Below are 72,089 nucleotides of genomic sequence, written 5' to 3'. Positions count from 1 at the left end.
CCGTACAAACTCTAAATTTTCACTTTCGTCTGATGCCGTAAAACTCCAGACAGATGTAAATGTGACGTAATATTTACCATGACGTCATTTACGCATGACGTCATGCCACGAGATATGTAATGTCATGTCATAAACTGAGGGGCAAAGAAACGTCCCCGATCATTTTGTATCATAAAATGATACAAACACGTGCAATTCAATGTTGAAATGTTTGATATAATTGTTGAACATATTATGCAGACTGTCATTACAGAACAATTGAAACAATTTGCTGTAAGTAGAGTTTTGTGACGTTTTCACAGGAGGTTCAAATGTCCGGTTTTCGATCATGACAACACATGCACATCAGTACTGACAGAGTGTCTTTGAGTGTCCAACTCCTCAGTAGCGAGTGTGTCCACCTCTTGCAGCAATACATGCTGCCACACGACGTCGTGCAGAGTGCACAAGACGTCTGATCACGTGATGTGGGATGCGACGCCATTCTTCCTGTAGAGCTTGAGCCAAAGCGTTTCTTGTCTGTGGGGATGTTGACGTTGCTTAACCTGACGGCCGAGATGATCCCATAGGTGCTCAATAGGTGATAAATCGGGGATCTTGCTGGCCAAGGAATGACGTTTACGTTGTTGTTGTTCAGGAAGTTCCGGGTAACAACAGCAGTGTGGGGAGTAGCGTTATCCTGCTGAAACAACACGCCTCGATTCTGCTGGAGGAAGGGTAACACGACAGGTCGTAAAACAACATCAATGTATCGACGGGCATTCAGGTTTCCCTCTATCACCAACAAGTCAGTCTTCCTCTCGCCACCAATTCCCCCCCACACCATCACACTACCGCCGCCAAACGTCTCAACTTCCTGAACGCAACAACGTGCTGTGCGTTCGTTCCGACGTCTGTAGACTCGTACCCGAGCTTTGTTCAACTGGAAGCGGCTCTCGTCACTGAAGAGTACCCGGCGCCAGTTCCGTGGCTGCCACTGCCGAACTCTACGTGCCCAAGCCAATCGACGACGTCGATGTTCACGCGTTGACGTCACGCCCCGGAATGGTCTGTAGGCTCTGATACCGAATCGGCGGAGTCGTCTGGATATGGTCCTTCTACTGACTGGATGGGTAAGGCTGGTTGTTGCTGATGACGTCACAGTCAGGAATCTGTTGCCCAAGTGAAGCACCCGTAAATGGCGGTCTTCCTGAGGGGTGGTTACGGGTGGTCTCCCTGTCCTAGGCCTGTCTGCAGTCCGACCTGTTGTTCTGAAGCGTGTCATCAGTCTGGTGATGGTTTTCTTGCTGCAACCCATGATTCTTGCAACGTGACTGTGAGAAGCACCCAGCTGCAACATCCCAATAGCTCGTTCTCTCTGTTCTGCCGTGAGTCGAGGCATGTTCTTTGTGTCCAACGTATTGAAGTGATGAATTCGAACAGTCGAGCATAATTTTTATACTGTACTTTCATACGGGTATGTTTCCACAGAAGCATGCAAAAAACGTGAATAAAAGCAATTTTCATGCTTAAAAAAAACTCCACGTGGATTTCCTTTCTGTGAGACGTGGGGATGCGTTCGGGAGATGTGTTCCTAAATAAATTTCCGTCATAACGAAAACAGAAGAAATGTTTTTTACAATTTTACTTTGGGGACGTTTCTTTTGCCCCTCAGTTTATATTTTAGAACTTTTCTTGAGACATGTATGTTATGTATATATGTATATCAGGAACATGATGAAATGTTTATATAAGGCTTAAAACTTTAAAAACAACTACATCATTTACTGAATCGCGTGACAAGCTGATTTCACATTTATGATGACATTACTGGTCATTTCTTTTCAAGATATGTGAAGCACATTTCTTGTGGCTAAAAACTCACTCACTCACTCAATTTTCAACAAATCCGTAAATAATTGGGTATATTTTAGGTGCCTTAGCATATTCAAAGTGCAATTACTGAAATCTTACAATGATAGTGTGATATCAAAAAAGGTTCGTTTGACATCAAAGTAACAACGAGCATTGATTAATTATTGATATTTGTATTTAATTTAAAGACACCAATTTACATGAATGAGTTATATGTATTAAAAACCGCCACTTATATGTATGTGTATAAATCGTATATGAGGAATGCAGTTCTAGATATCCGCAATACGTTTCAAGATATCATAATCATGATCTAAATATACATCATGAATTTCATTGCGTACAACTGGAAATGTAGATCATATTTCCTTCACTGAATAAACGGCGCCTTGAGCATGCACTAGTTGCCTGGATATGTGCGCTATATAAATATCCTATAATTTCGTCAATTTCAAGATATTTATATCAGTAGTTTTCCTCTCTAACTTTGATACTAATGAAAACTCCCAACTGGCCATGATTAAAATATATACGCAATTTATATGAATCATTAATAAACTTTGGATAGTAAAGCCATGTAAAATTTGATTATGTACACATTCCAGCAAAAGTTTGTAACAATGATCGTGGACTTGGTAATAATGAATAACAGTAAACTGTATCAAATTGATTCAAAGACGACTGGGGTAAGACATGTATTTACAAATACGTGAAAACTGCATATGCTTTATGTATTTGTGCCAAAAGATAAATTCTTTCATATATTTTCAAAGATAACATATGCAAGAGACCCATGCCTATTCAGTTGTAAATGTTTTTTTATAGTTAACAGTTTAATATCAAAGGATATATTTGAAAGTTAAAGCATTTTTTTACTATCATTTTCCAGTGCGGACCATGGGCAAGCACTTATTATTTTGTTAACTAATATCTCTCATTTGAGATATGTTGATGTGTCAAACATGATGCTGCAGATGTCCATATAATTTCTTTTATCCATCAGTTTGTATTGATAGGGGTTAAAATACAAACAACACTTGTGGCATATGGTACATAGGCGATGTGACAGCCAAGCTGAAACTTGTTCGGTGCATTATCCTTCGCACTCCGAAGACTGTTTGGGTAACGTGAGGCCACGTGTTCCACCATGCTCATGTCATGGTGGTTGAAGCACGCTACGGAATATTGTTTCAAGATAGTAAAACGGAAGTAATGTATGAACACTGAATTTTTATTCTGATATTGATTCACATAGAAAAATCATAGAGATCATTTTGCAATACAACTGTATGTTTTGGATTCCTGTGTTCATTTGCGACCGCCTCTTCTGTACAAATAAAACGCGAATCAGTATTTAAGTTTTTCCCACTGCACCTGAAACAATAAGGAAATCATATTTACATTCAGCATAGACAATGCGGGAGTGCGTAAGTTTTAAGCCATATTTCATTAACCGCTATATATCCCGCTAAAAACAAAGGTGTTATCACGCTAAACAATAGTCTGTAGTGTTTATATTATTCTGAAAGAACAATGACTCTTTAGTATCGGGTACTTTTTGTAAATAAGTTCAACATATTGAAAATACTAATTGAACACTTCGCAAAATTACCGCCATATTCGGGGGAAAACATCATCACTCCGATGCCCGTGCTTGTGTTTCGATAGTAATTAAGATCGGATCGTGTGTTCGTAAAAACGCAAGACATACACACACGACGCATCTTGTAAAAACTGAGAGTTAAGAACAACCTTCTTTGAAAAACAAACAAACGATATTTTAACTAAATGTTAGGCCGTTGTAAGAAATCCGATATCATTCCCAAGGATGGGACAATGAATGCTAGTTGGAGATCGGTGGCTCTTGTACTTTGAAAATGGCGGTCATGAGGCAGAACTGTTCACTCTTGCATAACCTCTGTATCGAAAATCGGAATTGTTTTTTTCTTTCTTGTAAATGTATGTGTTAGAATCATTAAATATACACTCTCATATTAAGCACTGGATTTCACCGTAAATAACGTTTCTTGTTTACGAAAATAAATGTAACAAAGTTGCATAACTTTATGGAACATTGTTACAACAAACAAGCCGGCGCACCGCGAGCGGGCCGCCAGCTATTAGCCACTGTCGGCTTGCCGACTGTAGCCACCGACGGACCGATGACGTCGTGCTATCTGGGTACACCATCTTAAAGAATGCCAGGCCGCTTTTTAACTTCATACACTACCCTGAAGAATGCCAGGCCGTCATTTAACCTCATATGCCACCTGAAAGAATGCCTGGTCGTCATTTAACCTCATACACCACCTTCAAGAATGCCAGGTCGTTATTCAAGCTCATACACCACCCTGAAGAATGCCAGGCCGTCTTTTAACCTCATACACTACCGTGAAGAATGCCAGGTGGTCATTTAACCTCATATACTACCAGGAAGAATACCATGCCGTTATTTTACCTTATACACCACCTAGAAGACTGCCGGGCCGTCATAAAACTCATACACAACCTTGAAGAATGCCAGGTCGTCATTTCACCTCATATACCACCTTGAAGAATGCCAGGCCGTCATGTAAACTCATGCATAACCTTGAAGAATGGCAGGTCGTCATATAAACCCATACACCACCTTCAAGAATGCCGGGCCGTCATATAGTCTGATACACAACTTTGAAGAATGCCAGGCCATAACGTAACCTCCTACACTACCTTAAAGAATGCCAGGCCGTCATATAAACCCATACACAACCTTGAAGAATGCCTGGCCGTCATATAAACTCATACACTACCATGGAGAATGCCGGGCCGTCATATAAAACCATACACAACCTTGAAGAATGCCAGGTCGTCATTTAACCTCATATACCACCTTGAAGAATGCCAGGCCGTCATGTAAACTCATGCATAACCTTGAAGAATGGCAGGTCGTCATATAAACCCATACACCACCTTGAAGAATGCCAGGCCTTCATATAGTCTGATACACAACTTTGAAGAATGCCAGGCCATAATGTAACCTCCTACACTACCTTAAAGAATGTCAGGCCGTCATATAAACCCATACACAACCTTGAAGAATGCCTGGCCGTCATATAAACCCATACACTACCTTGGAGAATGCCGGGCCGTCATATAAAACCATACACTACCTTGAAGAATGCCAGGTCGTCATTTAACCTCCTACACAACCTTGAAGAATGCCAGGCCGTCATATAAACCCATACACTACCTTGAAGAATGCCAGGCCGTCATATAAACCCATACACTACCTTGAAGAATGCCGGGCCGTCATATAAACTTATACACAACCTTGTAGAATGCCAGGTCGTCAGTTAACCTCATATACCACCTTGAAGAATGCCAGTGTCGTCATTTAAGCTGATGCACGACCTTAAAGAATGCCAGGCCTTCATTTAACCTCACACACCACCTTAAAGAGTGCCAGGCCGCCATATAACCTCCTGTACCACCTTTAAGAATGCGAAGCCATTATTTATCCTCATACACCATCCTGAAGAATGCCAGGCCGTCATTTAACCTCATACACCATCCTGAAGAAAGCCGGGCCGTCATTTAAGCTCATATACCACCTTGAAAAAGGCCAGGCCGTCATTTAAGCTCATATACCACCTTGAAGAATGCCATGCCGTCATTTAAGTTCATACACTACCTTAAAGAATGCCAGTCCGCTCTTTAACTTCATACACTACCCTGAAGAATGCCAGGCCGCCATTTAACTTAATACACTACCCTGAAGAATGCCAGGCCGTCATTTAACCTCATATACCACCTGAAAGAATGCCTGGTCGTCATTTAACCTCATACACCACCCTGAAGAATGCCAGGCCGTCATTTAACCTCATTTACCACCTGAAAGAATGCCTGGTCGTCATTTAACCTCATACACTACCCTGAAGAATACCATGCCGTTATTTTACCTCATACACCACCTAGAAGATTGCCGGGCCGTCATATAAACTCATACACAACCTTGAAGAATGCCAGGTCGTCATTCAACCTCATATACCACCTTGAAGAATGCCAGGCCGTCATGTAAACTCATGCATAACCTTGAAGAATGGCAGGCCGTCATATAAACCCATACACCACCTTGAAGAATGCCGGGCCGTCATATCATCTGATACACAACTTTGAAGAATGCCAGGCCATAACGTAACCTCCTACACTACCTTAAAGAATGCCTGGCCGTCATATAAACCCATTCACTACCTTGGAGAATGCCTGGCCGTCATATAAAACCATACACAACCTTGAAGAATGCCGTCATATAAACCCATACACTACCTTGAAGAATGCCAGGCCATCATATAAACTTATACACAACCTTGTAGAATGCCAGGTCGTCAGTTAACCTCATATACCACCTTGAAGAATGCCAGTGCCGTCATTTAAGCTGATGCACGACCTTAAAGAATGCCAGGCCCTCATTTAACCTCACACACCACCTTAAAGAATGCAAGGCCGCCATATAACCTCCTGTACCACCTTGCAGAATGCGAAGCCATTATTTATCCTCATACACCATCCTGAAGAATGCCAGGCCGTCATTTAACCTCATACACCACCCTTAAGAATGCCATGCCGTCATATAACTTCAAAAGCTACCCTGAAGAATGCCATGCCGCCATTTAACCTCATACACCACCCTGATAAATGCCAGGCCGTCATTTAACCTCATACACCACCTTGAAGAATGCCAGGCCGTCATTTAACTTGATACACTACCCTGAAGAATGCCAGGCCGTCATTTAACCTCATACACCACCCTGAAGAATGCCAGGCCGTCGTTTAACCCTGTAAGTGATTCCTATCGTCTGATGTTTCATGATGTATGCATCAGTTTGACTGCTCACAGTTGAGGTCTCGCGCAATCGTTATCTACAGCAATTAAATGAGAACAAAATGCAATGTGACTGACAAAAATTAAATGTATCTTGATATTAAGCAGTTACCCTATTTAGGTTGGTCTGATGAATCTATCAATGCCCATATAAGGAGACAATGTCCAATGTATATATACAGACACCTGGTCGATGTCGCGGGTCTTTGTGATAATCTCATATTTCAAAAGATATATATATATATATATATATAGCGTTTCTCTGCTGATCGAGTAAGTTTGTTTCCCAGGTTTCGTGCCTCAATGGCTCAGTGGTCATGTGACAACTATGTTCGTGAGGATCGCGGACCCCTGCCAATGACAAATACAAAAATGGGCACCTTTGTCGGGTAATCTGACTAGCGTAACCACTAATTATGCCTAAAATAATTTCAATAACAAGTGGATTTCGACAAATAGACACGATGTAGGTGTATACCACCGAACATGGAGGACAAGGCAGAAGCATTTGTTGTATTCTATGCAGTTTTGTTGCCTGAACAACTGAAGGGTCGTTGCTGTTTTGAGATTATGAAACGAGAGTTCATTGTTTCCAAAATTAAATGAACACATATTTTCTGTATACTAATGTATATAACTGAACATGCACATTCACCTAAATGGTGTGTAATTAATTATAGCAATGGCATCATATAGGTGCTTTAGTTTACTGCCTCAAATGCATCAAATGTGTATTTTAAAAAGTTATTAGTCAACTGACGTAAAATGATAAACCATTCAAGCTATAAAACACAGAAATGTGACTCAGATCTCGCTCTGTCATATTATCATCAAACCAATAGAAATCCGATAATACTTACAATGCCGATTCTTTTCTCAAAGACAATAATTATGACATCCAACCTTAATATACGTGTAGACACTAACTTCACACAACACCATGACCTTCCAGAAGTTCAGTTTGAACATAAGTTACAATCGTTTTGTCAGTGAGGGTGGAAAGGACTTATTTCTATCATTTGATAAAATAATCCTAGTGTAAATGTACAATCCTCTTATAATCAAAGTATATCTGCCCCATTTAAATTATTCTCGAGACATCTTATAAGAGTACTAGTTGTAATGTCAATAATACAAACATACAGAAACTTAAAGTTTGGAGCGAGTTGACTTCTCTCACTGATAATCTAAGTTTCCACTGATCTTAATCATACACCCCGGAAAGGTTACTGCGTCACCTTTCCCCATTCACTTTTGTAAAGAAATATGCCGCACTGATAACATTCGAAAGGACATATTAATGCCATATTTGCAAGCAGTTCATATCATTGTGTCACATGTATATGTTAGTGCTGGTTTTGATATTATGAAAATTGACTAAAACTAAGCATGACCATACATGTTCATATCATAACTGTTTCATAGTAGAGTAACACGAGTCTTCTGCGTAGTAGCCCGTACTTGTCTATATATCTTGTTAGCGACCAACTGTGTTTATCTATATATCTTGTTAGCGGCCAGCTGTGTTTGTCTATATATCTTGTTAGCGGCCAGCTGTGTTTGTCTATATATCTTGTTAGCGGCCAGCTGTGTTTGTCTATATATCTTGTTAGCGGCCAGCTGTGTTTGTCTATATATCTTGTTAGCGGCCAGCTGTGTTTGTCTATATATCTTGTTAGCGGCCAGCTGTGTTTGTCTATATATCTTGTTAGCGGCCAGCTGTGTTTGTCTATATATCTTGTTAGCGGCCAGCTGTGTTTGTCTATATATCATGTCAGTCACCAGCTGTGTTTGTCTTTATATCATGTTAATGACTAACTGTGTTTGTCTATATATCTTCTTAGCGGCCAGCTGTGTTTGTCTATATATCATATTAGTGACCAGTTGTGTTTGTCTTTATATCTTGTTAGTGACCAGCTGTGTTTGTCTATATATCTTGTTAGCGGCCAGCTGTGTTTGTCTATATATCTTGTTAGTGACCAGCTGTGTTTGTCTATATATCATGTTAGTGTCCACCTGTGTTTGTCTATATATCTTGTTAGTGACCAGCTGTGTTAGTCTATGGATCGTGTTAGTGACCAGCTGTGTTTGTCTATATATCTTGTTAGTGACCAGCTGTGTAAGTCTATATATCATGTTAGTGACCAGCTGTGTTAGTCTATGTATCGTGTTAGTGACCAGCTGTGTTTGTCTATATATCATGCTAGTGACCAGCTGTGTTTGTTTATATATCATGTTAGTGACCAGCTGTGTTTGTCTATATATCGTGTTAGTGACTAGCTGTGTTTGTCTATATATCTTGTTAGTGACCAGCTGTGTTTGTCTTTATATCTTGTTAGTGACCAGCTGTGTTTGTCTATATATCTTGTTAGTGACCAGCTGTGTTTGTCTATATATCATGTTAGTGACCAGCTGTGTTTGTTTATATATCATGTTAGTGACCAGCTGTGTTTGTCTATATATCTTGTTAGTGACCAGCTGTGTTTGTCTTTATATCTTGTTAGTGACCAGCTGTGTTTGTCTATATATCTTGTTAGTGACTAGCTCTTGTTAGTCTTTGTTTATCGTGTTAGTGACCAGCTGTGTTTGTCTATATATCTTGTTAGTGACTAGCTGTGTTAGTATATGTATCATGTTAGTGACCATCTATGTTTGTCTATATATCGTGTTAGTGACCAGCTGTGTTTGTGTATATATCTTGTTAGTGACCAGCTGTGTTTGTCTTTATATCGTGTTAGTGACCAGCTATGTTTGTCTATATATCTTGTTAGTGACTAGCTGTGTGAGTCTATGTATCATGTTAGTGACCATCTATGTTTGTCTATATATCATGTTATTGACCAGCTGTGTTTGTCTATATATCCTGTTAATGACCAGCTGTGTTTGTCTTTATATCGTGTTAGTGACCAGCTGTGCTTGTCTATATATCTTGTTAGTAACCAGCTGTGTTTGTCTATATATCATGTTAGTGACCAGCTGTGTTTGTCTATATATCGTGTTAGTGACCAGCTGTGTTTGTCTACATATCGTGTTAGTGACCAGCTGTGTTTGTCTATATATCGTGTTAGTGACCAGCTGTATTTGTCTATATATCTTGTTAGTGACCAGCTGTATTTGTCTATATATCGTGTTAGTGACCAGCTGTGTTTGTCTATATATCGTGTTAGTGACCAGCTGTGTTTGTCTATATATCTTGTTAGTGACCAGCTGTGTTTGTCTACATATCGTGTTAGTGACCAGCTGTGTTTGTCTATATATCATGTTAGTGACCAGTTATGTTTGTTTATATATCATGTTAGTGACCAGCTGTGTTAGTCTATGTATCCTGTTAGTGACCACCTGTGTTTGTCTATATATCATGTTAGTGACCAGCTGTGTTTGTGTATATATCATGTTAGTGACCAGCTGTGTTTGTCTATATATCTTGTTAGTGACCAGCTATGTTTGTCTATATATCTTGTTAGTGACCAGCTGTGTTTGTCTTTATATCTTGTTAGTGACCAGCTGTGTTTGTCTATATATCTTGTTAGTGACTAGCTGTGTTTGTCTTTATATCGTGTTAGTGACCAGCTGTGTTTGTCTATATATCTTGTTAGTGACTAGCTGTGTTAGTATATGTATCATGTTAGTGACCATCTATGTTTGTCTATATATCTTGTTAGTGACCAGCTGTGTTTGTCCATATATCATGTTAGTGACCAGCTATGTTTGTCTATATATCATGTTTTTGACCAGCTGTGTTTGTCTATATATCATGTTAATGACCATCTGTGTTTGTCTTTATATCGTGTTAGTGACCAGCTGGGCTTGTCTATATATCTTGTCAGTGACCAGCTGTGTTTGTCTATATATCATGTTAGTGACCAGCTGTGTTTGTCTATATATCTTGTTAGTGACCAGCTGTGTTTGTCTATATATCATGTTAATGACCATCTGTGTTTGTCTTTATATCGTGTTAGTGACCAGCTGTGTTTGTCTATATATCGTGTTAGTGACCAGCTGTGTTTCTTTATATATCGTGTTAGTGACCAGCTGTGTTAGTCTATGTATCCTGTTAGTGACCACCTGTGTTTGTCTATATATCATGTTAGTGACCAGCTGTGTTTGTGTATATATCATGTTAGTGACCAGCTGTGTTTGTCTATATATCTTGTTAGTGACCAGCTATGTTTGTCTATATATCTTGTTAGTGACCAGCTGTGTTTGTCTTTATATCTTGTTAGTGACCAGCTGTGTTTGTCTATATATCTTGTTAGTGACTAGCTGTGTTTGTCTTTATATCGTGTTAGTGACCAGCTGTGTTTGTCTATATATCTTGTTAGTGACTAGCTGTGTTAGTATATGTATCATGTTAGTGACCATCTATGTTTGTCTATATATCGTGTTAGTGACCAGCTGTGTTTGTCCATATATCATGTTAGTGACCAGCTATGTTTGTCTATATATCATGTTTTTGGCCAGCTGTGTTTGTCTATATATCATGTTAATGACCATCTGTGTTTGTCTTTATATCGTGTTAGTGACCAGCTGGGCTTGTCTATATATCTTGTCAGTGACCAGCTGTGTTTCTTTATATATCTTGTTAGTGACCAGCTGTGTTTGTCTTTATATCGTGTTAGTGACCAGCTGTGTTTGTCTATATATCATGTTAGTGACCAGCTGTGTTTGTCTATATATCGTGTTAGTGACCAGCTGTGTTTGTTTATATATCATGTTAATGACCAGCTGTGTTTGTCTATATATCTTGTTAGTGACCAGCTGTGTTTGTCTATATATCTTGTTAGTGAGTAGCTGTGTTTGTGTATATATCTTGTTAGTGACCAGCTGTTTTCTTCTATATTAGTCATTCTCAAAATTCGTTCATATTTCGTGTACGCAAAAATTGCAAATTGTGTTTTGTTGTTTTACCTTGAAATGTTGTTGATTACATTCATAGTATTCTGAATATGCAAAACATAAATTATGCAAGCTTAACAACATTTCATTCTTCATATTTTACCCTTTTTATTAGAAATTTCACGAGGAAGATCCGGGTTCGATTCCCCACATGGGCAGAATGTGTGAAGCTCATTTCTTGTGTCCCCCGCCGTGATATTGCTGGAATATTGCTAAAAGCGGCGTAAAACCATACTCAATGACTCCAAGAGAGTGGTTTAAACCATGCCACCATTAAACCAGTCATCGTCAGAGTGGATTCTGACAGTAGTTGTTCAGAATCAGAGTTGGATTCAGACGATCCCTCTGATGAAGGCTTTTGAAACGTCCCCCGCCAAACGATTGCGGTCGTCTCCATCCTTTCTCACACCAGGCTGTTCATCTCTTTGCACTCTTCCCTCGCCCTATGCCCGAGCCACCATCAAGGTCCATAAAGATCCCATCAAAGCCTGCCTCCCCGTCTGCTCACGGAATACTGTTCATTATAATACTGCCGAGCACATGTCAAGACTCCTCGCCCCACTAGGAAACTCCAGTGAGTTCCGCAAGAAGATCAGAACCATCACTGAACCCGGCAAGCTGCTAAGCTACGACGTGGTTGATCTTTTCACCAATGTCCCCCGTGATGAAGCCCTAGCCTTCATCAATTCCAGAGTCGAAGAAATCCACTCCACCCTTGACACCAACCTTTCTTCCGACAGCATCACAGAACTCATCAACGGATGCGTCAGTTCCACCTACTTCACATGGAAAGATAAAATAGTGCAACAGACAAAGCAGTCACAGTGTTTACTGATGTCATCTGTAATGCTGCAAACGGTATGAAACGATCTTGTAATAATGTTAAGAAAACGTCGCAGCTCTGGTTTGATAAAGAATGTGAATATTATAGCTATGAAATTAAATTGGCTGTTATATGTGTTCATGTCTCATAAGGATCCGGTCTCTTTACAGATGCAAGAAATAAGTATACATCAGTCTGGAGAGATAAGAAGCGAACCATAATGTCAGTTCTTGTAACACTTTGTTAGATAATTGACACAATTGTAAAAGGTTCTGGTCTGTTTTCAAAAGACTTTCACTAAGTTCATCCCGTCGACCCAATATATCCATAACACAGTGATCATTTAATGAATATATTTAACACGGATGTTGATGTAGTTGACGATGAAAGTATAGCTTTAGACATTGGCGAAGGGTTTGATAGCATGACTCAGTTCTTCCTCGATTCTCCAATTACTGAAGATGAAGTTAAACAAGCAGTCAAGGGTTTAAAATGTAACAAATCTGCAGTTGCTGACAAATTAATTGCGGAGTTTTTCCACAGTTACTTTGATTTGTTAATGCCTTATTTGGTAATATTATTCAATGCTATATTTGATTCTGCATACTTCCCCGAAGCATGGTCGGTGGGAATCATTGTTCCCTTGCACAAAAAGGTGCATATTCATTCTCCTAATAATTACCGAGGAATTACAATTTTAATCATCTTTAGTAAAATGTATGTATCTATTTTGAATAGACGTTATATTGACAATATATTTATTTTATAATCAGTCATTCAACGGTATTTATCAAAGAAAAGGGGTAAGCTCTATGCCGTATTTGTAGATTTCTCAAAAGCTTTTGATCTAGTGAATAGGTCGAAATTATGGATGGTTTTGATAAAGAGAGGAGTTTCTTCAACAAGCTATATACAATCGAGTGCGTTCATGTGTTAAGTCTAATAATATGCATTCGGATATGTTTGACTGTGATTTGGGTGTACGACAGGTTTGCGTCCTTAGCCCATATCTGTTCTCTATCTTTATTAAGGAATAAGCACAGGAAATCGATTCCACGTGTAAACCCGGTATCCAGCTTCATCCAGAGATGATTGAACTGTTCATATTATTGTTTGCCGACGATGTCATTTTGATATCTGACACAGTCTTTGGTCTCCAGAAAAGAATAAACATTCTTGAATCATATTGCAATAATTACCAGTTAACAGTTAATTTGGATAAGACTAAAGCGGTTGTTTTCAAGAATGGGGGTATTCTCTCGAGAAGGGAAAAATGGTATTATGGAGAGAAATGTCTCGAGTGCGTGCCATTCTATAAACATTTGGGTATAACTTTTACTAAAACATTATCGTGGGATAAACATACCACAAGTGCAGCTGCTCAGGCTAGAAAGGTTTTGTTAGGTATACCAAGAAAATTACATAGATTTAAACCAATTCCGTTTGAATTATTTTTTAGGATATTTGACACTAAAATTATGCCTATTTTACTCTATGGGTCTGAGGTTTGGGGGCTAGATAGTATAACAAATATAGAAACCATTCATATGCTTGCGTGTAAACGCTTCCTTGGAGTGAAGACATCAACACCAATTTACACAGTATTTGATGAATGTGACAGGCATTTGGCATTTAAACGTTCCATAACATTTTGGATTAGGTTATTATATAAGCCTAATGTAAGTGTTACAACATGCTTTTACAAGCAGCTAACAATGGTAAGAATAATGGGGATTCTAATTGAAGTATGTATTGTTTCGACTTGGATTTGACTATGTATTGGAGTCACAAACAATAAGTAGTAAAGAATCTTGGCAAGATTAAAATGCTCGTTTGAACACTCCTCTCTTTTCAGCAGTTCTAAAACCAGAAATTATACTTTCTTTAAAGGTACCTTTGGAATGGAATTATATCGCAAACGATTAACAATTGTAAAATTCCGCGTGACCATGGCGCAATTTCGTTGCCGTTCCCATGGACTCAAAATAGAGGCAGATATGTTAATATTTCTGTAGATAGAAAGGTTGTGCACTGTGTGTATTGAAGGCTACATCCCCTTTCCAATAGTATAAGATTCTTTTGTCATCCTTCCTCCATCTGACGACCCCAACATCCTTCTCCAACACCTAAACTCCCAACACGATGCAGTTTACTATGGAATTAGAAACAGACAACCAACTTCCCTTTCTAGATGTCCTGGTCCAGACAAATGACAAGAAGGTCGACACCAGCGTCTACGACAAACCAACACATACGGACCAGTATCTCCATTTCTCCTCCAGTCATCCTATTCATCACTTGCTAAATTAATTTCATGTAACCCTAATCAACCATTGTACATTATCCCATGTGTAACATCATTTCACTACTGGCTTCCCAACAGTCCCTTTATCACCTATGTAAACAACCTATGTACATCATTCCCTACTGGCTGCACAACAGTCCCTTTATCACCTATGTAAACAACCTATGTACATCATTCCCTACTGGCTGCACAACAGTCCCTTTATCACCTATGTAAACAACCTATGTACATCATTCCCCACTGGCTGCCGAACAGCCCCTTTATCACCTATGTAAACAACCTATGTACATCATTCACTACTGGCAGCACAACAGTCCCTTTATCACCTATGTAAACAACCTATGTACATCATTCCCTACTGGCTGCCCAACAGTCCCTTTATCACCTATGTAAACAACCTATGTACATCATTCACTACTGGCAGCACAACAGTCCCTTTATCACCTATGTAAACAACCTATGTACATCATTCACTACTGGCTGCACAACAGTCCCTTTATCACCTATGTAAACAACCTATGTACATCATTCACTATTTGCCGCCCAACAGTCCCTTTATCACCTATGTAAACAACCTATGTACATCATTCACTACTGGCTGCACAACAGTCCCTTTATCACCTATGTAAACAACCTATGTACATCATTCACTACTGGCTGCACAACAGTCCCTTTATCACCTATGTAAACAACCTATGTACATCATTCACTACTGGCAGCACAACAGTCCCTTTATCACCTATGTAAACAACCTATGTACATCATTCACTACTGGCTGCACAACAGTCCCTTAATCACCTATGTAAACAACCTGTGTACATCATTCACTACTGGCCGCCCTACAGTCCCTTTATCACCTATGTAAACAACCTATGTACATCATTCACTACTGGCTGCACAACAGTCCCTTTATCACCTATGTAAACAACCTATGTACATCATTCCCCACTGGCTGCCCAACAGTCCCTTTATCACCTATGTAAACAACCTGTGTACATCATTCACTACTGGCTGCACAACAGTCCCTTTATCACCTATGTAAACAACCTATGTACATCATTCACTACTGGCTGCACAACAGTCCCTTTATCACCTATGTAAACAACCTATGTACATCATTCCCTACTGGCCGCCCAACAGTCCCTTTATCACCTATGTAAACAACCTATGTACATCATTCACTACTGGCCGCCCAACAGTCCCTTTATCACCTATGTAAACAACCTATGTACATCATTCACTACTGGCAGCACAACAGTCCCTTTATCACCTATGTAAACAACCTATGTACATCATTCCCTACTGGCAGCACAACAGTCCCTTTATCACCTATGTAAACAACCTATGTACATCATTCCCTACTGGCCGCCCAACAGTCCCTTTATCACCTATGTAAACAACCTATGTACATCATTCACTACTGGCTGCACAACAGTCCCTTTATCACCTATGTAAACAACCTATGTACATCATTCACTACTGGCTGCACAACAGTCCCTTTATCACCTATGTAAACAACCTATGTACATCATTCACTACTGGCTGCACAACAGTCCCTTTATCACCTATGTAAACAACCTATGTACATCATTCACTACTGGCTGCACAACAGTCCCTTTATCACCTATGTAAACAACCTATGTACATCATTCCCCACTGGCTGCCCAACAGCCCCTTTATCACCTATGTAAACAACCTATATACATCATTCACTACTGGCTGCACAACTGTCGCTTTATCACCTATGTAAACAACCTATGTACATCATTCACTACTGGCAGCACAACAGTCCCTTTATCACCTATGTAAACAACCTATGTACATCATCCCTACTGGCTGCACAACAGTCCCTTTATCACCTATGTAAACAACCTATGTACATCATTCACTACTGGCTGCACAACAGTCCCTTTATCACCTATGTAAACAACCTATGTACATCATTCACTACTGGCCGCCCAACAGTCCCTTTATCACCTATGTAAACAACCTATGTACATCATTCACTACTGGCTGCACAACAGTCCCTTTATCACCTATGTTAACAACCTATGTACATCATTCACTACTGGCTGCACAACAGTCCCTTTATCACCTATGTAAACAACCTATGTACATCATTCACTACTGGCTGCACAACAGTCCCTTTATCACCTATGTAAACAACCTATGTACATCATTCCCTACTGGCCGCCCTACAGTCCCTTTATCACCTATGTAAACAACCTATGTACATCATTCACTACTGGCCGCCCAACAGTCCCTTTATCACCTATGTAAACAACCTATGTACATCATTCACTACTGGCTGCACAACAGTCCCTTTATCACCTATGTTAACAACCTATGTACATCATTCACTACTGGCTGCACAACAGTCCCTTTATCACCTATGTAAACAACCTATGTACATCATTCCTACTGGCTGCACAACAGTCCCTTTATCACCTATGTAAACAACCTATGTACATCATTCACTACTGGCTGCACAACAGTCCCTTTATCACCTATGTAAACAACCTATGTACATCATTCACTACTGGCTGCACAACAGTCCCTTTATCACCTATGTAAACAACCTATGTACATCATTCACTACTGGCGGCACAACAGTCCCTTTATCACCTATGTAAACAACCTATGTACATCATTCCCTACTGGCCGCCCAACAGTCCCTTTATCACCTATGTAAACAACCTATGTACATCATTCACTACTGGCTGCACAACAGTCCCTTTATCACCTATGTAAACAACCTATGTACATCATTCCCTACTGGCCGCCCAACAGTCCCTTTATCACCTATGTAAACAACCTATGTACATCATTCACTACTGGCCGCCCTACAGTCCCTTTATCACCTATGTAAACAACCTATGTACATCATTCACTACTGGCTGCACAACAGTCCCTTTATCACCTATGTAAACAACCTATGTACATCATTCCCTACTGGCCGCCCAACAGTCCCTTTATCACCTATGTAAACAACCTATGTACATCATTCACTACTGGCAGCCCATCAACATTCTTAATTCTTTTGCATACAACCATGTACATCTTCTTTACAGGCTTCCTATCAACCAACTTAATCATGTGTTATCAACCTCTTCTATTGTATAAACAACTCATTTTCGCCTCATCTATTGTACAGACATCTCATGTATATATATCACCCAAAATTACTTCTCATGTACCACTTGCTTGACAACGACATTAGAATCTATGTCGAAACGTCGCCTATACAGAATAAAAAAGTTGTATATCCATGAAAATAGTGTCAATATTTTAATGATAGTTTGTTAAACAACTTTTTTATTTTTAGGACATAAATTCTGCTAAAAAACTCACAGAGTTGGTCTGATGTTTTGATTATGATCAACGTGTCATTGAGTATTATATGTTTATTAGTTTTCGAGTTAAATTGCAATTCATCGGTCCGCTTTTGAGCCCAACCGCCTGTAATCAAAGTTAGACGAAAGCCGGTTGGTCACTGAAGCATGACATTGTGGATGAGGTGCGGGATACTGCAGGCTGACCGGTTTACTCCCATTTGTGAGAACTCCCAGTTGTGAGACTCCCAGTTATGAGACAGTGGAGTAGGTAATTAACAACGAAAACACACCATACTCCCCTGTCTGATAGAATGGATTCACCCTAGCTAATTACTGATTTGCTATGTAACTAAATCTTGTGGAGGTAACCTAATGAAACTTTATAAGATAAATTGATTAACATACTCAGGTAAATGTCTTTAATAATTAAACTTTGTGTAGGTAACTTCGTGATCAAAGAGAAATTAATTTACCTACTCAGATTTACTCCGCCTCCGAAACTACAAGCTATAGTTTAAGAAATAACTTTGAAATTTACAGTCGAAATGCCCCTTATGCCAAACCTTTCCTACCCGACACAATAAATTTATGGAATGCCCTACCAAATTCCAAAGAGCCATGCAGTCTCAAAGAATTTTAAAACCTAATTACAAAAACTGAAAACAAGATTTATATTGATCTTAATTATGGCTCTTGTTTTTGTCAAATCGTTCACTGCTGCCCCAGGCTCGGATCTAGCGACCCAAACGCCGATAAGTATAACAGACAATTAATAGACAGTGCATGTTGATCTTGTGGATAACAACTACCCGTTATAACCTGGATAATTTTTTGAACGGAAACAAAGAATTTACTCCTTGTGTAAACCAGAAAATAGTTGAATCCGTCCACGATTATATCATCAAGACACAACCTTCAAATTTTCACAGGGAAATACTGAAATTAACTCAACAACCTTCTCGTGATTAATTTATATTCCTACAATAGCTTGTTAGACACACACAACTGTAAGTCTCTAATTATGACTAATTAGAGAATAGTTGTATTTGGTGTAATCTGTATGTATTTATATGTACTTAAAAATATATTTATGCAAAAGTCAATATCGATGACGTCACATCCTCCATTTCATTTTATATTTTATGTTGCATGGGAGCGGTGTTAACATAAGCAGTAATACTTCACCAATCCCAATTTATTTTCATAAATAATAATAAAATGTGTTTAAACCAAAATGACTTTCAAACTTCATAATAATCAATAAAAATGTGTTATCATAATTATATATTCTTCTGAATAAATATAATATTCAATGAACTATTTCTTCTGTGTAAATATAATCTTTGATAATCTATTTCATTAATCAATTCATCAATGAACTATGCCTCCTGTGGGTACTGGGCTGGGCTGATCCCACTTTCATTGTAGGGATGTGGAAACACCACCTATGTTGTTGTTGTGTTTGGTGCTTTTGAGGTCGCCTTTGCCGGTTGGCATGTCGGCAGACCTAACCACCTATGTGCACTGAACCATTAATTAATGTGCCTCACAACTGGGAGTTCTCATAAATGGGAGGACTCCGACCAGACATCTGTCTCAAATGCCGACACGTGACAATCTAATCAGAATCCGACCCTTCGGGATAAATAGAGGGTGTCAGCCCGATCTGTCGACAAATGAAAACTAGGATGTTGCTAACCGTCGACAGAATAAAAAACCCGGAGTGTCGACATCACGTGCTCAACATACCGTGACGGTGTTAATTAATTAAAGAAAATGTTTGCTGAGAGATTTGCAAGTGGCTATGGTGGCTATGCTCGTATCACGAGTAAATGAATTAAGTTAATTAAAGAGAATGTCTGTTTAACAATTTGTAAGAGAATTAAGGTTGCAAACAGACTATTATTTTACGTTATGTGAGTGGAAGGATTACCATTTTGGAGTTTAACATGCAAAAAAATCGGAAAGAAATATGAGAGCTTACAAATTATTTTGTGCTATTAGGGGTAGAAGGATGATCGAAATGCTGTTGAAAACATTTAGCATTTGGGTATATATGATAGATCATGAAAATTTTGTTACCACTGTCAAAATGGCAAAGTAGGCCTTGCTCCAGAGTACAAGGCAGACAACAATGTGAACAGACTAGTGCGTCGAGCTGCAGCTCTACCTTAAGTGCCACTGGGTAAAGTTGAACATGTCTGGCTTCATGTCATTGCAGACGCACCACTAGGTGAGAAGGCGACACAGATGGGTGGACACAAAACTAACAATAATTTGGAAGGTTGGCACAACCAAATCATCAAGTATGCCATGAAGACACATCCGAATGTGTTTGAGGTTGTGCGAATGCTGCAAAAGAACAGTCAGCTACTGAAGTTAAAACCCAGCAGATCCAAGGACAGCAGAGAGATCCCGTCCGTAGACGTCGCTACCGAATCATCGACGCTAGGATTCGATCCTTGAAGGCCGACCTTTTTGCCGACAGTCTTACTGACTTGAATTCGAACTACACAGACCATGTGTCGGAGTTGCTTCATCTTGGCTGAACATTCAGATTACTGAAATGGACTTTATGAATCATTTCAATTCTGAAATGTTACATACCTATTTGACTTATGTAATATACAAATATATTGTGTGAGATTTATGAAATATGTATACAAATATGTTATATTGTTTGACATATGCTACATACATGTTGTTATATTGACTAAATAAATATATTGTCTACTATATATATATCGCACTCTGTTATTAATTGGTTTATTACTTTCGAGAACACTGGGCGTGAAGTCTCTCATGTAGAACATAATCTCCCTTTCCCCGGACTGTCGACAAGTAATTTGGACGGATTATATATGTAGAAAAGGGACGCTACCGATAAGGGTAGAGTCAAATTCGGGATTTGAACTTACACCCTCAGCGTTTGGCACCTAATCGCAAGCACACAAAGTCATCGATCTAACCCACTCCGCCACCGCAGGTTCCACAAAGCGAAAGTCTGACAACTAGCCTAGATACGTACTTTAGGTATCTATCTGGCAAGTGTAAATTGGCACGGCTCCCATTGAATAAGCTATCAATACACAATCCCTTTTGAAAGTGGTCAAATATCTTCGGCAATGGGAGCAGTGCCAAGTTACACTTTCTACAAGGCATTGTGTATTCACGCATTAGAAACAATCGATATTTTAAAAAAACAACCAAAGTAGTGCATATTGTTTAAAGGAATGTCCTCTAAGTATATTTATAAACAACACAAAGCATATATACGGTATAATTACATAACAACACTTTAAAGTATGGGAAATGTACTAACACTGAAACAGTTTTAAAAAGGCACACTTTATAATTTCTGTCATAAGAGGCAAAAGAACTGATATGCATGATACTACATACCATTAAGCATCAAGTTTCGATCATATAAAAAAACACGTCCAATAAATTAAGTATAAATCGAAATACCCTGTTACTTAGTGACTGGGTAACTCCGACAGTATCCCAAACCGATGATGGACTGACAGAGGCATGCAAGTCATGGGCACGACGTGCACGAGGTGCCTGAAAACCTGAAATCTGTGTTTGGATTAATCATGACAGAATCGTTGAGCATCGTTATCAGAGACCATGTAAACATACCTTCACTTCATTTTGTTTTTGCCATTTCAACAGATGCACACAATATGACATATTGCTAGTTTGTACAAGCAATTCCCGTTCCACATGTAGATTTGTACATACAAGTAATTAATAACCTACTCATGACCCCTGTAGAGGCTTCCGTAGTATTCTTTTACCTGTCATAATCCCATAAAAGATCGCCAGTTCTGATAATGCGTGCGTTCTACCTTTCACATTCATAAATCTGTGAACAAAGCCTGTTTCATCAGTGGAAGTGATGTTCACCTCTTATTGTATCAGCATTGGCACGTCATATATTAAATCGCAAAAGAAGATTTCAGGCCAGAGTATAACCAATCTCGATTATCAGCTATTACAGGTTCAATTGGCGTAAAAGGCAAACTAGAAATATAATATGCAAGAATCCCCGAAAAGCAGTGATGGAAAGGATTGAATACCAGTCACAAGTTCCTACAATGTAAATATACCAGTTGTTCAAATGATGACTATTATCTCGATTATTTTGGTCAAAATGATGATATATATGCAACATTGTTACAATATGAAAACAAACCCATAACCATGATTGCTGTTGATGAGGCGAGACGTTGGCGAAGTGGAAGTTGATGATGACGACGATTGTGATGATAATAATGATCAACCTAAGACCATGTCAGATGGCTAACAAACAAAGCCCAAACCAGTGAAGTGTTGTGAGACATTCACCATTCACTATGCACCATCAGTTGATTTTTCATACTGCTTTTCATGTTTCTACGAGCTGTTTACAAATGTTTATATATATGAAACTTACATACACAAATAGCGCATGTCTAATGTACAAATAAGGTAGTCATGAGAAATCGCCTTATTTCTGATGTAGCAGTGTGCACAAAGCACGCTCATTTGTTTGAGAGATCCCTGGATTCGGATAGGTTACGTCTGACGAGCACCTCGGTCATGGCATAGCCGACCATACCCACACACATCACCGCCAGGCACACGTACAGCTTGATGTACGTACACAAGAAGTCGTTGTAGGCGTATGTTATGATGAATCCAACCGATTCCCAAAGGCGATAATTGGCGAATGCCGCCTCGGTATTATCCGTGAAGAGGTATCCGTAAAACGCTGTAGAAGAAAGCATTTTTGAATATTATACAGTCAGTAATTTTCAGCTTATATCAAATCTGCACAATTACTGATGATTTATTGATAGTTTAAAAACGTTTCACTAACAATCAAGAGGTTTGACCTTTCATTCAAATTATGATAATATGGTGGTTCGTCTTGGTGTTCATGGGGAGTAGGTATGAATTTGGTCGTTTTATGGGCCAATTTGTCTAAATTCAAGATATTTTTTAGCTTTGAGCAAATCTGCAACAGAAGATCGTTTTCAAGATCTTTAATATTGTTAAATATGTATCCTAAGACAATGATCATGAATCAAACACTCGCTTATGTTCAACAATCAAAACGCTTCACGAAAACCTCAACATTCAGCCCTTAGCCGTAGGCTGTATCTCTTCTTGTTGCAACGAAGAAAGGTTAGCTCTAAACCACGTGCACACAATATAACTTACTGAAAACTTATAAATGTTTCCTAATGATGTAGATCCCGTGAGACATAATGGGCTCTTATCACATCTTGTCCTTTGTAATGTACTGACCGTTAATCTGAGTCTGGATCACTGCATCTCCCATTCCCCAGCATGCAGCGATGATGTAGAACACCGCAACGGCGTCTGGATTCGGTATCCACAGAAGTAGCGCAATCTGACATCCTCCATGGACCAGGAAAGCTATCATATAAAGGCTTTACACTGACGACTTGTGTTATGAATGTTGTTTGATGCAAACTTAGCAAATGCAATTTTTATAAAGGCATGAGCTAACGTATGGACAGGTACGGATCTAGAAACAAGGACAGAGGCACAGTCGGAGGCAGGGACAGACACTCTAAGACACATACGGTAGCAGGGACAGATCCACATAAGCACAAACACAAATCTAGGAACGGAGAGTAACAGATGCAGAGACACAGGAATAGACACATATAAAGATGGAGGCAAGGACACAGACACAGCTATAGATACAGATAAACATAATAATACATCCACAGACACAGATGGAGGTAGGGATACAGACACACATGGAGGTAGAGATACAGACACATGTACAGATGGAGGCAAGGACACAGACACAGATGGAGGTAGAGATACAGACACAGATAGAGGCAAGGACACAGACACAGATGGAGGTAGAGATACCGACACAGATGGAGGCAAGGACACAGACACAGATGGAGGTAGAGATACAAACACAGATGGAGGCAAGGACAAAGACACAGATGGAGGTAGAGATACCGACACAGATGGAGGCAAGGACACAGACACAGATGGAGGTAGAGATACCGACACAGATGGAGGCAAGGATACAGACACAGATGGAGGTAGAGATACCGACACAGATGGAGGCAAGGACAAAGACACAGATGGAGGTAGAGATACCGACACAGATGGAGGCAAGGACAAAGACACAGATGGAGGTAGAGATACCGACACAGATGGAGGCAAGGACACAGACACAGATGGAGGTAGAGATACCGACACAGATGGAGGCAAGGACAGAGACACAGATGAAGGTAGAGATACAGACACAGATGGAGGCAAGGACACAGACACAGATGGAGGTAGAGATACTGACAGAGATGGAGGCAGGGACACAGTCACAGATTGTGGTAGGGACACAGACACAGATGGAGGTAGAGATACAGACACAGATGGAAGCAGGGATACAGACACAGATAGTGGCAGGGATACAGACACAGATAGTGGCAGGGATACAGACACAGATGGAAGCAGGGATACAGACACAGACAGTGGCAGGGATACAGACACAGATGGAGGCAGGGATACAGGCCCAGATGGAAGCAGGGATACAGACACAGATGGAGGCAGGATTCAGACTCAGATGGAAGCAGGGATACAGACACAGATGGAGGCAGGGATACAGACACAGATGGAGGCAGGGATATAGACACAGATGGAGGTAGAGATACCGACAAAAATGGAGGCAGGGACACAGACACAGATGGAGGCAGGGATACAGACACAGATGGAGGAAGGGATACAGACACAGATGGAGGCAGGGATACAGACACAGTTGGAAGCAGGGATACAGACACAGGAGGATGCAGGGATATAGACACAGATGGAGGCAGGGACACAGTCAGAGATAGGGACACAGACACAGATGGAGGTAGGGACACAGATGGAGAGACACAGATGGAGGCAGGGATACAGACACAGATGGAGGCAGGGATACAGACACAGATGGAGGCAGGGATATAGACACAGATGGAGGCAGCGATACAGACACAGATGGAAGCAGGGATACAGACACAGATAGTGGCAGGGATACTGACACAGATGGAGGCAGGGATACAGACACAGGTAGAGGCAGGGATACAGACAGAGATGGAGGCAGGGACACAGTCACAGATTGTGGTAAGGACACAGACACAGATGGAGGTAGAGAAACCGACACAGATAGAGGCAAGGACAAAGACACAGATGGAGGTGGAGATACCGACACAGATGGAGGCAAGGACAAAGACACAGATGGAGGTGGAGATACCGACACAGATGGATACAAGGACACAGACACAGATGGAGGTGGAGATACCGACACAGATGGAGGCAAGGACACAGACACAGATGAAGGTAGAGATACTGACACAGATGGAGGCAGGAATATAGACACAAATGGAGGTAGAGATACCAACACAGATGGAGGCAAGGATACAGACACAGATGGAGGTAGAGATACCGACACAGATGGAGGTAGATATACCAACACAGATGGAGGCAAGGATACAGACACAGATTGAAGCAGGATTCAGACACAGATGGAAGCAGGGACACAGACACAGATGGAGGTAGAGATACCGACACAGATGGACGCAAGGACACAGACACAGATGGAAGTAGGGATACAGACACAGACGGAGGTAAAAATACCGACACGGATGGAGGCAAGGATATAGACACAGATGGAGGTAGAGATACAGACACAGATGGTGGCAGGGATACAGACACAGATAGAAGCAGGGATGCAGACACAGATGGAGGCAGGGACACAGTCACAGATTGTGGTAGGGACACAGACACAGATGGAAGTAGGGATATAGACACAGATGGAGGCAGGGCTACAGACACAGATGGAGGCAGGGATACAGACACAGATGGAAGCAGGGACACAGACACAGATAGAGGCAGGGATACAGACACAGATGGAGGCAGGGATACAGACACGGATAGTGGCAGGGATACAGACACAGATGGAGGCAGGGATACAGGCCCAGATGGAAGCAGGGATACAGACACAGATGGAGGTAGGATTCAGACTCAGATGAAAGCAGGGATATAGACACAAATGGAGGCAGGGATATAGACACAGATGGAGGTAGAGATACCAACACAAATGGAGGCAAGGACACAGATACAGATGGAGGCAGGGATACAGACACAGATGGAGGCAGGGATATAGACACAGATGGAGGTAGAGATACCAACACAGATGGAGGCAGGGACACAGTCACAGATTCTGGTAGGGACACAGACACAGATGGAGGTAGAGATACAGACACAGATGGAAGCAGGGATACAGACACAGATGGAGGCAGGGATACAGACACAGATGGAGGCAGGGATACAGACACAGATGGAAGCAGGGATACAGACACAGATGGAAGCAGGGATACAGACACAGATGGAGGCAGGGATACAGACACAGATGGAGGCAGAGATACAGACACAGATGGAGGCAGGGATACAGACACAGATGGAAGCAGGGATACAGACACAGATGGAGGCAGGATACAGACACAGATGGAGGCAGGGACACAGACACAGATGGAGGTAGAGATACAAGACACAAAATGGAGGCAGGGACACAGAGGACAGATGGAGGCAGGGATACAGACACAGATGGAGGCAAGGACACAGACACAGATGGAGGCAGGGACACAGAGACACAGATGGAAGCAGGGATACAGACACAGATGGATGCAGGGATATAGAGCACAAATGGAGGTAGAATACCAGACACAAGACACAGATGGAGGCAGGGACACAGTCACAGATTGTGGTAGGGACACAGACACAGATGGAAGTAGGGATATAGACACAGATGGAGGCAGGGATACAGACACAGATGGAGGCAGGGATAGAGACACAGATGGAGGCAGGGATACAGACACAGATGGAGGCAGCGATACAGACACAGATGGAAGCAGGGATACAGACACAGATAGTGGCAGGGATACTGACACAGATGGAGGCAGGGATACAGACACAGGTAGAGGCAGGGATACAGACACAGATGGAGGCAGGGACACAGTCACAGATTGTGGTAGGGACACAGACACAGATGGAGGTAGAGATACAGACACAGATAGAGGCAGGGACACAGACACAGATGGAGGTGGAGGCAGAGATACAGACACAGATGGAGGCAAGGACAAAGACACAGATGGAGGCAGAGATACACACACAGATGGATACAAGGACACAGACACAGATGGAGGCAGGATACAGACACAGATGGAGGCAAAGGAACACAGAAGCACAGATGGAGGTAGAGATACACAGATGGACACAGATGGAGGCAGGAATATAGACACAAATGGAGGTAGAGATACAGACACAGATGGAGGCAGGGATACAGACACAGATGGAGAGCAGGGATACCGACACAGATGGAGAGCAGGGATATAGACACACAGATGGAGGCAGGATACAGATGTAGACACAGATGGAGGTAGAGATACAGGATTCACAGACACAGATGGAGGCAGGGACACAGACACAGATGGAGGTAGAGATACCGACACACAGGTGGAGAGCAGGACACAGACACACAGATGGAGGCAGAGACACAGACACACAGAGGTGGAGATATCGGATGGAAGCAGGGACACAGACACAGATACACACAGATGGAGAGCAAGGAATATAGACACAGATGGAGGTATAGATACAGACACAGATGGTGGCAGGGATACAGACACAGATGGAAGCAGGGATACAGACACACAGATGGAAGGCAGGGATATGAACACAGATGGAGAGCAGGGACACAGTCACAGATGTGGTAGGGACACAGACACAGATGGAGGTAGAGATACAGACACAGATGGTGGCAGGGGATACAGACACAGATGGAAGCAGGGATACAGACACAGATAGTGGCAGGGATATAGACACAGATGGAGGCAGGGACACAGTCAGAGATTGTGGTAGGGACACAGACAGAGATGGAAGTAGGGATATAGACACAGATGGAGGCAGGGATACAGACACAGATGGAGGCAGGGATAGAGACACAGATGGAGGCAGGGATACAGACACAGATGGAGGTACAGATACCGACACAGAAGGAATGAGGGATGCAGACACAGATGGAGGTAGAGATGCTGACACAGATGGAGGCAGGAATACAGACACAGATGGAGGCAAGGACACAGACACAGATGGAGGTAGAGATACAAACACAGATGGAGGCAAGGATACAGACACAGATTGAAGCAGGATTCAGACACAGATGGAAGCAGGGACACAGACACAGATGGAGGTAGAGGATACAGACACAGGTGGAGAGCAGGGACACAGACACAGATGGAGGTAGGAATACAAACACAGACGGAGGAAGTAGAAATACAGACACAGATGGAGAAACAGAGATATAAACACAGATGGAGGTATAGATACAGACACAGATGGTGGCAGGACCACAGACACAGATGGAAACAGGGATACAGACACAGATGAGTGGCAGGGATATAGACACAGATGGAGGCAGGGACACAGTCTGGGTGAGGTAGTAGGATACACAGACACAGATGGAGGTAGAGATACAGACACAGATGGTGGCAGGGATACAGACACAGATGGAAGCAGGGATACAGACACAGATAGTGGCAGGATATGATACAGATGGAGAGGCAGGGACACAGAGTCACAGATGGAGGTAGGGACACAGACAGAGATGGAAGTAGGGATATAGACACAGATGGAGGCAGGGATACAGACACAGATGGAGGCAGGGATAGAGACACAGATGGAGGCAGGGATACAGACACAGATGGAGGTACAGATACCGACACAGAAGGAATGAGGATGCAGACACAGATGGAGGTAGTAGACAGATGGAAGCAGGATTACAGACACAGATGGAGAGCAGGAATACAGACACAGATGGAGGCAAGGACACAGACACAGATGGAGGTAGAGATACAAACACAGATGGAGGCAAGGATACAGACACAGATTGAAGCAGGATTCAGACACAGATGGAAGCAGGGACACAGACACAGATGGAGGTAGAGATACCGACACAGATGGAGGCAAGGACACAGACACAGATGGAGGTAGAGATACCGACACAGACGGAGGTAGAAATACCGACACAGATGGAGGCAAGGATATAAACACAGATGGAGGTATAGATACAGACACAGATGGTGGCAGGGATACAGACACAGATGGAAGCAGGGATACAGACACAGATAGTGGCAGGGATATAGACACAGATGGAGGCAGGGACACAGTCACAGATTGTGGTAGGGACACAGACACAGATGGAGGTAGAGATACAGACACAGATGGTGGCAGGGATACAGACACAGATGGAAGCAGGGATACAGACACAGATAGTGGCAGGGATATAGACACAGATGGAGGCAGGGACACAGTCACAGATTGTGGTAGGGACACAGACAGAGATGGAAGTAGGGATATAGACACAGATGGAGGCAGGGATACAGACACAGATGGAGGCAGGGATAGAGACACAGATGGAGGCAGGGATACAGACACAGATGGAGGTACAGATACCGACACAGAAGGAATGAGGGATGCAGACACAGATGGAGGTAGAGATGCTGACACAGATGGAGGCAGGAATACAGACACAGATGGAGGCAGGGATGCAGACACAGATGGAGGTAGAGAAACCGACACAGATAGAGGCAAGGACACAGACAAAGATGGAGGTAGAGATACAAACACAGATGGAGGCAAGGACAAAGACACAGATGGAGTGGGAATGCACAGATGGAGGTAGAGATACAAACACAGATGGAGGCAAGGGACACAGACACAGATGGAGGTGGAGATACAGGGACAGACACAGATGGGGAGTAGAACAGGGACACAGACACAGAAGGAGGTAGAGATAAAACACAGATGGAGGCAAGGACACAGGAGACACACAGATGGAGGTAGAGATACCGACACAGATGGCAGCAAGGACACAGACACAGATGGAGGGATGAAGATACCGACACAGATGGAGGCAGGGACACAGACACAGAGTGGAGGTAGAGATACAACAGACACAGATGGGCAGGCAGGGATACAGACACAGATTGAAGCAGGAAGCAGGATTCAAGAGGCAGGGATGATGGAAGCAGGGATGGAGAGCAGACACAGATGGAGGTAGGAATACAGACACAGATGGAGAAACAAGGACACAGAGACACAGATGGAGGTAGAGATACCGACAGAAAGACAGACACCTGAACACAGACACAGACGGAGAAGGACACAGATGGAGGTAGAGATACACGGCACAGACACAGAACACAGATGGAGGTGAGAGATACACACACAGATGGAGGCAAGACAGACACAGACAGGAGGTGAGATGCGTACGAGATGGAGGCAAGGATACGGAGCACAGATTGAAGCACAGATGGAGGCAGGACACAGACACAGATGGAGGCAGGAATACCGACACAGATGGAGGCAAGGACACAGATGGAGAAATACAAACACAGATGGAGAACAGGATATAGACACAGATGGAGGTAGAGATACAGACACAGATGGAGGCAGGGACACAGTCACAGATTGTGGTAGGGACACAGACACAGATGGAGGTAGAGATACAGACACAGATGGTGGAAGGGATACAGACACAGATGGAAGCAGGGATACAGACACAGATAGTGGCAGGGATACAGACACAGGAGGATGCAGGGATATAGACACAGGTGGAGGCAGGGACACAGTCACAGATTGTGGTAGGGACACAGACACAGATGGAAGCAGGGATACCGACACAGATGGAGGCAGGATTCAGACTCATATGGAAGCAGGGATACAGACACAGATGGAGGCAGGGATACAGACACAGATGGAGGCAGGGATATAGACACAGATGGAGGTAGAGATACCGACACAAATGGAGGCAAGGACACAGACACTGATGGAGGCAGGGGTATAGGCACAGATGGAAGCAGGGATACAGACACAGGAGGATGCAGGGATATAGACACAGATGGAGGCAGGGACACAGTCACAGATTGTGGTAGGGACACAGACACAGATGGAAGTAGGGATACAGGCCCAGATGGAGGCAGGGATACAGACAGAGATGGAGGCAGGGATAGAAACACAGATGGAGGCAGGGATACCGACACAGATGGAGGCAGCGATACAGACACAGATGGAGGTACAGATACCGACACAGAAGGAATGAGGGATGCAGACACAGATGGAGGTAGAGATACCGACACAGATGGAGGCAGGGATACAGACACAGATGGAGACAGGGATGCAGACACAGATGGAGGTAGAGATACCGACACAGATAGAGGCAAGGACACAGACACAGATGGAGGTAGAGATACAAACACAGATGGAGGCAAGGACACAGACACAGATGGAGGTGGAGATACCGACACAGATGGAGGCAAGGACACAGACACAGATGGAGGTAGAGATACTGACACAGATGGAGGCAGTGATATAGACACAGATGGAGGTAGAGATACCAACACAGATGGAGGCAAGGATACAGACACAGATGGAGGTAGAGATACAAAGACAGATGGAGGCAAGGATACAGACACAGATGGAGGTAGATATACCAACACAGATGGAGGCAAGGCTACAGACACAGGAGGAAGCAGGATTCAGACACAGATGGAAGCAGGAACACAGACACAGATGGAGGTAGAGATACCGACACAGAAGGAGGCAGGGATACAGACACAGATGGAAGCAGGGATACAGACACAGGAGGATGCAGGGATATAGACACAGATGGAGGCAACGATACAGACACAGATTGTGGTAGGAACACAGACACAGATGGAAGTAGGGATATAGACACAGATGGAGGCAGGGATACAGACACAGATGGAGGCAGGGATCGAGACACAGATGGAGGCAGGGATACCGACACAGATGGAGGCAGCGATACAGACACAGATGGAGGTACAGATACAGACACAGAAGGAATGGAATATGCACAGATGGAGCACAGATGGAGGTAGAATACAGACACAGATGGAGGGACAGGAATGGACAGACAGACACAGATGGAGGCAAGGACAAAGAGACACAGATGGAGGTAGAGATACGACACAGACACAGATAGAGAGACACAGCAAGGACACAGACACAGATGGAGGCAGAGATGGACAAAACACAGATGGAGGCAAAGGATACAGTCACAGATGGAGGTAGAGAGACACAGATGGAGGTAGAGATACAGAGACACAGATGGAGAGCAGGGATACAGACACACAGATGGAGGAGAGAGATACAGGACACAGATGGAGGCAGGGACACAGATGGTGGCAGGACACAGAACACACAGATGGAGGTAGAGATACTGAGACAGACACAGATGGAGGCAAGGACACAGACACAGATGGAGAGTAGAGATACTGACACAGATGGAGGCAAGGATACAGTCACAGATGGAGGTAGAGATACCAACACAGATGGAGGCAAGGATACAGACACAGATTGAAGCAGGGACACAGACACAGATGGAGGTAGGGATACCGACACAGACGGAGGTAGAAATACCGACACAGATGGAGGCAAGGATATAGACACAGATGGAGGTAGAGATACAGACACTGATGGAGGCAGGGACACAGTCACAGATTGTGGTAGGGACACAGACACAGATGGAGGTAGAGATACAGACACAGATGGAAGCAGGGATACAGACACAGATAGTGGCAGGAATACAGACACAGATGGAGGCAGGGATACAGGCCCAGATGGAAGCAGGGATACAGACACAGATGGAGGCAGGATTCAGACTCAGATGAAAGCAGGGATACAGACACAGATGGAGGCAGGGATACAGACACAGATGGAGGCAGGGATATAGACACAGATGGAGGTAGAGATACCGACACAAATGGAGGCAAGGACACAGACACAGATGGAGGCAGGGATATAGGCACAGATGGAAGCAGCGATACAGACACAGATGGAGGCAGGGATACCGACACAGATGGAGGCAGGGATACAGACACAGATGGAAGCAGGGATACAGACACAGGAGGATGCAGGGATATAGACACAGATGGAGGCAGGGACAGAGTCACAGATTGTGGTAGGGACACAGACACAGATGGAGTAGGGATATAGACACAGATGGAGGCAGGTATACAGACACAGATGGAGGCAGGGATAGAGACACAGATGGAGGCAGGGATACCGACACAGATGGAGGCAGCGATACAGACACAGATGGAGGTACAGATACCGACACAGAAGGAATGAGGGATGCAGACACAGATGGAGGTAGAGATACCGACACAGATGGAGGCAGGTATACAGACACAGATGGAGGCAGGGATGCAGACACAGATGGAGGTAGAGATACCGACACAGATAGAGGCAAGGACACAGACACAGATGGAGGTAGAGATACAAACACAGATGGAGGCAAGGACACAGACACAGATGGAGGTGGAGATACCGACACAGATGGAGGCAAGGATACAGACACAGATGGAAGCAGGATTCAGACACAGATGGAAGCAGGGACACAGACACAGATGGAGGTAGAGATACCGACACAGATGGAGGCAAGGACACAGACACAGATGGAGGTAGAGATACCGACACAGACGGAGGTAGAAATACCAACACAGATGGAGGCAAGGATATAAACACAGATGGAGGTAGAGATACCGACACAGATGGAGGCAAGGACACCGACACAGATTGAGGTAGAAATACCGGCACAGGCGGAGGCAGGGATACATACACAGATGGAGGCAGGGATGCAGACACAGATGGAGGTAGAGATACCGACACAGATGGAGGCAGGGATACATACACAGATGGAGGCAGGGATGCAGACACAGATGGTGGGAGGGATACAGACACAGATGGAGGTAGAGATAAAGACACAGATGGAGGCAGGGATGCAGACACAGATGGAGGCAGGAATGCAGACACAGATGGAGGTAGAGATACAGACACAGATGGAGGCAGGGATAAAGACACAGATGGAGGCAGGGATGCAGACACAGGTGGAGGCCGGGTTATAGACACAGATGGAGGCAGGGATACCGACACAGATGGAGGCAGGGATACAGACAGAGATGGAGGTAGAGATAAAGACAAAGATGGAGGCAGGGTTATAGACACAGAGGGAGGTAGAGATACCGGCACAGGCAGAGGCAGTGATGCAGACACAGATGGGGGCATGGATATAGACAAAGATGGAGGCAGGGTTATAGACACAGATGGAGGCAGGGATACAGACACAGATGGAGGCAGGGATACAGACACAGATGGAGGAGGGGTTATAGACACAGATTGAGGCAGGGATACAGACACAGATGGAGGCAGGGATACAGACACAGATGAAGGTAGAGATAAAGACACAGGGAGGAAGGGTTATAGACACAGATGGAGGTAGAGATACCGGCACAGGCGGAGGCAGGGATGCAGACACAGATAGGGGCAGGAATATAGGCAAAGATGGAGGCAGAGTTATAGACACAGATGGAGGCAGGGATACAGACACAGATGGAGGCAGGGATACAGACACAGGTGGAGGCAGGGACATATACACAGGTGGAGGTAGAGATACCGACACAAGCGGAGGCAGGGATATATACACAGATGGAGGCAGGAATGCAGACACAGATGGAGGTGGAGATGTAGACACAGATGGAGGCAGGGATAAAGACATAGGTGGAGGCAGGGATGCAGACACAGATGGAGGCAGGGATAGAGACACAGATGGAGGCAGGGATACAGACACAGATGGTGGCAGAGATAAAGACACAGGTGGAGGGAGGGATAAAGACACAGATGGAGGCAGGCATACAGACACAGATGGAGGCAGGGATACAGACACAGATGGAGGCAGGGATACAGACACAGTTGGAGGTAGAGATAAAGACACAGATGGAGGCAGGGATGCAGACACAGATGGAGGCAGGGTTATAGACACAGATGGAGGCAGGGATACAGACACAGATGGAGGGAGAGATACAGACACAGATGGAGGGAGGGATAAAGGCACTGATGGAGGCAGGGATAAAGACATAGATGGAGGCAGGGATACAGGCACAGAGGGAGGCAGGGTCATGTACACGGATGGAGGCAGTGATGCAGACACAGGCGGAGGCAGGGATACATACACAGATGGGGGCAGGGATACATACACAGATGGAGGCAGGGATACAGACACAGATGGAGGCAGGGATACAGACACAGATGGAGGCAGGGATGCAGACACAGATGGAGGCAGGGATACAGACACAGATGGAGGCAGGGATACAGACACAGGTGGAGGTAGAGATAAATACACAGATGGAGGCAGGGTTATAGACACAGATGGAGGCAGGGATACAGACACAGATGGAGGCAGAGATACAGACACAGATGGTGGCAGGGATAAAGAAACAGATGGAGGTAGAGATACCGACACAGATGGAGGCAAGGACACAGACACAAATGGAGGCAGGGACATAGACACAGATGGAGGTAGAGATACCGACACAGATGGAGGCAGGGACATAGACACAGATGCAGGTAGAGATACAGACACAGGCGGAGGCAGGGATACAGACACAGATGGAGGCAGGGATACAGACACAGATGGAGGTAGAGCTACCGACACAGGCGGAGGCAGGGATACAGACACAGATGGAGGCAGGGATACAGACACAGATGGAGGCAGGGACATAGACACAGGCGAATGCAGGACCAGAGACACAGATACAGATGGAGCCGGGAACATAGACACAGATGGATGCATGACCAGAGACACAAACCCAGATGGAGGCAGGGACATAGACACAGATGGATGCATGACCAGAGACACAAACACCGATGGAGCCGGGAACATAGACACAGATGGATGCATGACCAGAGACACAAACCCAGATGGAGGCAGGGACATAGACACAGATGGATGCATGACCAGAGACACAAACACAGACACACATGGAGGTAGGGACAAATGCAGGGAAGTAAACAAAGACGATTGCGTGGACAGGGACACAGACAGAACGTAATAAGATACAGTAGTATTCTTATTCTCACGTACATACCCAGAATGAAGAACGGAATGTGTCCAACGTATTGAACCATGCGGCCAAATATGAAAGAACACAGTGCATCTACCACTCCATAGCAGATCATGATGTATCCCACGTTGGATATGCCCATTGAACACGTGATGTAGGACTGAAAAACAATTTAGCTACACTGAATATTGTTCATGTTACTTTGACATGAAGTCCTTTAAGACTTTTCGAGGCTGTAACATTAGACAATAATGATTATGGCCACGTCAGCAACTAGTTTACAATGCATATACACAAGTATTGTGTGTTGCTTTACGTGTCTTATAATGTCTTGATCTCTGTGGTATGTACACCTGTGTGATGTGTACAGCGATGGTTGTGTGTTGGTACATGCGTTACGTTGCCTTATGTTGCGTAGCGGAACATGTGTAAGCTGGATCAAAATGTGGTATGTCGCTTTCATTTGTGAACGTTGGAGCGATGGAGCATATCATCTGTTCATGTTGAGAGTGGCACATGTCTGATGCAGGTTCATGTTGAGAGTGGTACATGTCTGATGCAGGTTCATGTTGAGAGTGGCACATGTCTGATGCAGGTTCATGTTGAGAGTGGTACATGTCTGATGCAGGTTCATGTTGTGGGTGGTACATGTCTGATGCAGGTTCATGTTGAGAGTGGCACATGTCTGATGCAGGTTCATGCTGTGGGTGGTACATGTCTGATGCAGGTTCATGTTGAGAGTGGCACATGTCTGATGCAGGTTCATGCTGTGGGTGGTACATGTCTGATGCAGGTTCATGTTGAGAGTGGCACATGTCTGATGCAGGTTCATGCTGTGGGTGGCACATGTCTGATGCAGGCTTATGTTGAGAGTGGCACATGTCTGATGCAGGTTCATGTTGAGAGTGGCACATGTCTGATGCAGGTTCATGTTGAGAGTGGCACATGTCTGGTGCAGGTTCATGTTGAGAGTGGCACATGTCTGATGCAGGTTCATGCTGTGGGTGGTACATGTCTGATGTAGGTTCATGCTGTGGGTGGTACATGTCTGATGCAGGTTCATGCTGTGGGTGGTACATGTCTGATGCAGGTTCATGCTGAGAGTGGTACATGTCTGATGCAGGTTCATGTTGAGAGTGGCACATGTCTGATGCAGGTTCATGCTGTGGGTGGTACATGTCTGATGCAGGTTCATGCTGTGGGTGGTACATGTCTGATGCAGGTTCATGCTGTGATGCAGGTTCATGTTGAGTGGCACATGTCTGATGCAGGTTCATGCTGAGTGGTACATGTCTGATGCAGGTTCATGCTGTGGGTGGTACATGTCTGATGTAGGTTTATGTTGAGAGTGGCACATGTCTGATGCAGGTTCATGTTGAGAGTGGCACATGTCTGATGCAGGTTCATGTTGAGAGTGGCACATGTCTGATGCAGGTTCATGTTGAGAGTGGCACATGTCTGATGCAGGTTCATGCTGTGGGTGGTACATGTCTGATGTAGGTTCATGCTGTGGGTGGTACATGTCTGATGCAGGTTCATGTTGAGAGTGGTACATGTCTGATGAAGGTTCATGTTGAGAGTGGCACATGTCTGATGTAGGTTCATGCTGTGGAGTGGCACATGTCTGATGCAGGTTCATGCTGTGGGTGGTACATGTCTGATGCAGCTGTTCATGTCTGATGCAGGTTCATGTTGAGAGTGGTACATGTCTGATGCAGGTTCATGCTGTGGGTGGTACATGTCTGATGCAGGTTCATGCTGTGGGTGGTACATGTGTGATGCAGATTCATGCTGTGGGTGGTACATGTCTGATGCAGGTTCATGCTGTGGGTGGTACATGTCTGATGCAGGTTCATGCTGTGGGTGGTACATGCCTGATGTAGGTTCATGCTGTGGGTGGTACATGTCTGATGTAGGTTCATGCTGTGGGTGGTACATGTCTGATGCAGGTTCATGCTGTGGGTGGTACATGTCTGATGCAGGTTCATGCTGTGGGAGGTACATGTCTGATGTAGGTTCATGCTGTGGGTGGTACATGTCTGATGTAGGTTCATGCTGTGGGTGGTACATGTCTGATGCAGGTTCATGCTGTGGGTGGTACATGTCTGATGCAGGTTCATGCTGTGGGTGGTATATGTCTGATACAGGTTCATGCTGTGGGTGGTACATGTCTGATGCAGGTTCATGCTGTGGGTGGTATATGTCTGATGTAGGTACATGCTGTGGGTTGTATATGTCTGATGTAGGTTCATGCTGTGGGTGGTACATATCTGATGCAGGTTCATGGTTTTGGTGGCACGTGTCTGATGCAGGTTTATGCTGTGGGTGGTACATGTCTGACGTAGGTTCATGCTGTGGGTGGCACGTGTCTGATGTAGGTGTGGGTGGTCTGATGCATGCTGTGGGTGGTACATGTCTGATGCAGGTTCATGCTGTGGGTGGTACATGTCTGATGCAGGTTCATGCTGTGGGTGGTACATGTCTGATGCAGGTTCATGCTGTGGGTGGTACATGTCTGATGCAGGTTCATGCTGTGGGTGGTACATGTCTGATGCATGGTTCATGCTGTGGGTGGTACATGTCTGATGCAGGTTCATGCTGTGGGTGGTACATGTCTGATGCAGGTTCATGCTGTGGGTGGTATGGTGGCACGTGTGCTGATGCAGGTTTGCCTGCTGTGGGTGGTACATGTCTGATGCAGGTTCATGCTGTTGGTGGTACATGTCTGATGCAGGTTCATGCTGTGGGTGGTACATGTCTGATGCAGGTTCATACATGTCTGATGTAGGTTCATGCTGTGGGTGGTACATGTCTGATGCAGGTTCATGCTGTGGGTGGTACATGTCTGATGTCTGATGCAGGTTCATGCTGTGGGTGGTACATGTCTGATGCAGGTTCATGCTGTGGGTGGTACATGTCTGATGCAGGTTCATGCTGTGGGTGGTACATGTCTGATGCAGGTTCATGCTGTGGGTGGTACATGTCTGATGCAGGTTCATGCTGTGGGTGGTATATGTCTGATGCAGGTTCATGGTTCTGATGCTTCATGCTGTGGGTGGTACATATCCGATGCAGGTTCATGGTTTTGGTGGCACGTGTCTGATGCAGGTTTATGCTGTAGGTGGTACATGTCTGACGTAGGTTCATGCTGTGGGTGGCACGTGTCTGACGTAGGTTCATGCTGTGGGTGGCACGTGTCTGATGTAGGTTCATGCTGTGGGAGGTACATGTCTGATGTAGGTTCATGCTGTGGGTGGTACATGTCTGATGTAGGTTCATGCTGTGGGTGGTACGTGTCTGATGTAGGTTCATGCTGTGGGTGGTACATGTCTGATGCAGGTTCATGCTGTGGGTGGTACATGTCTGATGCAGGTTCATGCTGTGGGAGGTACATGTCTGATGCAGGTTCATGCTGTGTGTGGTACATGTCTGATGCAGGTTCATGCTGTGGGTGGTACATGTCTGATGCAGGTTCATGCTGTGGGAGGTACATGTCTGATGCAGGTTCATGCTGTGGGAGGTACATGTCTGATGCAGGTTCATGCTGTGGGTGGTACATGTCTGATGCATGGTTCATGCTATGGGAGGTACATGTCTGATGCAGGTTCATGCTGTTGGTGGTACATGTCTGATGCAGGTTCATGCTGTGGGTGGTACATGTCTGATGCAGGTTCATGCTGTGGGTGGTACATGTCTGATGTAGGTTCATGCTGTGGGTGGTACATGTCTGATGTAGGTTCATGCTGTGGGTGGTACATGTCTTATGCCGGGTTATGCTGTGGATGGTACATATCTGATGCAGGTTCATGCTGTGGGTGGTACATGTCTGATGTAGGTTCATGCTGTGGGTGGCACGTGTCTGATGTAGGTTCATGCTGTGGGTGGTACATGTCTGATGTAGGTTCATGCTGTGGATTGTACCTGTCTGATGCAGGTTCATGCTGTGGGTGGTGCATGTCTGATGTAGGTTCATGCTGTGGGTGGTACATGTCTGATGCAGGTTCATGCTATGGAAGGTACATGTCTGATGCAGGTTCATGCTGTGGGTGGTACATGTCTGATGCAGGTTCATGCTGTGGGTGGCACGTGTCTGATGTAGGTTCATGCTGTGGGTGGTACATGTCTGATGCAGGTTCATGCTGTGGGTGGTACATGTTTGATGCAGGTTCATGCTGTGGGAGGTACATGTCTGATGTAGGTTCATGCTGTGGGTGGTACATGTCTGATGCAGGTTCATGCTATGGGAGGTACATGTCTGATGCAGGTTCATGCTGTGGGTGGTACATGTCTGATGCAGGTTCATGCTGTGGGTGGTACATGTCTGATGCAGGTTCATGCTGTGGGTGGTACATGTCTGATGTAGGTTCATGCTGTGGGTGGTACATGTCTGATGTAGGTTCATGCTGTGGGTGGTACATGTCTTATGCTGGGTTATGCTGTGGATGGTACATGTCTGATGCAGGTTCATGCTGTGGATGGTACATGTCTGATGTAGGTTCATGCTGTGGGTGGTACATGTCTGATGCAGGTTCATGCTGTGGGTGGTACATGTCTGATGTAGGTTCATGCTGTGGGTGGTACATGTCTGATGTAGGTTCATGCTGTGGGTGGTACATGTCTTATGCCGGGTTATGCTGTGGATGGTACATGTCTGATGCAGGTTCATGCTGTGGATGGTACATGTCTGATGTAGGTTCATGCTGTGGGTGGTACATGTCTGATGCAGGTTCATGCTGTAGGTGGTACATGTCTTATGCCGGGTTATGCTGTGGATGGTACATGTCTGATGCAGTTTCATGCTGTGGATGGTACCTGTCTGATGCAGGTTCATGCTGTGGGTGGTACATGTCTGATGTAGGTTCATGCTGTAGGTGGTATATGTCTGATGTAGGTTCATGCTGTGGGTGGTATATGTCTGATGTAGGTTCATGCTGTGGGAGGTACATGTCTGATGTAGGTTCATGCTGTGGGTGGTACATATCTGATGCAGGTTCATGGTTTTGGTGGCACGTGTCTGATGCAGGTTTATGCTGTGGGTGGTACATGTCTGATGCAGGTTCATGCTGTGGGTGGTACATGTCTGATGTAGGTTCATGCTGTGGGTGGTACATGTCTGATGTAGGTTCATGCTGTGGGTGGTACATGTCTTATGCTGGGTTATGCTGTGGATGGTACATGTCTGATGCAGGTTCATGCTGTGGATGGTACATGTCTGATGTAGGTTCATGCTGTGGGTGGTACATGTCTGATGCAGGTTCATGCTGTGGGTGGTACATGTCTGATGCAGGTTCATGCTGTGGGTGGTACATGTCTGATGTAGGTTCATGCTGTGGGTGGTACATGTCTGATGTAGGTTCATGCTGTGGGTGGTACATGTCTTATGCCGGGTTATGCTGTGGATGGTACATGTCTGATGCAGGTTCATGCTGTGGATGGTACATGTCTGATGTAGGTTCATGCTGTGGGTGGTACATGTCTGATGCAGGTTCATGCTGTAGGTGGTACATGTCTTATGCCGGGTTATGCTGTGGATGGTACATGTCTGATGCAGTTTCATGCTGTGGATGGTACCTGTCTGATGCAGGTTCATGCTGTGGGTGGTACATGTCTGATGTAGGTTCATGCTGTAGGTGGTATATGTCTGATGTAGGTTCATGCTGTGGGTGGTATATGTCTGATGTAGGTTCATGCTGTGGGAGGTACATGTCTGATGTAGGTTCATGCTGTGGGTGGTACATATCTGATGCAGGTTCATGGTTTTGGTGGCACGTGTCTGATGCAGGTTTATGCTGTGGGTGGTACATGTCTGACGTAGGTTCATGCTGTGGGTGGCACGTGTCTGATGTAGGTTCATGCTGTAGGTGGTACATGTCTGATGCAGGTTCATGCTGTGGGTGGTACATGTCTGAATCAGGTTCATGCTGTGGGAGGTACATGTTTGATGCAGGTTCATGCTGTGGGTGGTACATGTCTGATGCAGGTTCATGCTGTGGGTGGTACATGTCTTATGCCGGGTTATGCTGTGGATGGAACATGTCTGATACAGGTTCATGCTGTGGATGGTACATGTCTGATGCAGGTTCATGCTGTGAATGGTACATGTAGGTTTGTATCCCGTTATAGGACGTGTGTCATGTAGGCGTATGCATATATATTGCGTTATAAGTCATGTTGCTTGCAAAGTAGCAAACGAGCATTCCCCAAAGCAAAAACAAAATTGTGCAACCCACCCGTGTGAAGTCTCCAGTGATGAAAGCTTGTTCCACCCCGCTGTAGATTGTCAATGGGATAAGCAGCTTCTGGTAGTGGGATTCTATCAGGTGTTTAAATGTCGAGATTAGAAGACGGGGCGACACTTTTTTGCTAGTCTTATTGTCATCCTTGTCGAGGTTGATTCGGTCGAGGAAAAGGATGACAGTGATAGCGGCAAGTACGGCAAATCCTGTATAGATTCCACAGACAATGTACACCTGCAACATGACGAACAGGCATACAACAACAAGAAACAAAACGAGCATTCATGATCACCTACAACATAACACCAACTCTTACGCCATCTGTAACACAAACAGTCATACCACACCTGCATTATAACATCAACTCATACAACACCTGCATCATAACATGAACTCGTAAAACACATCCATTATAACATCAACTCGTACAACACCTGCATTATAACATCAACTCGTACAACACCTGCAGCATAACATCAACTCGTACAACACCTGTAGCAAAACATCAACTCGTACAGCACCTGCATTATAACATCATCTCATACAACACCTGCATAATAACATCAACTCATACAACACCTGCATTATAACATCAACTCGTACAACACCTGCAGCATAACGTCAACTCGTACAACACCTGCATTATAACCTCAACTCATACAACACCTGCATTATAACATCAACTCGTGCAATACCTGCATTATAACATCAACTCGTACAACACTTGCAACATACCATCAACCCGTACAACACCTACATCATAGCATCATCTCGTGCAACACCTGCATTATAACATCAACTCGAACAACACATGCACTATGACATCAACTCGTGCAACACATGCACTAAGGCATCAACTCGTGCAACACCTGCACTATAACATCAACTCATACAACACCTGCAGCATAACATCAACTCGTACAACACCTGCATTATAACATCAACTCGTGCAACGCCTGCAGCATAACATCAACTCGAACCACATCTGGATTATTACATCATCTCGTGAAACACCTGCATTATAACATCAACTCGTACAACACCTGTAGCATAACATCAACTCGTACAGCACCAGCACCATAACATGATCTTATACAAAACATTCATTATAACACCAACTCGTGCAACACATGCACTAAGGCATCAACTCGTGCAACACCTGCACTATAACATCAACTCGTACAACACCTGCAGCATAACATCAACACATACAACGCCTGCAGCATACCATCAACTCGTGCAACACCTGCATTATAACACCAACTCGTACAACACCTGCAGCATACTATCAACTCGTACAACACCTGCATTATAGCATCATCTCGTGCAACACCTGCATTATAACATCAACTCGTACAACACATGCACGATAACATCAACTCGTGCAACACATGCTCTAAGGCATCAACTCGTACAACACCTGCACTATAACATCAACTCGTACAACACCTGCAGCATACCATCAACTTGTACAACACCTGCAGCATAACATCAACTCGTACAACACCTGCAGCATAACATCAACACATACAACGCCTGCAGCATAACATCAAGTCGTGCAACACCTGCATTATAACATCAACTCGTACAACACCTGCAGCATACCATCAACTTGTACAACACCTGCATTATAACATCAAGTCGTGCAACACCTGCAGCATAACATCAACTCATACAACACCTGCAGCATAACATCAACTCGTACAACACCTGCAACATACCATCAACCCGCACAACACCTACATCATAGCATCATCTCGTGCAACACCTGCATTATAACATCAACTCGTACAACACATGCACTATAACATCAACTCGTGCAACACATGCACTAAGGCATCAACTCGTGCAACACCTGCATTATAACATCAACTCGTACAACACCTGCATTATAACACCAACTCGTACAACACCTGCAGCATAACATCAACTCGTGCAACACCTGCACTATAACATCAAATCGTGCAACACCTGCACTATAACATCAACTCGTGCAACACCTGCAATATGACACCAAACCTTAAATCGCCTGTAATAATTCACCAGCCCTTGTGTTTATTCCGCACCGGCTGTATCTAAGTCATGTCTGTTAGCAGGAGGGATAGTCCCCCTATGTTGGTGGGAAGGTAGTTCCTTTCTGTCTTTTCTGTTGATAAACGTCCACTTACAGTTAATGTCTGGACTATTTATTCATTGATGAATATTACGAATGATGTTTAACCCATGAGCATCTCTTGTTTGGCGAATAATGTTAAATTTCACGAACTTGTATTAACTGTTGTACCTATCCGTTGTCTACTATCTACCCAAACCCTAGTATGTTTCATTGAACTATAAGTTCTTTTTTCTCGAAGGTGTATTTGCGTGTGCGCGTGTAGAGTATGGGTACTACAGGACAGTTCTGGGGAGCATTGTCATGGGAATGGCAGGTTCGTGGCAGCGCAGCCTCTGTGAAGCGCTCTTATAATATCAATCTCTCGGTCGAATTATTGTAAATGATCGCGTTTCACTTCGCCCTTTGTCAAATAGTTTCCATCTATGTCCTCTGTCCCTTTTCATGTTCTTTTGCAGAAAGTAACAAAGTCAGCCAGACATATGCCTTCGCCTTCTTGTTCATATTTTGTGTAGATTGCTTTTAAAATTCTGTTTGTGGAGACACTATTACGAACAAAGACGGAATTTAGGGAAAGACAGTGAAGGTGCAAAGAGGATAAATGTAAAATTAATTCCGGATTTTTACATCAATATCTGATATGTCTACCATGTTGGGCAATACGTGCACGACATCCTAGTCTCATACTGTTGATAAACTTAATTCCCTTGGTATTTCCTGCCATTCAGTTTTAAGAGCTGTCCCGAGTTGGACCACGTTGGGGGCTATGGCGTACAATCTCCACGACATTCCAGGTATTCCCTTACATCTTTAGCAAATGGTGTGGTTTTCAAATATGCATTAAGGTGGGAAAGTTCGTTTGAACCCCGTTTTTACGTACAGGGTATATGTAGGCTGGGAATATGTTCAGACTGTTCAAGGCAACAACTGCCCCCTACCTTGTCCTCCACTGGTCTATCCAGGTTGGTATTGTCGGTGAAGTTGATGCTTTGCGGGCAGAAGTTTGCCCCGCACTCCTGTCCAGTGTTTGTAGTGTTTGTAGTGTTTGATTCTGTTGATTCTTTCTTGAAGATCGTGGATGAAATAAGGTTGCCCCACACCTGACCTGCAAACAAAGTGCACAGTATTACATTGGTGATGTTCCTCTATCTTCCAGGCAGATTCATCGTTTACAGCATGTACTGCAATCTAATCTTCAACACATTGATTGTCTATGGTCCATCAGTCACGGACAACCAAATATACGTTGTTTAAATGTTTTTGAAACGATTAAAGTACTAATAGAAATCCAGAGGACTCTTCCTCGTTGGAATATACAATGTATATTTCAACGCATATTTATGTAATTCACAATATGATTAGGATTGTGTATTCTTATCCTACAGACCTCAGACTGCTTAATTAGGCTGCTGTTCATCTACAGACATGAATATTTTCCTGAAATTATTCTTACACTATTCTTAAAGGTTAAAAAGGCTCCTTTGAAACTTCAACTTTGTAGGACATCTACGTTTAAAATGTTCGCGGAAGCGTAAAGAATTTGCGGGTCATGGAATAGTATAAACTATGACATCAACAGTTAAACTCTGACACTAACACTTAAATTACAAAGGCATTCCCGCGAAACATGACAATGTTCACTTGGAAATGTGTGTGCTCGGGAGCACCCCGCTGAAAGGGCAAGTATTTGTGGTGCTCTTAAATAGCTTGACAAACAGATTCTAAAGGCGGTTGACACGCAGACAGGGCAGTGGGATCATTATTTGCCAGTATGCGATGTAGACACAGAAGTGTACGTGAGCATTGTAGGACTGTATCATATATAGATTTGGCTGTAACCATGGCTAAACCATGCTTCTACACACTAGTGTTTTTCAAACTACAGAATGTACAACAAAACACACCGGAAACCACAAACGAGATTATTGAATTGCGTTTTCCTTCATAATAAATACCATCGGTTTCCTGACTCAATTTTGATAATTTAGCTCAATTTATAAGCACCACTTTTTCATTTACGAAAAACATGGTAGAGGGGGCACTGTATGTCAGTATGTATACCAGGAGTGGACGTCAGTATTCAGGAACTATATGGCCCTTTCCATAACATGACCTTTATTGACGGTTTCAACGTTCTGGCAAATGTTCAACATTGAAACGTCTTTCCACATTTCAGCGATAATATCAACTAAGGTTCAACATTAACTATAACATATTCTGTTGCTTAGGACCTTTTCATACAGTTAAATCTAAAATAAATAAATTTACAAATGTAAATTAAGAAAATGATGTTCTAGATGAACCACTTCTTTCATCACTAACCACAGTCTCCGATGATCATTACGTCTTTTTCAGTTACTGCAGACAATCCCAAATGATCAACCACTTCTTTCATCACGAACCACAGACAGTCCTAAATGATCAACCAATTCGTTTATCACTAACCACAGACAGTCCTAAATGATCAACCAATTCGTTTACCACTAACCACAGACAGTCCCAAATGATCAACAGTGTCTTTTATCAATGATCGAAGATACTCCCCAATGTCTTTTTGCCTGGAAGTTTGAATCTGGTGTGGTGAACAAAGGAGATAGTTCAATGTATATACTTTATCCAGTGCTTAGTATCACTTGTTTTACATGAATCGCTAACCACAGGCAGTCTCCTATCATCAACTTATATTCTTATCGGTAACTGCAGATTGCCTCGGATATACATCCACCTTTTTATGAGTATTTGAGCACAATCTCAATCATTGATCTCATTGTAAACTGCAGATAGCCTCTAATGACAAATACTTGTATTCTTACTGAAGACAGTTCCAGTTGATAACTACTTCCATCATTCACTGCATGCAGTGTCTTCATTCACTTTTCCTTATCAATAAGTGCAGACTGTCCCCAATTGTAAGTTATTTGTTTTATTACAATCTGCATTACTATGTCCGACAAACAACTACATATATCTCTTATCAATTACTGCAGAATGTCCGACTCATCAAATACATCGCTTATCAATTACTGCAGAATGTCCGACTCATCAACTTCATCGATTAGCAATTACTGCAGAATGTCCGACTGATCAACTACATCGCTTATCAATCACTGTAGAATGTCCGACTCATCAACTACATCGCTTATCAATTACTGCAGAATGTCCGACTCATCAACTACATCGCTTATCAATTACTGCAGAATGTCCGACTGATCAACTTCATCGATTAGCAATTACTGCAGAATGTCTGACTCATTAACTACATCGCTTATCAATTACTGCAGAATGTCTGACACATCAACTACATCGATTAGCAATTACTGCAGAATGTCCGACTCATCAGCTACATCGCTTATCAATTACTGCAGAATGTCCGACTCATCAACTACATCGCTTATCAATTACTGCAGAATGTCCGACTCATCAACTACATCGCTTATCAATTACTGCACAATGTCCGACTCATCAACTACATCGCTTATCAATTACTGCAGAATGTCCAACTCATCAACTACATCGATTATCAATTACTGCAGAATGTCCGACTCATCAACTACATCGATTATCAATTACTGCAGAATGTCCGACTCATCAACTACATCGCTTATCAATTACTGCAGAATGTCCGACTCATCAACTTCATCGATTAGCAATTACTGCAGAATGTCCGACTCATCAACTACATCGATTAGCAATTACTGCACAATGTCCGACTCATCAACTACATCGATTAGCAATTACTGCACAATGTCCGACTCATCAACTACATCGATTATCAATTACTGCACAATGTCCAACTCATCAACTTCATCGATTATCAATTACTGCACAATGTCCGAGTCATCAACTTCAGCGATTATCAATTACTGCACAATGTCCGACTGATCAACTACATCGCTTATCAATTACTGCAGAATGTCCGACTCATCAACTACATCGCTTATCAATTACTGCAGAATGTCCGACTCATCAACTACATCGATTAGCATTTACTGCAGAATGTCCGACTCATCAACTTCATCGATTAGCAATTACTGCAGAATGTCCGACTCATCAACTACATCGATTATCAATTACTGCAGAATGTCCGACTGATCAACTACATCGATTATCAATTACTGCACAATGTCCGTCTCATCAACTTCATCGCTTATCAATTACTGCACAATGTCCGACTCATCAACTACATCGATTAGCAATTACTGCACAATGTCCGACTGAGCAACTACATCGATTAGCAATTACTGCAGAATGTCCGACTCATAAACTACATCGATTATCAATTACTGCACAATGTCCGACTGATCGACTACATCGATTAGCAATTACTGCACAATGTCCGACTGATCAACTACATCGATTATCAATTACTGCACAATGTCCGACTCATCAACTACATCGATTATCAATTACTGCACAATGTCCGACTCATCAACTACATCGCTTATCAATTACTGCAGAATGTCTGACTCATAAACTACATCGCTTATCAATTACTGCAGAATGTCCGACTCATCAACTACATCGATTAGCAATTACTGCAGAATGTCCGACTCATCAACTACATCGATTAGCAATTACTGCAGAATGTCCGACTCATCAACTACAGCACTTATCAATTACTGCAGAATGTCCGACTGATCAACTACATCGCTTATCAATTACTGCACAATATCCGACTCATCAACTACATCGCTTATCAATTACTGCAGAATGTCCGACTCATCAACTACATCGATTATCAATTACTGCAGAATGTCCGACTCATCATACTACATCGATTAGCAATTACTGCAGAATGTCCGACTCATCAACTATATCGATTATCAATTACTGCAGAATGTCCGACTCATTAACTACATCGATTAGCAATTACTGCAGAATGTCCGACTCATCAACTACAGCACTTATAAATTACTGCAGAATGTCCGACTCATCAACTACATCGCTTATCAATTACTGCAGAATGTCCGACTCATCAACTTCATCGCTTATCAATTACTGCAGAATGTCTGACTCATCAACATCATCGCTTTTTAATTACTGCAGAATGTCCGACTGATCAACTTCATCGATTAGCAATTACTGCAGAATGTCCGACTCATCAACTACATCGATTAGCAATTACTGCAGAATGTCCGACACATCAACTTCATCGCTTATCAATTACTGCAGAATGTCCGACTCATCAACTACATCGCTTATCAATTACTGCACAATGTCCGACTCATCAAATACATCGCTTATCAATTACTGCACAATGTCCGACTCATCAACTACATCGCTTATTAGTAACTGCAGAATGTCCGACTCATCAACTTCAGCGATTAGCAATTACTGCACAATGTCCGACTGATCAACTTCATCGCTTATCAATTACTGCACAATGTCCGACTGATCACTTACATCGATTATCAATTACTGCAGAATGTCCGACTCATCAACTACATCGATTATCAATTACTGCACAATCTCCGACTCATCAACTACATCGCTTATCAATTACTGCAGAATGTCCAACTCATCAACTACATCGCTTATCAATTACTGCAGAATGTCCGACTCATCAAATACATCGATTATCAATTACTGCAGAATGTCCGACTCATCAACTACATCGCTTATCAATTACTGCAGAATGTCCGACTCATCAACTTCATCGATTAGCAATTACTGCAGAATGTCCGACTCATCAACTTCATCGATTATCAATTACTGCAGAATGTCCGACTCATCAACTTCATCGATTAGCAATTACTGCAGAATGTCCGACTCATCAACTTCATCGATTAGCAATTACTGCAGAATGTCCGACTCATCAACTACATTGCTGTCTATGACAACCGGAGATTAAATACATATAAATGCTTATCTCTTATCAGTACCATTTACGCCTTGGTTTATCCCTGGCTTCTATTTTTCTATTGTTCTTGGCACCAATTAACCATTGGCTTTAACCGAAGCATTGTTACCTTATCACGTTTACTTAGGGCCGTGAAGCTCTGAGTATTGAAGTATATAAACGAGTGAAATGTAGCACACGCTGTGCAAGAAACTATCCTCATCTTTTCGTTTTGTCTGATGTGTTTGACACGGTGTATGATGATATGTGGAGGCCAATCAGTGGTTGCAATACATGAGATTAACGATGTTTCAGCGTGTGCGTATGTAAATACTACATCCCTGCAAGAAGCCGGCAAGTGTGACGAGACCGGTTTCAGAGATATTGTCTTTACTCTAAATCCCCTTTGTGTTGACTTCAAGTGCACATTTCTGTGTACATTACGTGCTAACCGCGTAAGAATGTCCTTGTCAAAGATTTGTCCAGTCAGTGGCGGGAAGGGATCCATACGACCCTGGAAACAAGCGCGACCCAGCATCACAACACTGGTGTGACTTGTACGGAATGTAGATCTACTCTTGTACTCTGTCACCTCGGACGAAACAACTCCACATATTGATCAGGCTGCCCTACTCCCAATCCACAACATCCCTCGGGGTATCAGTCTCTGTCTAATCCACTATCTTCAAATAGTTTTCTTAAAAGTTATTTTTCTAGCTAAGAATTCCGTCTCTTAAATCCTCCATTCCGTCTCTTAAATCCTCCATTGCAGTCCTTACCTGACCCGTTTCAAAAACACACAAACACACAAACATACAAACATACAAACACAAACACACACGCAAACACACACATAAAAACACACACAAATATACAAACACACACGAAAACACAGAGTCAGTAATTACATTCAGGATATCGACTGACAAATGATGTTGATGCCAGACTTCGACCTGGTCGACAAAGTTGACACACAAGACAGTTTAAATTTCATCAAGTCGACTGTGTTACGAAATTTTAGTCACAGTACTTCTCAAACTGAAGACGAACTTCGCAGAGCTACATGTGTATGAGTGACTGGACCGACGATCGTTATGGATTATGCAGATGATACTTGGATTATGCCTTGCATGCCCTACGTCCACGTGTTATCATTGTCAAGAGCGCTGACCCAATCGTCGTTTTCGAGTGAATCAAGGTTTATTTTGACTACCTTGACAGCCGCAACAGAAAGTGGCGTAAACGTCAGACCGAACGACCTGAACGGGCAGAACACCATTATATGTCATTCACGGATGTGTCACTGGGCCGTACCACCGTGCCAATTCACTGAGCTGTACCACCGTGACAACATCCTGGAGACACACGTGGAGCCAGTTGCACGCCCACATGGACTTCATTTAGTGTTACAAGATGACAAGGTAAAGGACATCCAGAGATCGGAGTGCTACTGAGCTTCCAACAGGACAACATGACTACCTTACCATCGCCATCACCATGAAACAAGTTTGGCAAATCTACTCTCTCTCTCTCTCTCTCTCTCTCTCTCTCTCTCTCTCTCTCTCTCTCTCTCTCTCTCTCTCTCTCTCTCTCTCTCTCTCTCTCTCTCTCTCTCTCTCTCTCTCTCTCTCTCTCTCTCTCTCTCTCTCTCTCTCTCTCTCTCGGTTGAAGACAAGAGTTACTCACTTGTTTGAAAAATCATGAAGAAAACACCAAAGAAAGCATTGATGACGGCATCTTCTGTTTTTCCAGTCATTTTAGCATACCAAACTCCAGTTTGTGTGAGATAAGTGCATTTAGCGGACCACAATGGTGCAGCTCCAAACCCCAGGATAACAGCAGCAGGCGCCATGGTACCCCACACGGGGTAGAAGTTGGCGCACATGTACAGGATGTAACCCAGCATTGAGAGTGGTATGGTCCACTTGCAACCAAGATGTGCGATCAAGAAAGGTGGAACAAATAGACACGATACTACTAACGCGCCATACAAGATGGAGAGACTGCCCGATCCCACCCCGCTCCTCATGTTGAGGCTAGTTTGGAGGTTAGACATGGACTGGAAGGCTGTAAACAGGAAAAGGAATCCCACGCTCACAACCAGCAGATTTTTAATGACTTTCATTTTGGTAAATTTTAAAGTGAGCATTTCGGCCGGGTCTTGCTTCTCAGCACTTTTCTCAGGGAGTTCCATAGCTTCTGTGTAGCTTGGAGGAGTCTCCTTTCCCTTTTCATTTGTCATCTGTAAAACACAAACATGCATTAGTCTGTTGGACATACAAAGTTCTTTTATTACAAGTATTTTATTTGTTCCTTTTCTCTGATACAGAAACAACAAGGTGATCAAGAGGAAGATTGTGGTGACAAATAGCATTTCAAAATCAAAATGGCTTTCAGAGAGAAAGGTGAATTTCAGCACTCGCCCCTAACAAAATAAGCTTGAAACAATACAGAAATAGATACGTCTGCTCGCAATTTCATTACTTACAGTCGGGTGCATTTATAAGGCCTTGTCCCTCAAGTATTGCAACCTCATGGGTAGGTACAGAGTAGGTAGGTAGCCGTGACGCCGTGACGCCATAACCCTGCCAGATTGTATCCTACACAGTAGCTGTTAAGCCATAACCCTGCCAGATTGCATCCTATAGAGTAGGTAGCCGTGACGCCGAGACGCCATAACCCTGCCAGATTGCATCCTACACAGTAGCTGTAAAGACATAACCCTGCCACATTGCATCCTACACAGCAGCTGTAAAGACATAACCCTGCCAGATTGCATCCTACACAGTAGCTGTAAAGACATAACCCTGCCAGATTGCATCCTACACAGCAGCTGTAAAGACATAACCCTGCCAGATTGCATCCTACACAGTAGCTGTAAAGACAGAACCCTGCCAGATTTCATCCTACACAGCAGCCGTGAAGCCAAAACCCTGCCAGATTGCATCCTACACAGTAGCTGTAAAGACATCCTACAACTCTGCCAGATTGCATCCTACACAGTAGCTGTAAAGACATAACCCTGCCAGATTGCATCCTACACAGTAGCTGTAAAGACAGAACTCTGCCAGATTGCATCCTACACAGTAGCTGTAAAGACATAACCCTGCCAGATTGCATCCTACACAGCAGCTGTAAAGACATAACCCTGCCAGATTGCATCCTACACAGTAGCTGTAAAGACATAACCCTACCAGATTGCATCCTACACAGTAGCTGTAAAGACAGAACTCTGCCAGATTGCATCCTACACAGTAGCTGTAAAGACATAACCCTGCCAGATTGCATCCTACACAGTAGCTGTAAAGACATAACCCTGCCAGATTGCATCCTACACAGTAGCTGTAAAGCCATAACCCTACCAGATTGCATCCTACACAGTAGCTGTAAAGACTGAACTCTGCCAGATTGCATCCTACACAGTAGCTGTAAAGACATAACCCTGCCAGATTGCACCCTACACAGTAGCTGTAAAGCCATAACCCTTCCAGATTGCATCCTACACAATAGCCGTGAAGCCATAACCCTACCAGATTGCATCCTACACAGTAGCTGTAAAGACAGAACACTACCAGATTGCATCCTACACAGCAGCTGTAAAGCCATAACCCTGCCAGATTGCATCCTACACAGCAGCTGTAAAGACAGAACTCTGCCAGATTGCATCCTACACAGTAGCTGTAAAGCCATAACCCTGCCAGATTGCATCCTACACAATAGCCGTGAAGCCATAACCCTACCAGATTGCATCCTACACAGTAGCTGTAAAGACAGAACACTACCAGATTGCATCCTACACAGTAGCTGTAAAGACATAACCCTGCCAGATTGCATCCTACACAGTAGCTGTAAAGACAGAACCCTGCCAGATTGCATCCTACACAGTAGCTGTAAAGACAGAACTCTGCCAGATTGCATCCTACACAGTGGCTGTAAAGACATAACCCTGCCAGATTTCATCCTACACAGTAGTTAAGTAGTCACTACCCTGGCTGATTAAATGGCCGTGGCTGTGAAGACATTACTACAGCGGACTTCACCCAACATAGCTGTTGAGAAGTCGCTACTCTGCTTGATTGCCGTCTAGAACCGACATTAAGAATCAGCTACATATGGACAAATAACACCTCACTGTATAAGCCTTTTCTAATCCTCTAAAATATGTGTACTGACCCTTTATATTTTCTCCTGTGGGTGAATATGTCAATCGTAATTTTGTTTTGTTTTTTCATGTATATTTGAATAACCATCGGCAACATGGTGATTATCCACGACTCACTGTTATTTACAGAGTAAGAATAAGAGTCATCTTTAAACTTTTCTTTCTCCAACATCGAATCCCCAACATGCTGAACATTTCTTATTTTGTCAATCAGCACATAATTCAATCCAAACTTTTCTGTTGCAAATCATGACATGTCCCCGTAAGTATTTATATGTGCTGCACATACACATGCGCTTGCTGCTCTAGTATTTAATGTGTATATGTAATATAACAGTGTTTACTTTCACTGATAAGCTGGATTACCGCGCAGTATTTATTATGTTTTTTGTGAGCAGTGGTTGGTAAGATTCGGCGTGTAGGAGACTTGTGTTTTATTAAGTGGATATCACGTGACCACTTGGAGATATCGGCAGAGTAAACATACCTTCCATACGTCGCGTTACTTCTATCAATATCTGCTCTTTAGATTCCACTTTCTCATTAAATCGTTTGCAGTGATTTATGTTATGCTCATAAAGACATTTAAGTTCCAGTGATGTACTTAGGTTGTGTTTTCATTGCTTACAGAAAGCGACACCTGAAAACACAGGCAAAACTGAACCTTCTTTCAACAACAGTCTGTTTCTTGTTAGAAGTGGGGGTGGCAATATTAGCGTGACTGTCAGGAGAAGAAGGCTGAAAATAATGTCAGCATAATTAACTTTTCATTGTACATATCACTGGGTGAGCGAAATGAATACAACTTCTGGCTACGATGTCCTTGATGTATTCAAGATCATATTCACATATTAGAATAAAGATCATTTGATTCGAGTTAAAATGGAGAGAATCCTACCATTTTGTATGACCCAGGTGGTTAGTGTTCTCTCACATGCGAGGCGATATGTTTTCCGTAGAGCATTATTGCAGACGCTTTGAACAGATCCTTTTACAACAATTCTGACGACAAAGTTCTTTGATCAGGGTTAAACGTGCAGAGTTTGAAAAATATTAAAATGTTTCAAGGTATATCTGCAGAACATTTTCAAATTCCACATTTTGACTTGCATGATATTTTCCGTGTTGGTTTGCTTTAGGTTTTGTTGGGGTTTTTTCATTTATTTTTCTTTTTATGTTTATTGATTCAGGTAAATAACTGACGTTTAACAAAGATATGTTTACAACACCAAGTATCATCACTGGTTGTTGGCAAAAAGTCTTCGGTCAAAAAGTACCAGTAAAGAAGTCCTCGGTTAAAAAGTCCTTTTGTAGTAAAACTGATTAAGTTGTATTTATTTGACAAGACTGCTTAAAAAAAACAGGAAGAAATCACAATGTAATGACAGATTAAATTTTTAAATTGTTGTTTGATCTTTTCAACGACATCTAAAAACAGTTGTAAGTGTTTCAGTGTGTAAACATCTCACCCAGAGCTAGTTACCAGTAAATACATATTATAATAAATATATAAATATATGCATCGTTGTATCCTACAATATTAGTACCAAGTAGGACTGTAGTTGCCCAGGGCGCCATTGGAAATGTCCATGTGAGGAAAACAAAAACTGTCTTCCTCAAGATGCACAAAAGTCTGCCCAAACTGTGCAGTGACATAGCCGCTGGAAGGAAGTCCATCCCCGAGTTTATGTAGTTGCAGTGAGCAGCCGACTTCATAAATCTCAGTATCAGTAGGCCTCAATCAAAAATAAAAAAGCAGTGTTTTTCTGTACATTTCTTGTCACAAAATGAAAAGGGGGCTTTTTTCCGGGGACTTTTTGATAGTAATTAATGACAACATGTTCATGGTACAGTCGAAATCGTCAAATTCAATCGATTTTCTATGGATACTTCTTATGAGAAGCAAGAGAGCTTCTCAATATTTGCACGGACCATCGCCTGGCAAGATTACCAATGTGAATCTTAGGTGCTACTTTTCGTAGAGAAAGGGAATGGAAAGCCGCGCCAAATCTGTATGCCTGTCTGTGTCACACTACTGTCTGTCTGTGTGATACTATTTTCTGTCTGTGTGATACTACTGCCTGTCTGTGTGATACTGCTGACCACACTGCCTGTCTGTGTGATACTACTGACCCGGCTGCCTGTCTGTGTGATACTACTGCCTGTCTGTGTGATACTGCTGACCACACTGCCTGTCTGTGTGATACTACTGACCCGGCTGCCTGTCTGTGTGATACTACTGCCTGTCTGTGTGATAATGCTGACCACACTGCCTGTCTGTGTGATACTACTGACCCGGCTGCCTGTCTGTGTGATACTACTGCCTGTCTGTGTGATACTACTGACCCGGCTGCCTGTCTGTGTGATACTACTGCCTGTCTGTGTGATACTACTGACCCGGCTGCCTGTCTGTGTGATACTACTGCCTGTCTGTGTGATACTACTGACCCGGCTGCCTCTCTGTGTGATACTACTGCCTGTCTGTGTGATACTACTGACCCGGCTGCCTGTCTGTGTGATGTTACTGCCTGTCTGTGTGATACTACTGACCCGGCTGCCTCTCTGTGTGATACTACTGCCTGTCTGTGTGATACTACTGCCTGTCTGTGTGATACTACTGACCCGGCTGCCTGTTTGTGTGATACTACTGCCTGTCTGTGTGATACTACTGACCCGGCTGCCTGTCTGTGTGATAATACTGCCTGTCTGTGTGATACTACTGAACCGGCTGCCTGTCTGTGTGATACTACTGATCCGGCTGCCTGTCTGTGTGATACTACTGCCTGTCTGTGTGATACTACTGCCTGTCTGTGTGATACTACTGCCTGTCTGTGTGATACTACTGACCCGGCTGCCTGTCTGTGTGATACTACTACCTGTCTGTGTGATACTACTGCCTGTCTGTGTGATACTACTGCCTGTCTGTGTGATACTACTGACCCAGCTGCCTGTCTGTATGATACTACTACCTGTCTGTGTGATACTACTGCCTGTCTGTGTGATACTACTGCCTGTGCTGTGTGATGCTACTCACCCCGTTTCTTGTCTGACTGATACTACTGCCTGTCTGTGTGATACAACTGCCTGTCTGTGTGATATCACTGCCTGTCTGGTTGATACTTCTGCCTGTCTTTGTGATACTACTGCCTGTCAGTGTGATACTACTGCCTGTGCTGTGCGATAGTACTGCCTGTCTTTGTGATACTACTGCCTGTCTGATACTACTGCCTGTCTTTGTGATACTACTGCCTGTCTGTGTGATACTTCTGCTTGTCTGTGTGATACTACTGCATGTCTTTCTGATACTACTGACCACACTGCCTGTCTGTGTGATACTACTGCCTGTCTGTGTGATACCACTGACCCGGCTGCCTGTCTGTGTGATACTACAGACCACACTGCCTGTCTGTGTGATACTACTGCCTGTCTGTGTGATACTACTGACCCGGCTGCCTGTCTGTGTGATACTACTGCCTGTCTGTGTGATACTACTGACCCGGCTGCCTGTCTGTGTGATACTACTGCCTGTCTGTGTGATACTACAACCTGTCTTTGTGATACTACTGACCACACTGCCTGTCTGTGTGATACTACTGCCTGTCTGTGTGATACTACTGACCACACTGCCTGTCTGTGTGATACTACTGACCACACTGCCTGTCTGTGTGATACTACTGCCTGTGCTGTGTGATGCTACTGACCCCGTTTCTGGTCTGTCTGATACTACTTCCTGTCCTGTGTGATACTCCTGCCTGTCTTTGTGATACTACTGCCTGTCTGTGTGATACTACTGCCTGTCTGGTTGATAATTCTGCCTGTCTTTGTGATACTACTGCCTGTCAGTGTGATACCCCTGCCTGTCAGTGTGATACTACTGCCTGTGCTGTGTGATACTTCTGCCTGTCTTTGTGATACTTCTGCCTGTCTGGTTGATACTTCTGCCTGTCTTTGTGATACTACTGCCTGTCAGTGTGATACTACTGCCTGTGCTGTGTGATACTACTGCCCGGCTGTCTGTGTGATACTACTGCCTGTCTTTGTGATACTACTGCCTGTCTGTGTGATACTACTGCCTGTCTGCCTGTCTGTGTGATACTACTGCCTGTGTGTGTGATACTACTGCCTGTCTTTGTGATACTACTGCCTGTCTGTGTGATACTACTGCCTGTCTGTGTGATCCTACTAACCCCGCTGCCTGTCTGTGTGATACTACTTCCTGTGCTGTGTGATACTACTGCCTGTCTGTGTGATACTACTGCCTGTGCTGTGTGATACTACTGCCTGTGCTGTGTGATACTACTGACTGTCTTTGTGATCCTACTGCCTGTCTGTGTGATACTACTGCCTGTGCTGTGTGATACTACTGCCTGTGCTGTCAGATACTACTGCCTGTCTTTGTTATACAACTGCCTATCTGTGTGATACTACTTCCTGTTCTGTGTGATACTACTTCCTGTGCTGTGATATTACTACCTGTGCTGTGTGATACTACTGACCCCGCTGCCTGTCTGTGCGATACTACTGCCTGTCTTTGTGATACTACTGCCTGTCTGTGTGATACTACTGCCTGTTTGTGTGATACTACTGCCTGTCTGTGTGATACAACTGCCTGTATTTGTGATACTACTGCCCGTCTGTGTGATACTACTGCCTGTGCTGTGATATTACTGCCTGTGCTGTGTGATGCTACTAACCCTGCTGCCTGTCTGTGCGATACTACTTCCTGTGCTGTGTGATACTATTGCTGTGCTGTGTGATACTACTGCCTGTCTTTGTGATACAACTGCCTGTCTTTGTTATACTACTGCCTATCTGTGTGATACTACTGCCTGTTTGTGTGCTACTACTGCCTGTCTTTGTGATACTACTTCCTGTCTGTGTGATACTACTGCCTGTCTGTGTCATGCTACTGACCCCGCTGCCTGTCTGTGTGATACTACATCCTGTGCTGTGTGATACTACTGCCTGTGTTGTGTGATACTACTGCCTGTGTTATGCTGTCTGTGTACTACTACCTGTCTGTGTGATACTGCCTGTCTGTGTGTGATACTACTGCCTGTGCTGTGTGATACTGATCCTGTCTGTGTGATACTACTGCCTGTCTGTGTGTGATGCTACTGACCCCGTGCTGTGGATACTGTCTGTGTGTATACTACTGCCTGTCTGTGTGATACTACTGCCTGTCTGTGTGATACTGCTGCCTGTGCTGTCAGATACTACTGCCTGTCTTTGTGATACTACTGCCTGTCTGTGTGATACTACTGCCTGTCTGTGTGATACTACTGCCTGTCTGTGTGATACTACTGCCTGTCTGTGTGATACTACTGCCTGTCTTTGTGATACTACTGCCTGTCTGTGTGATACTACTGCCTGTCTGTGTGATACTACTGCCTGTCTGTCTGATGCTACTGACCCGGCTTCCTGTCTGTGTGATACTACTGCCTGTCTGTGTGATGACTGCCTGTCTGTGTCTGATGCTACTGACCCCGCTACTGCCTGTCTGTGTGATACTACTGCCTGTCTGTGTGTGTGATACTACTGCCTGTCTGTGTGATACTGTCTGTGTGTACTACTGCCTTGTCTGTGTGATACTACTGCCTGTCTGTGTGACCTACTGCCTGTCTGTGTGATACTACTGCCTGTCTGTGTGTGTGCCTGTGTGTGATGCCTACTGCCTGTCTGTGTGATACTACTGCCTGTCTGTGTGATACTACTGCCTGTCTGTGTGATACTACTGCCTGTCTGTGTGATACTACTGCCTGTGCCTGTGTGTGATACTGTCTGCCTGTCTTTGTTGTGTGATACTACTGCCTGTCTGTGTGATACTACTGCCTGTCTGTGTGATACTACTGCCTGTCTGTGTGATACTACTGCCTGTCTGTGTGATACTACTACCTGTCTGTGTGATACTACTGCCTGTCTGTGTGATACTGTCTGCCTGTCTGTCTGTGTACTGACCTACTGCCTGTCTGTGTCTACTGCCTGTCTGTGTGATACTACTGCCTGTCTGTGTGATACTACTGCCTGTCTGTGTGATACTACTGCCTGTCTGTGTGATACTACTGCCTGTCTGTGTGATACTACTGCCTGTGCTGTGTGATACTACTGCCTGTGCTGTGTGATACTACTGCCTGTCTGTGTGATACTACTGCCTGTCTGTGTGATACTACTGCCTGTCTGTGTGATACTACTGCCTGTCTGTGTGATACTACTGACTGCCTGTCTGTGTGATACTACTGCCTGTCTCATGTGTGATACCTGCCTGTCTGTGTGATACTACTGCTGCCTGTCTTTGTGATACTACTGCCTGTCTGTGTGATACTACTGCCTGTCTGTGTGATACTACTGCCTGTCTGTGTGATACTACTGCCTGTCTGTGTGATACTACTGCCTGTGTCTACTGCCTGTCTGTGTGATACTACTGCCTGTCTGTGTGATACTACTGCCTGTCTGTGTGATACTACTGCCTGTCTTTGATACTACTGACCCGTGCTGCCTGTCTGTGTGATACTACTGCCTGTCTGTGTGTGATGCTACTGCCTGTGCTGTGTGATACTACTGCCTGTGCTGTGTGTGATACTACTGCCTGTCTGTGTGATACTACTGCCTATCTGTGTGTCACTGATACTACTGTCCTGTCTGTCTGATGTGATACTACTGCCCTGTCTGTGTGATACTACTGCCTGTCTGTGTGATACTACTGCCTGTGCTGTGTGATACTACTGCCTGTGCTGTGTGATACTACTGCCTGTCTGTCTGTGTGATACTACTGCCTGTGCTGTCTGTGATACTACTGCCTGTCTGTGTGATACTACTGCCTGTCTGTGTGATACTACTGCCTGTCTGTGTGATACTACTGCCTGTCTGTCTGTCTGTGTGATACTACTGCCTGTCTGTGTGATACTACTGCCTGTCTGTGTGATACTACTGCCTGTCTGTGTGATACTACTGCCTGTCTGTGTGTACTACTACTGCCTGTCTGTGTGATACTACTGCCTGTCTGTGTGATACTACTGCCTGTCTGTGTGATACTACTGCCTGTGCTGTGTGATACAACTGCCTGTCTTTGTAATACTACTGCCTGTCTTTGTAATACTACTGCCTGTCTGTGTGATACTACTGCCTGTCTGTGTGATGCTACTGACCCCGCTGCCTGTCTGTGTGATACTACTTCCTGTGCTGTGTGATACTACTGCCTGTGCTGTGTGATACTACTGCCTGTGCTGTCAGATACTACTGCCTGTCTTTGTTATACTACTGCCTATCTGTGTGATACTACTGCCTGTCTGTGTGATACTACTGCCTGTGCTGTGTGATACTACTGCCTGTCTTTGTAATACTACTGCCTGTCTTTGTGATACTACTGCCTGTCTGTGTGATACTACTGCCTGTCTGTGTGATGCTACTGACCCCGCTTCCTGTCTGTGTGATACTACTTCCTGTTCTGTGTGATACTACTTCCTGTGCTGTGATACTACTGCCTGTACTGTGTGATACTACTGATCCCGCTGCCTGTCTGTGCGATACTACTGCCTGCCTGTGTGATACTACTGCCTGTCTGTGTGATACTACTGCCTGTGCTGTGTGATGCTACTGACCACACTGCCTGTCTGTGTGATACTACTGCCTGTCTGTGTGATACTACTGACCCGGCTGCCAGTCTGTGTGATACTACTGCCTGTCTGTGTGATACTACAACCTGTCTTTGTGATACTACTGACCACACTGCCTGTCTGTGTGATACTACTGCCTGTCTGTGTGATGTTACTGCCTGTCTTTGTGATACTACTGCCTGTCTGTGTGAAACAACTGCCTGTCTGTGTGATGTTACTGCCTGTCTGTGTGATACTACTGCCTGTCTTTGTGATACTACTGCCTGTCTGTGTGATACTACTGCCTGTCTGTGTGATACAACTGCCTGTCTGTGTGATGCTACTTCCTGTGCTGTGTGATACTACTGCCTGTGATGTGTGATACTACTGCCTGTGCTGTGTGATACTACTGCCTGTCTTTGTGATCCTACTTCCTGTGCTGTGTGATACTACTGCCTGTGATGTGTGATACTACTGCCTGTGCTGTGTGATACTACTGCCTGTCTGTGTGATACAACTGCCTGTCTGTGCGATACTACTTCCTGTGCTGTGTGATACTACTGCCTGTGATGTGTGATACTACTGCCTGTGCTGTGTGATACTACTGACTGTCTTTGTGATCCTACTGCCTGTCTGTGTGATACTACTGCCTGTCTGTGTGATGTTACTGACCCCTCTGCCTGTCTGTCTGATACTACTTCCTGTGCTGTGTGATACTACTGCCTGTGCTGTGTGATACTACTGCCTGTGCTGTCAGATACTACTGCCTGTCTTTGTTATACTACTGCCTGTCTATGTGATACTACTTTCTGTTCTGTGTGATACTACTTCCTGTGCTGTGATACTACTGCCTGTGCTGTGTGATACTACTGACCCCGCTGCCTGTCTGTGCGATACTACTGCCTGTCTTTGTGATACTACTGCCTGCCTGTGTGATACTACTGCCTGTGCTGTGTGATGCTACTGCTTGTCTGTGTGATACCTTTCTGTGTGATACTACTGCCTGTCTGTGTGATACTTCTGCCCGTCTGTGTGATACTTCTGCCCGTCTGTGTGATACTTCTGACTTCTGCCTGGATTTCTGATAGATGATGGGGATGGGATGTAGAGTCACGATCGAAGTAAGCTGACCTTCACATGTCAGCTTGTCCGTTAATCTGTGAGACCGTACCATGTCACGGCCCGAAACGTTTGTAATGGTCATGCAAAGAAGAATATTGAAGTTTTATTTCAACAGATCCACTCGACAAACATGTTCTGTGTCGGTTTGTGCTTGTACCTCCATGTGCCTGATATACTCCACTCCACTCCAGCACATAACCGGTTATACTCGATCTGTATGGGCTAATTCAGATTCATGCTGAACGATGTATCTATGCTATAGAAATCTTGTCAACAAAATCTAAGTCATGGGTAAATAACGAATGAATTATACGTGAGTACAACAAAGACACTTCAATCTTGTCGGCTTGGTCTGAACCTCTTACTTCAACTGAGTTAGCGTTGTGGCTGAAAGTGTGGATGTGGTCGTCTCATCTGTATAGGATTACCTATGTACATTGAGAGATCCCCAACTGTAAACATAGGTACTAGATTCCTATCGTTCATGAATATATTAGCTTCGACGTATTTCCCTCATGTTTCACTTTGATGTCCAGCCATCGTATCGGCGGACCTGGTATACGCCTGTTGGTCATCTAATGGTGAGTGAGTGAATTGAGAATACATTATTTGCCTCGAACAGGAAACGTTCTTTAATATAATTATCAGGCTCGTGACAGTGGAATACTGATAACTGCTTAAGTAGTTTGGTGTATTACCTTCTGTCATATGTGATGTTTTTATGTTTGAATTCAGCATTTACAGCTGTGTGACCACTTCGCTCCAGAGTAAAGACCTTACATGGCAAAGCCTTGATACCGTTATTTGTAGCTGAATAACTACGGATCTCAGCATACAGCCTGAATCACACTTACTTCTTTATTCCCATTCTGTGACTATTTCCGTTAGATTTCACCAGCTAAACACACTGTAACTTACTTTATAGGCTATGTACATGTATCTGACATCAAGGATTTAATTTCCAGTGTTCCATGTGCTCTTTGTTATGTTTGGGGGCAGATATCACTACGGACTCAAGAGTGTGGACATAGTTGTGGGGTGTGGAATTACCCACGACTGTTTTAACACAGACAACATTAACAACTTTCCTTAAGAAAGCTGTTGGAGAATGTGTGTGCTTCTGCACTGAGTAGGGTTCGGTGTTGACTTGGTGCTGATGGCTTACATAACGCAATGATAGCAATCTATAATTACATTTTTGGATGAAAAACACAACTCAAACAGTTCATTGATGCGTGTTGTACAATTATTCGTCTTTCGAGGATTATCAACAGGGTGTGGTTAGGTCAGTACGCTCAGAGACCACGCTGGTACCGTCACTATGACAGACAATGCAATGCATGAAAAATATAGGACTCTTTCTCCTGAGATAGATTCTGGCATACACAGCTCTAGAAAGTGTGTACTCATTGGGATACAGCACATTTGCTTGGGATGTAAATATATATAAATAAATATTTTGAAAAATTCAAATATTAACAAGATACCTACTTCGCGAGGTCGGTTAGTAACTGAAATTAATTTGGGAGATGATAGAAGGCGTAAGGCCATTAGTGCAAATACCAGTTTTGATTTCCATTCGCTCTCAAAGGGTATCATTTCGGTACAATATAGCCTACCTTTATGAATAGCAACTTCTTTTAATTTCGTGAGTGCGACGTTTCGATACGGATTCTTGTACCGTTGACAAGCAGGAATGCACTCACGAAACAGAAGACGTTGTTATCCATAAAGTTGTGTCTATAGTTTACTTTCCAACTTCTTACCTGCCACCCAAACAAGTTATCATTTCGGGTAGATCAAGGCGCGACAAATGAAAGACGTTGGGGTCAAAGTAATGTGATTATTGGCAACATATGGTTTCATTGCTCTTGCTAATACAAGCCCCTTAGGATCGCGAGGTACATGCGACAAATAAATACCGATAGGGTGCTTATATTATCTTGTGATGGAGTGTCATCATTCATCGATCAACTGGATTCTTAATCGAGTATTTTCCCACCGTTATGTTTATTTGCCTGATCATAGTCGACGGCGTTCAGACATAACTCGGTCACTTTGAGAATGATGATCAGTATGATGTCAGTTTTCAAATGCGCCGGGTCTTTAAATCTCACTTTGAGTGTGAAATATAACTTGTAATCAATCAGCACATAAAATCCAGATATCATCACCTCTCATTCACTCAACACATTCATATACATGTGGTTTCTTGTACTGCCGCCTGGTGACACTCCTGGTGACACTCATTGCATCTCACTCACAGACCCATAAGGGCATCATGTTTTTATGTGTTTCACGTAGCCACCAAATTCTGAACATTGGTCGGTCGGTCGGAAAACAAAACAAAACGTAATGAAGACAAAATTATCTGAATAATTATGTCTTTGATTCTCATTTATTGTAATTCTTATTACAATTACCGCCGTGATATTGCTGGAATATTGCTAAAAGCGGCGTAAAACTAAACTCAGTCAGCTTATTACAATTCCTCGCGTTCTTTGGACTTGTGGCAGCGACTGATTAGAAGATAAACGTTTTATATGACGAGGCATTACGTTTTAGGTTCGAGTCGGCGGTGTTTTGGGGAGTCGGCAATAAAATTAGAAGGGTCGGACGGGCGATGAGAAACACAGAAAATAAAATTGCTGCCCTAACACTATTCACTACACAACTCCTGTTCCCTCCTCACGCCGAAGATCCGGGTTCAAATTCACCACATGGGTCTTATGTGTGAAGCCCATTTCTGGTGTCCCCCGCAGTGATATTGCTGGAATTTTTCTAAAAGCGGCGTTAAACCATACTCACTCACTATTTTTAATTACTATCGGCAATCATCAGTACGATAGCCGAACCTACTAATGTGACGTTTAGTAGTTACTATACTGAGACATGTATGTACCTGAGGTAGCTTCCTGGTTCGCGATAACAAGTGCCACTGTAACTATGTGTAATCTGGGTGTCAGATAAAACTGGAGGTAATAACTGCGTCATACTAGGGACAGATAGCGGAATTGTTAGGAGAGACCACATACATCATGTAGCCTACTTGCACCCATTACACTTTGTACCAAAAACCATGGGTCACATAACGAAGATCGGCGAAATGCATCTACGAAAATGTCTATGACGAGACAATCAGACATATGGGCTTCTCACCTTGTTCACCAACCGCCCTTAGAGTAAACATGACTTGCCCGTATGAAGAAGCAGAGTTTACCAACGCAATGACAACTGTTTTAAGACCCTTCCATTACCACACTCCAAAACACACACACACACACACACACACACACACACACACACACACACACACACACACACACACACACACACACACAGAGAGAGACAGACACACAGACAGACAGACACAGAGAGAGACACACACAGAGACAGAGAGAGAGAGACACACACAGACAGACAGACAGACAGACAGACAGACAGACACATACACACACACACATTCACAGACAGACAGACAGACAAACAAACAATAACCATGCAGAAACGCTCACTCATATCTTTATAAGGATGAGCCACATCACATCATGTTTTAACAATAAATATGTCAGATCCTGACAAAGTGTACCCCAAGGACATTTGCACACAGGTGCCCCCTACATCGTAAGCCACTTTCATTTGAAGCTAAGTCATCCGTTGAAATATTCACGATAAGAAGTATTTACATATATAATAATATCTTGTCCTCGACTTACCGTAATTCTGAAAGTCAACAAGTGTGCAGGTGTTTCTGTATTTTCAATAACACAAACCACAAAGACTATATGAAGGTGCGTATGTCCTACCTTGGCCAGCTACTGCAGGACGCCTTTACCACTTGGATATCTTCTCAACCAGTCCCGTCTGTCGCCGGGTCAGCTATGTATCGTTCTCTCGTCGGTGTGTTTACGTTCGTCGTAGACCCACGTGACACGTTTGTATAGTCTCATTGTGACGTCACCTAGCCTGCAAACATGTTTGCGTTACGGCTGTTAGGTTGCATGATATGTTGTTCTCCTGGCCTGATGAAGTTATGATGGAGACACCCGGCTGCCGCATGTATCAACAGTTTCATGGATGAACTTTGAGTCCTTATGATTCGTTTTTGGTGTAAACTAATTAAATACCTTTCCAACGAACTCAATCCAAACATTCATTTATCATTCTATTTTGGGGTATCACGAAGTATCGAATATAGATCACATCGTTATGAAATTCCGACTCATGTTGGAAACAATCAAATCTAAATCCATTTTATAATAGCTCAAGTTAAAACTATATACAGTTGGCAGGTACGGATGATTGAATATTTTATATTTGATTTGCCAGTGTGATGCAGAAGAATATCTAGTACTTGGTGAAAGCACTTCATAGCCACGAAAAAAAATATGCTGTACGAAATATCTCACACGAAAGATAGACAAACCTAACTTCTTTGTCATTTCAATTTGACATTCCAACGTTACCTCAACACTGAGAGAGACCAGAAGCTTAATGAGTATGAAATGCGGCCAGTTATCTATGCACTAAGACGCCCTTTCGGTTTATTTTACTTGAAACATACAATCGACTGGACGATTAAGCGCAGCGTTGAGATAATACAATGATTGAGTGAAAAAACCCAATACTTTTGGGATTATTCCAGTAATGTGACGACAGGAAACACAGTGTACTCATGGGGTGAGTCGAACCCGGGCCTTCGGCCACAGAACGATTGATATACAAGGCTCAAATAGTGGATCCCACTTCTTTCATCCATGAAAATCTATTGAAAATCAAACAGAAAATCGCTACCATAGAACATATGCAACATCCACAACTTTGTTTTGTTTGAGTGAGTTAATGCTTAAAGTGAAGCAAAACAAGGAACCAGCTGTACCCAGTTTCGTCACCATTACATTTGGCGATGAGCCTACAAACACACGACCTTCTGACATGAAGCCGTTACATCGGTGTCTTGGACAGTGCCTCATTTGCTGACTGCCATTCCATCTCTTCAGCACACTTCACCTTCTCCATACATGTCACCCCGTCTGTACGGAACACTTCGCTCTGTACAGTCTCGTTACTTAGTTTGCACCGTACAGTACACTTTGGCTGCACAGTGCACGTCCACAGGTGTGTGCAAAACACTTGATCTATACGCTACACTTCTCTCCGCCTACACAGTACACAGGTCCATTTATACAGGTCGGTCACCACAGCCTAGACAGGATACACTTCATCCTCTCTTTAATACACACGCTACCCTGTATATATAGTACACAAAAAATACGTCTATACACAGACCCACACTACGTCTCCACAGTATTATCCAGTCTGTCTCTACACAGACCCACACTACGTCTCCACAGTATTATCCAGTCTGTCTATACACAGACCCACACTACGTCTCCACAGTATTATCCAGTCTGTCTATACACAGACCCCACTACGTCTCCACAGTATTATCCAGTCTGTCTCTACACAGACCCACACTACGTCTTCACAGCATTATCCAGTCTGCCTCTACACAGACCATCACTACGTCTCCACAGCATTATCCAGTCTGTCTGTACACAGACTCACACTACGTCTACACAGTATTATCCAGTCTGTATATACACAGACCCACACTACGTCTCCACAGTATTACCTAGTCTGTCTCTACACAGACCCACTACGTCTCCTCCAGTCTGTATGTACACAGACCCACACTACGTCTTCACAGCATTATCCAGTCTGTCTCTACACAGTATTATCCTCTCTGTACAGGTCTCCTCCAGTACTATCCAGTCTGTCTGTACACAGACCCACACTACGTCTCCTGTATTATCCAGTCTGTCTGTACACAGACCACACTACGTCTCCACAGTATTATCCAGTCTGTATCTACCAGACCTCTACGTCTCCACAGTATTATCCAGTCTGTCTATACACAGACCACTACGTCTCCACAGCATTATCCAGTCTCTCACAGCATTATCCAGTCTGTCTCTACACAGTCTGTCTCCAGACACTGTGTCTGTCTCCACAGTATTACTAAGTCTGTGTGTATCCAGTCTGTACGTCTCCACAGTGTTATCCAGTCTGTCTGTACCTGACCCACACTACGTCTCCACAGTATTATCCGGTCTGTCTCACAGACCCACTCCGTCTCCACAGCTTATCCTGTCTGTCTCCCATGTCAGTCACTACGTCTACACGGTATTATCCAGTCTGTCTCTACACAGACTCTTTCGGTGTCTCCACAGTCTTATCCGGTCTGTCTCCACGTCTCCACAGTATTATCCGGTCTGTCTCACGGTCTGTCTTCTACGTCCACATGTCTGTCCGGTCTGTCTCACAGACACCACTACTCCATGTGTATTATCCAGTCTGTCTCACAGAGACCACACTACGTCTCCACAGTGTTGTCCGGTCTGTCTCTGGGGTTTCCACTCCACAGTGTCAGTCTGTCTACGGTATCCACACTCTCACGGCATTATCCGGTCTGTCTGTACAGACCACTACGTCTCCACGGTGTCCCAGTCTGTCTCTGTGGTCCACTACGTCTCTCACCACTGTCCATTGTATTCTGTCTCTACAGCGTTATCCACCTGTCTTACACGGACTCCTACACACCGGTCGTCTCCAGAGTCTGTCTCCAGTCTGTGGGTCTTCCGTGTTATCCGGCCTGTCTGCTGTCTCCTGGCCGGTCTGTCCACTGTGACCCACTACGGTCTCCACGGTGTTATCCAGTCTGTCTCTACACAGACCCACACTACGTCTCCACGGTTATCCGGTCTGTGTGTGTGTCCGGTCTGTCTGCGTCTTGTCACCTGTCTTGTCCGGTGTGTCCGGTCTGTCTCTTACGTCTGGTCTCCGGTGTGTCGGTCTGTCTGCGTCTCCGGCGTTATCCTGTCTGTCTCTGTCTCCATGTCGGTCTCGCGGTGGTGTCCGGTCTGTCTGTCTCCACGGTGTGTCCGGTCTGTCTCTACACACACTCACAGGTGTGTCCACAGTCTGTCTGTCTGTGCTCTGCACTGACGCCACGGTCTGTCTCCACGGCATCGGTCTGCGTCTCCGTCTGTCGGTTATCCACGGTCTCCGGGCCGTACGTCTCTGCGGCGTTACGGTATCCGGTCTGTCTCTGCACGGACCCGGTCTGTCTCTCTCACACAGTCTCCTCCGGTGTCCGGTCTGTCTATGCCAGTGTCCACTCTGTCTACGTCTCCACAGTGTTATCCGGTCTGTCTCTACACACCCACACTACGTCTCCACAGTGTTATCCAGTCTGTCTCTCACAGACCCACACTCCGTCTGTCACAGTGCGTCTCCACGGTTATCCAGTCTGTCTCTCACAGTGTTATCCGGTCTGTCTCCTGCGGACCCACCTCTACACGTCTCCACAGTGTTATCCAGTCTGTCTCTACACAGACCCACACTGCGTCTGCAGCATTATCCAGTCTGTCTCTACACAGTCTCCACGGTCTCCACAGTATCTTCCGGTCTGTGTTACACACCCCACTCTCCTGTCTGTCCACAGCGTTATCCAGTCTGTCTCACAGGACTCCACTCTCGTCTCCACAGTCATTATCCGGTCTCTCTGCTCTTATGACCTGACTACGTCTCCACAGCATTATCCAGTCTCTCTCTACACTCCGGCGGTTATCCAGCATCTGTCTACGTCTACCACAGTTCTCTCCACTCTGATTACACCTGTCTGTCCACTCTCACTAGGTCTCCACAGTGTTATCCAGTCTGTCTCTACTCAGACCCACACTACGTCTCCACAGTATTGTCCAGTCTGTCTGTCTACACACACCCACTACGTCTCCACAGTGTTATCCAGTCTGTCTCTACAGACACTACGTCTCCACGGTGTTATCAGTCTGTCTCTGCACAGACCACACTACGTCTCCACAGTGTTATCCAGTCTGTCTCTACACAGACTCACACTACGTCTCCACAGTATTATCCAGTCTGTCTCTACACAGACCCACACTACGTCTTCACAGTGTTATCCAGTCTGTCTCTACACAGACCACACTACGTCTCCCTGGTATTATCCAGTCTGTCTCTACACAGACCACACTACGTCTCCACAGTATTATCCTGTCTGTCTCTACACAGACCACACTACGTCTCCACAGTGTTATCCAGTCTGTCTCTACGGGGACCCACACTACGTCTTCCACGGTGTTATCCAGTCTGTCTCTGTACCACAGACCACACTGTCTCTCCACGGTATTATCCAGGTCTGTCTCTACACCTGACTTACTACGTCTCCACGTATTATCCAGTCTGTCTCTACAGACCCACACTACGTCTCCACAGCATTATCCAGTCTGTCTGTGTCCACAGACCCACACTGCCTCCTCTGTACCATTATCCAGTCTGTCTGTACACAGGACCACACTACGTCTCCGGTGTTATCCAGTCTGTGTGTGCACAGACCTCTCCTGTCGTTATCCAGTCTGTCTATACAGACCCACTGCGATCTCCGGTGTTGTCCGGTCTGTCTTCCATTATCCACTACGTCTCCACAGTCGGTCAGTCTGTCTTTACACAGTTATCCGGTACTGTCTCCACAGCCATCCGGTCTGTCTCTACACAGACTCACACGATCTCCACAGTGTTATCCAGTCTGTCTGTCTTCTGGACTGTCACACTCTGTCTTCTCACATTATTATCCAGTCTGTCTGTGGGCACAGACTGTCTCTACGTCTCCACAGTGTTATCCGGTCTGTCTCTACGGCGATCCGGTCTGTCTCCACAGCATTATCCAGTCTGTCTATCTCTGTCTGGACCCACACTACGTCTCCAGAGTCCGGTCTCTCTGTACCTGGTCTGTCTCCTGGTCTCCACAGTATTATCCAGTCTGTCTCGGCACTGACCACACTCACGTCTCCACAGTATTTATCCAGTCTGTCTCTGGGCCAGACCACACTATCCGTCTGTATTATCCCGGTCTGTATGTACACAGACCACACTACG

The 72,089-nt window shown here is 43.9% G+C and overlaps 1 protein-coding gene across 1 annotated transcript; it reads right to left on the bottom strand.

Annotated features, from left to right (window-relative positions):
- Positions 1 to 21,293: 21,293 nt before the first annotated feature.
- LOC124271576 (protein unc-93 homolog A-like) lies at positions 21,294 to 67,092 on the bottom strand. Its single transcript, XM_046706728.1, has 7 exons — positions 66,938 to 67,092; positions 51,942 to 52,497; positions 45,355 to 45,521; positions 42,298 to 42,537; positions 36,092 to 36,227; positions 23,370 to 23,501; positions 21,294 to 22,830 (listed from the first exon to the last, which is right to left on the bottom strand). Exons 2-7 carry the CDS (start codon positions 52,495 to 52,497, stop codon positions 22,601 to 22,603), a joined length of 1,461 nt encoding a protein of 486 aa, XP_046562684.1. The 5' UTR covers positions 66,938 to 67,092; the 3' UTR covers positions 21,294 to 22,600.
- Positions 67,093 to 72,089: the final 4,997 nt, after the last annotated feature.

Source organism: Haliotis rubra, unplaced genomic scaffold (assembly GCF_003918875.1).
Source record: "Haliotis rubra isolate DU_JTF1 unplaced genomic scaffold, ASM391887v1 Scf1611, whole genome shotgun sequence".
NCBI classification, from domain to species: domain Eukaryota; kingdom Metazoa; phylum Mollusca; class Gastropoda; order Lepetellida; family Haliotidae; genus Haliotis; species Haliotis rubra.
Note: the sequence above shows the minus strand (reverse complement) of the source record. Positions and strands in the feature narration are given on the sequence as shown.

Bases quoted from the DNA above. Each gene is read 5' to 3' on its own strand.
- LOC124271576 (XM_046706728.1), bottom strand. From the start codon at position 52,497: ATGACAAATGAAAAGGGAAAGGAGACTCCTCCAAGCTACACAGAAGCT. The intron at 42,538-45,354 runs GTAGGGGGCAGT...GTCATGTTGCAG, and splicing joins ATAGACCAGTGGAGGACAAG to GTGTACATTGTCTGTGGAAT. The intron at 36,228-42,297 runs GTGGGTTGCACA...ATTGTTTTTCAG, and splicing joins TCACTGGAGACTTCACACGG to TCCTACATCACGTGTTCAAT.